At 44.5% G+C, this 71,883-nt stretch overlaps 4 protein-coding genes across 13 annotated transcripts in view; 1 reads left to right on the plus strand and 3 right to left on the minus strand.

The window, feature by feature from the left end:
* Window positions 1–7,561: 7,561 nt before the first annotated feature.
* On the plus strand, window positions 7,562–12,519 carry gjd6 (gap junction protein delta 6; the record flags this gene model as incomplete). The annotated part of the gene is made up of 6 exons (XM_079496984.1): window positions 7,562–7,708; window positions 8,130–8,361; window positions 8,958–9,100; window positions 10,934–11,146; window positions 11,431–11,495; window positions 11,985–12,519. The coding sequence occupies 6 exons, from the start codon at window positions 7,562–7,564 to the stop codon at window positions 12,517–12,519; spliced, it is 1,335 nt and encodes a 444-aa protein (XP_079353110.1).
* Window positions 12,520–15,157: 2,638 nt separating this feature from the next.
* LOC306919927 (beta-taxilin-like) lies at window positions 15,158–36,133 on the minus strand. Of its 2 annotated transcripts, XR_013789588.1 has the most exons (13): window positions 36,007–36,133; window positions 34,399–34,513; window positions 31,925–32,081; window positions 31,217–31,308; window positions 30,900–31,070; window positions 29,230–29,424; window positions 27,927–28,046; window positions 26,627–26,701; window positions 26,071–26,163; window positions 25,208–25,303; window positions 23,782–23,911; window positions 19,506–23,064; window positions 15,158–19,434 (listed from the first exon to the last, which is right to left on the minus strand). XR_013789588.1 is itself a non-coding variant. In XM_079496495.1 (12 exons), exons 2-12 carry the CDS (start codon window positions 34,489–34,491, stop codon window positions 22,346–22,348), a joined length of 1,941 nt encoding a protein of 646 aa, XP_079352621.1. In that variant the 5' UTR covers window positions 34,492–34,513; window positions 36,007–36,133; the 3' UTR covers window positions 15,158–22,345. The 2 variants fall into 2 exon arrangements, 1 of the variants encoding a protein (XP_079352621.1); XM_079496495.1 differs by having other exon boundaries at window positions 15,158–23,064.
* A 3,241-nt stretch (window positions 36,134–39,374) lies between these two features.
* LOC306920798 (histone-binding protein RBBP7) lies at window positions 39,375–57,307 on the minus strand. 8 transcript variants are annotated; one of them, XM_079497699.1, is made up of 13 exons: window positions 57,093–57,307; window positions 55,329–55,473; window positions 54,055–54,200; window positions 52,235–52,408; window positions 50,120–50,235; window positions 46,905–47,065; window positions 45,395–45,521; window positions 44,262–44,339; window positions 43,269–43,345; window positions 42,553–42,610; window positions 41,870–41,935; window positions 41,183–41,293; window positions 39,375–40,773 (listed from the first exon to the last, which is right to left on the minus strand). In XM_079497699.1, the coding sequence occupies exons 1-13, from the start codon at window positions 57,106–57,108 to the stop codon at window positions 40,705–40,707; spliced, it is 1,344 nt and encodes a 447-aa protein (XP_079353825.1). In that variant the 5' UTR covers window positions 57,109–57,307; the 3' UTR covers window positions 39,375–40,704. The 8 variants fall into 8 exon arrangements, with proteins under 8 accessions (XP_079353825.1, XP_079353827.1, XP_079353828.1 ...); XM_079497701.1 differs by lacking the exon at window positions 41,870–41,935 and adding an exon at window positions 41,606–41,638 and having other exon boundaries at window positions 52,235–52,411; XM_079497702.1 differs by having other exon boundaries at window positions 41,870–41,902; window positions 52,235–52,411.
* A 4,695-nt stretch (window positions 57,308–62,002) lies between these two features.
* Window positions 62,003–71,883, minus strand: part of hdgfl3 (HDGF like 3) — a 19,803-nt gene continuing 9,922 nt past the window's right edge. Inside the window, exons 5-6 of one of the 2 annotated variants that reach the window (XM_079496506.1) lie at window positions 63,266–63,391; window positions 62,003–62,665 (exon numbers count right to left, since the gene is read on the minus strand). In XM_079496506.1, the coding sequence (XP_079352632.1) occupies window positions 62,639–62,665; window positions 63,266–63,391 (153 nt within the window). In that variant the 3' untranslated portion in view covers window positions 62,003–62,638. Of the gene's footprint in view, window positions 62,666–63,265; window positions 63,395–71,883 lie in introns of both variants that reach the window. The other variant, XM_079496505.1, reaches the window with a different exon arrangement.

A 71,883-nucleotide genomic window follows, 5' to 3' on the forward strand; every position in this document is an offset into this window, starting at 1 on the left:
GGACGCAGAACAATATCCCCCAGAAATACAGCAGCACCCCAGAGATACAATACCACCCCAGACATGGGACAATAACCCCCAGACATGGGACAGTAACCCCCAGACATGGGACAGTAACCCCCAGACATGGGACAGTAACCCCCAGACATGGGACAGTAACCCTCAGACATGGGACAGTAACCCCCAGACATGGGACAGTAACCCCCAGACATGGGACAGTAACCCCCAGACATGGGACAGTAACCCCCAGACATGGGACAGTAACCCTCAGACATGGGACAATAACCCCCAGACATGGGACAGTAACCCTCAGACATACAGCAGCCCAGACATGGGACAGTAACCCCCAGACATGGGACAGTAACCCCCAGACATGGGACAGTAACCCCCAGACATGGGACAGTAACCCCCAGACATGGGACAGTAACCCCCAGACATGGGACAGTAACCCCCAGACATGGGACAGTAACCCTCAGACATGGGACAGTAACCCCCAGACATGGGACAGTAACCCCCAGACATACAGCAGCCCAGACATGGGACAGTAACCCCCAGACATGGGACAGTAACCCCCAGACATGGGACAGTAACCCCCAGACATGGGACAGTAACCCTCAGACATACAGCAGCCCAGACATGGGACAGTAACCCCCAGACATGGGACAGTAACCCCCAGACATGGGACAGTAACCCCCAGCCATGGGACAGTAACCCCCAGACATGGGACAGTAACCCTCAGACATGGGACAGTAACCCCCTGACATGGGACAGTAACCCCCAGACATGGGACAGTAACCCTCAGACATGGGACAGTAACCCCCTGACATGGGACAGTAACCCCCAGACATGGGACAGTAACCCCCAGACATGGGACAGTAACCCCCAGACATGGGACAGTAACCCTCAGACATGGGACAGTAACCCCCAGACATGGGACAGTAACCCCCAGACATGGGACAGTAACCCCCAGACATGGGACAATAACCCCCAGACATGGGACAGTAACCCCCAGACATGGGACAGTAACCCCTAGACATGGGACAGTAACCCCCAGACATGGGACAGTAACCCCCAGACATGGGACAGTAACCCTCAGACATACAGCAGCCCAGACATGGGACAGTAACCCCCGGACATGGGACAGTAACCCCCAGACATGGGACAATAACCCCCAGACATGGGACAGTATCCCCCTAGATATGGGACAGTAACCCCCAGACATGGGACAGTAACCCCCAGACATGGGACAGTAACCCCTAGACATGGGACAGTAACCCCCAGACATGGGACAATAACCCCCAGACATGGGACAGTAACCCTCAGACATGGGACAGTAACGCTCCGGTTCGGTCTCTATACTTTTATTACTCTATGACAGCAGCCCAGACATGGCTGGACTAACGGATCCCACATAAAGACACGTTCACATACACCCCGTCACGCTGCACTTCCTCTTTCTTATCCCTCTCTGTGGAAAGGCAGGCAGGCAGGCAGGCAGGCAGGCAGGCAGGCAGGCAGGCAGCGCAGGCAGGCAGGCAGGCAGGCAGCGCAGGCAGGCAGGCAGGCAGGCAGGCAGGCAGCGCAGGCAGGCAGGCAGGCAGGCAGCGCAGGCAGGCAGGCAGGCAGCGCAGGCAGGCAGGCAGGCAGGCAGGCAGGCAGGCAGGCAGGCAGGCAGCGCAGGCAGGCAGGCAGGCAGCGCAGGCAGGCAGGCAGCGCAGGCAGGCAGGCAGGCAGGCAGCGCAGGCAGGCAGGCATGGGCAGGCATGCAGGCAGGCAGGCAGGCAGGCAGGCAGGCAGGCAGGCATGCAGGCAGGCAGACAGACAGACAGACAGACAGACAGACAGACAGACAGACAGACAGACAGACAGACAGACAGACAGACAGAAGCTGTGGGCAATGGCTCTTTGCCGGTCTAGAGGTTGGCTATAATATGTTGTGTCTGGCTCTCAGTCAAAAGGTTCTATCTGCCACTGGGCCCCCCGAGTACATGTGCATTGTGTTAGCATGGACCCTTACGGCCCCTCTAATCCTCCTCAGCGCAGGAGGGCCCAGGGGCCACTATAGTCCATCTCCATCCCCCTGGGCTCCACTCTATTAATCCCTCCTGTCATCAAGGTCCCACAACAGCCATTAAAAGATGTTAATCCAGCGTGCACCTCTCTGTCCTTAAAGTCTCTCGTTCTCTCTCTCTCTCTCTCTCCCTCTCTCTCTGGATCGATAGCAGACAGAAGCACCGGAGGAGGCTGTCTGGACATTAGGTCACACACACATGTTCCACGCAGGGGTCATGAAGGCGTCACGGACATACAAAATGAGCAGACAATAATATGACCAGAATCACATAAAGAGCTATTCCCTGAATGACCATAACAGGTCTGTAACTCTGAGAGTGTACAAGTGGAACCAAATGGGTCCATTTGGTTCCATTTGTACACTCTCAGAGTTAAGGGGGTCCTTGTAAATAAAACTTTGAGAACCACTAGTACTAGTTGGACTCCTAATGTGCCATAGAAAACATAAGCCCTGACTGTGTCATATGATGAACTTTAAAGCATGATACATGCTTGTATTGCTTTATTTTGTTCATTAGATTGCATAAAGCATGTATCTACAATTTACAATTTACAATGTAGGCATTTAGCAGACGCTCTTAATCCAGAGCGATTTACATTAAGCAAGAACAAAAAGCATGGGAATACATCACATAGCATTTATCAAGAAACATGTGTAAGCTAAGAACGTAACTAGAACATATCTATATATAATGACACTATACATATAAGCTATACATATATATATTATACTATGCTGTACTGTTATTGTGCTGTCTACAACTCATACATAGGCCTAGACATTGGTGACTAAATTTGACTGAGGGACTGCCATTGGATTTTTTTTAATTTTCTGGAGTTTTGGAGATATGGCTGACATTACATTTAGCTACATGTTTGGGCATTTATTTCATATTTACATGTTGATTTCAGCTCTGACACTTATTTCAGACATGCTCTAGTATGTGAAGAGTCTGCCTGTGCTATTAACTCATTTTGGAGAAAAAAAAAAAAATTCTCCTCTGGTGAAAAGCTGTAATTTGTGCGATGGCAGTCTCTCAGTCAAATTTGGTCATAATTGGTTAAAAGACAATCAGGAATGAAACACAACACAATCCAGGACCTATTTCCATTGATGTCCTCAAAAAATATCCCTTTTGGAAATGTCAAACCCCCATATTGATTAGGCCAACCTTCATCTAGCTTCTTGCAGAAATACCAATCTATATTAGAAAATATATGAACAATATTGTCACACATAAGACTGAGTGATAAGAAACAATCTTATAAGCGATACTTGTGAGAAGAATTCACGTGAGAAACTAAGCCAAACCAAGAAGCTGTGAGCCAATTATTGTCCTGAGGTTTGATCCTAAATGTCAATCTGGGGGGCACGGTGGAACAGTCGGTAGTGCTGTCGCCTCACAGCTAGAAGGTCCTGGGTTCGATTCACGCTGGGGATGCTGTATTCTCCCCGTGTCCCCCTAGGGTAGGTACCCTCACATGTTCTCCCCGTGTCCCCTAGGGTAGGTACAATCACATGTTCTCCCATGTCGCCTAGGGTAGGTACAATCACATGTTCTCCCTGTGTCCCCTAGGGTAGGTACCCTCACAAAAAACATGCATTAATCCTGGTCTCTAAACTACCTCTCCCTGGCCAGCCACCCCATTCGACTGGTATCATCCATCTTATGGGCCCAGTATGTCCTGTTTATCATCCATCTTATGGGCCCAGTATGGCCATACTGGCATACTCACTGTCTCAGTATATCATTATCAGCTATTGTCATTATCACTGATGTCCTGATGGAGGCGCGCCTCCGTCAACGCTCGGCACGGCGACTCGCTCGGCGGTGCCTCACGTAGCTCAAGGCCACCAGACCCGACTCAGCGCCGTCCGAGTTATGTCCCGATAGGCAGAGAATAGTATATATTAGTAGCCCCTAGTTTCCATGCACCCAATAGTTGGAAATGACACGTCCACCAGGGGGAAACCTTGACCAGGCTATGGTGAGTAGGCCTATGCCAGTATGGCCATACTGGGCCCATAAGATGGATGATAAACTGGACATACTGGGCCCATAAGCATAAGATGGTATGATAACGGTCGGGGCGCCTGATGGAGGAAGGAGAAAGGAACTGGTCGGAATAACGTGTTCCTTCCACGCGTCCGGCCGGGGAAACTCTCCCCTGTCAGGTGAAAAGAAGCAGCTTGAGGCCAGTCCGCTGCCCCCCCAGGCTGGCAGAGGAAGCGCAGCGCCCAGGATTACATTAGATAATTGAGTACTACAGACGAAAAACTGTTTAAGTTAAAAAACTGTCAATCTGTGTGTGAGAACTGCAGCTGAGGGAGTCAGTCAGGAGCCACGAAGGCCAATAAATACAAGGTGGTGAGAGCTGCTCTTTATAAAACAGAGTTGTCTCATGTTTCTCTTGTACGGAACCCTGGAGTGGCCATTGAAAAATGCCATTTTGAAATGATAATACGAGATCTCAAAATGGGATCTGTGCTCAAACTCACTGTTGTCTTCTTTCTTTGTGACACCTGCATCACTCTGCTGCAATACTAGCCCTCCATGCATGCATGCATGCAGGCAGGCAGGCAGGCAGGCAGGCAGGCAGGCAGGCAGGCAGGCAGACAGGCAGACAGACAGACAGACAGACAGACAGAGGAGCTATAGGAGCAGACAGACAGAGAGAGATGTCTGAAGTAATAGGGGTCACTGCAGAGGGTTTTATCTGGGGGGGGGGGGGGGGGGGGGTCAGTCTCAGTGGTTTGATGTGAGCAGACCTTTCAAGGATCTTTTTTTAAAAGCACAGATAACGGCCTTGGCAGGTGGCTAGAGCAGCCGTCACAACAGACAGACAGACAGACAGACAGACAGACAGACAGACAGACAGACAGACGGACAGACGGACAGACAGACAGACGGACAGACAGACGGACGGAGGAGCTAGCCGAGGCGTCACCATTAACAAGCATGAGGAGAGAAGACTTCATTGGACACAGTCACACCCAGCTAGGGGTCCTGACACAATTTCTACAGATGTGTTGTGGACACCTTCATTTTGTTCACTTTAAGCTACGGATGTTACTTTAAGTCCCACCCAGATGTGTTAACCGCTAACATTTGAACGGCTTTGAGGAGCGTGTGCGTGACAGCGAACATGCTCGTGTGCACATCTTGTAACGAAGCGTGCACACGACCACATTCATAAGCGTCTCTCCATTAAAGGACGGGCCCATTAGCTTCCCCCGGACTAATCTACAAAGAATGTTCTATCTCAGTCAGAGAGGGTGCTATCAGTCCGCCCTGCAGTGGAGGAATTAAGGGTGCCGTCCAACGGTCCCCCCAGAGGGGTTTTAAAATGGAAGCCCGAAGACAAGAGAGAGAGCCAGGGCACGCCACGTGACTCATATGTCAAGTGGTCGCCCAGCCGGCGTGTGTGTGTGTGTGCGTGTGTGCGTGCGTGCGTGCGTGCGTGCGTGCGTGCGTGCGTGCGTGCGTGCGTGCGTGCGTGTGTACGCACACGCCAACCCCACCGTTATCTGAAAAGGATGAGACGATGGCTCTCTCTCTCATTTCCAATGGGCCGGGGCTCTCAGACCTCTGAGTGCCTGATGTCCACTCAAAGCACAACCAGCCAGGCAGCCATGCAGGCAGGGCTCAGGGCCGGGGGGGGGGATGTCAAGGTAACAAGCACAGGAGAGCGTTGTCGTTGTAGAGAGGGTAGTCAAGGCTTGACACTCATGGGGGACATGGATGTGATTTTAGTTGTAAATGTTTCAATCTGGTGGTGAAGAGGTATATTAGTCTAGCTTATTTTCTAGGCTACAGAGCACCTCCTGAGGATTGTGTTCATCCCAGTGTGAGTGTCCCAAAACTAAAAGGAGAGAGTTTCATCCAGTGCATCAAAGGTTGTGAGCGGAGAGGAGAGGAGAGGTGGATCTGCAGTGGTGGAAGGTAACTAAGTACAGTTTTGTAAAGATTTAACTTGCAGTACGGTATATTTCCGATACTTTCACTTCTACTCCACTACATCCCGGATCCAAATATTATACTTTTACTCCAGTACAATCATTTGAAAACTTTAGTTTACTACTAGTTACTTTCTCATAGATTGAATATTTGACAAAACATACAGTAACCACTTCAGCCCTATAATATACATTTCGACCATTTGAAAACAGCCGATCCACAAACAAGCTCACAATTGCGACGCATTGAATTGTGAGCTTGTGGATCTGAAAGTCTCGAAATATATTTATACAGTTGAAAACCTCAAATGGGACATTCTGTACAGTGAGTATAGGCTTACTTTTACTTTTAACTACATTTAGAATTTCGGACTTTTACTTGTATTTCTACATTGTAGTATTGACACTTTTACTTAAACTGCCGTGATTTCTTTTTAACCTTTTCTGTTTTGTATGTGTCTACTATATGGTATTTTGTCTATGGTATGGTGTCTATGGTATGGTGTCTATGGTACGGTGTGGTGACTATGGTATGGTGTCTATGGTATGGTGTCTATGGTACGGTGTGGTGTCTATGGTATGGTGTCTATGGTATGGTGTCTATGGTACGGTGTGGTGACTATGGTATGGTGTCTATGGTATGGTGTCTATGTATTTTTGGTTTCCTCTTTCAGTCAAAAGGCCGGCAAAATGACAGTGATTTAGTATCACAAATTATCATCCCCTCCCCTAACCCCTCCCCCTTTATCGTACAACAACAGCTGTGGGTGTGGCTTCAGTTAAGGTGGATCACCACCCACCAGGCAAACTTAGGGCGCGTTCGGAAATACCGCACCGGAGCGCACTCGCCTATTAGTTTGCATTGCACAGTGCGCTCAGTGCGCTATTTCTGAACGCGCCCATAATTGAACTGGTGGGCATGCCACATAAAAACGATATTTTAACACTTTCTGTACACTTTTTTTGAAAATAAAATCTTCCTCCTAATATAATCATAGTACCTGATGGCCATGTTTTAGGGGCATCACGGCACTCCATCTTTAAAGGTTTCATGACATTCAGTTTCATTCATTTGTATTTTTCGATTACACCCAAGAAACCTAAACATTCAGTGGAGTTTCTGTGGTCTGGAGTTTTCTCTGGGGTTTGGAAGCCTTTTGAGCTGCAATGAAAACAGGCAAAACAGTGACATCTGCTGGTAAATCCCATTGACATATATGGGATTTGCAGGCTGTGACATCACAAACAGCAGGACAAACCAGAGCACTTGATTGAGCCAGAAAACCCCAGACCACAGAAAATCTACTGGAGTTTTTTGGGTGCAATTGAGCTCAGAAAACATTACAAAAACATTATTTTAATGTCACAATCCATTTAAGTAAAACATTTGAGTGGTTTTCCCACCACTGTGGATGCGTCCCCCCCAGCAGACCGCAGCGCTCCAAGCAGCAGCAGCAGCAGCTCGTCGACCCTCCCCTGCGGGTCAGTGCTGGTCACCACCACCACCATCAGGTCACCTCCGCCACCATCATGACAGAGTGGACGCTGCTCAAGCGTCTCCTGGACGCCGTCCACCAGCACTCCACCATGATGGGACGTCTCTGGCTGACCGTCATGGTCATCTTCAGGCTGCTCATCGTCGCCGTGGCCACCGAGGACGTGTACGCAGACGAGCAGGCAAGGTTATTATGGTTGACCAAAAATAAAACTAAAATAATTCTGGACTAAATCAAAACTAGAATAAAAATGACTAAACGACAACTAACTGAAACTGTATCGTGTGACGTGTGTTTACGAAACTATAACTAAAACCAAAGTGAAATTATAGACAAAATAATACATTTTTAAAATGCTATATTTTGTTACGTTTGTATTACACAATTCAATCATGCACGTGACAAATAACCCAAAGTATATATAAAAAAATCACACGCGTGTGAAGTGAGGGGCGCATCCATTAATTTGCTCGTCCACATATGATGTAAATCATTGTCAATGGCATTTAATGTGTTTCTTAGGACAAGACTCTTAGGATATTAGCATTAAAAAAATAGAAACTAAAAATCCCAATGTTTTTTCTAACCCTTGCTGCGAGCAGGAGATGTTCGTGTGCAACACCATGCAGCCGGGCTGCCCCACCGTGTGCTACGACGCCTTCGCTCCCATCTCGCAGCCTCGCTTCTGGGTCTTCCACATCATCAGCGTGTCCACGCCGTCGTTGTGCTTCATCATCTACACCTGGCACAACCTGTCCAAGCTGCCCCACAACGCCAGCCATCAGAGGCAGGGCCAGGGGGGCACAACCCCCGGAGAAGGGCCAGGCTTCAGCGGTATACGCCTGTTGTCACCATTATTACATCAGTGGTTCCCAAAGTGGGGTCCTTGAGGGAGTTCCAGGGGGGTCCCCAGCTAAATGATAGCTAGGAACCAAATGGACCCTTATGGGTCTGTAACTCAGAGAGTGTACAAATAGAACCGGGTCCGTCCATTTGGTTCCATTTGTACACTCTCAGAGTTAAATTAACATTGATTTTTACAATATATTGGGGTCCCAGAGATAGAAATGCCATTAGGTAGGGTATCGGTGATTCAAACTGGGGGTCCTTGAATTTAAAATTGTTGAGAATCACTGCTAGAGCAGTAAAAGTCTTCTCTTATGGGGGTCCCTGGCATATCTTTTCAAATGGGGGGCACGTGACATCATGGTATCATCGTATGCGGGAACGCCTACCTAGCGGCAAAAAAACCAAAACAAAAAACACTTTCTGGCCTTGACAGCCCATTACATCCAAACAGGAAAGAATGTGATTGCATTAATGCGTTAAACTCACTTTGCCACGTGATTTGCTTACAACACATCACTAAGTGATGTGTTGTAAGATTGTAGATCACTTATATAGGCTACGCTATGTGTTAACGGTGCCAGCCCTGCTCGGCGGGACGGGGGCGGCGCGGGACGGCGGTCAGGAAGCCTACAACCGGAGCTGCGACTCGGACAGCTGCTCCATCCTCTCCCACAAGCACCTGGGCCACAGCCTGGCCGATGTGCTGGAGGGCCTCAACAACCAGGTGGATATACAGACAGTACGCATGTTATGTATATATATATATATATATATATATATATATCAATAACGGTTCCAAAACTTTAAACTCGTTCAGGACAGGGGAACCCCTTTTGGTGCAGTTTTAAGCAGTATGTTAGACTTTAGCTGTTGAAAAGTATAGCAGATCTACAAGCCCGTAGCGCGGCACCGCTACGGGCTTGTATAGCGGTGCTTGTAGATCTGCAAGCACCGTAGATCTGCTACTTTTGAAAGATCTTGAAAATGTGGTGCAAATCTTTGAATATATATTGTTTCAGAGCGAACGTTTTTAACTCAAATCTTTGCTTCTGGGGTGGTGGTGGGGCGGATTCCTGGAACAACATATTTTCAGCTGGGGGTCGGCGGCCAATTACATATAGTTTTCAGGGTCCTTGACATGAAAAACTATGAGAACCACTGACATAGAAACAGGTTTTTCTGAAAACTGATTTAGACATTTTGTAGAAAAGGGTTCTTGACATCCAAAAGAGCAATTAGACGTTTGCCCGGGATCCAAACTATAGCGAACATAGCCTATCTACACGCTCACAACACGTCGCTTAGTGCCGAATTATGAGCTTGTATAGATCAGCTAATTTCACTACTTAATTTATTCGATTTTTCCACTGTAAAAGAACTTGAATTGAAGTTGAATTTGTTTTGAATTCATGAAAATCTTTGATTTTTCTTTTTTAAATAATCAAAAACAAAATGTGGCGAAAACAAATAATAAAGGGACCCATGTGCCACAAATGGTTCCCGTTCCAGTGTTTGGGTACCAGTGATGTAGACAGATGCCATGCAGGTCATTATTGATCTGGCATCCTATACAGTGTTTATAGTTTCCATGTAGTTGTACAGATTATTGTTTTTCTTTGGATATTATTTCCACTGTTAGACTGATGATAGGTTCGAGGTGCATACGTTGGTTAGATAGATAGACATACTAATTACTAACAGTCTGACAGGCATTAGTCCGACAACACAGTCTCTCCCAACATGCGTGGCAGTATACGGTACAACTAACCCGTGGCAGGTTACAACTAACCCGTGGCAGTTTACAACTAACCCGTCTGGAGTCAAAAACACTCAGTATACAAGGCTTCACAAGGTACAAAGGCCCCAGTGAGATGGAGTCACACGCACATCTACGGGGTCCAAAATTGCAGATATTCGAGTGAGCACCGCGGACAGATTGACAAACATTGCATTATAACATGGGCTTATAGTCCCTCCTACCGGATACACTTGTTCAATCCTAAAGAATGGCAATTTCTATGCATTTGTATTACCTTGTGTTGACCTTGCTTACTGTAAGTCTCTCTGGATTAAAGGAGAATTTCGGACTAGAAGGATTTCTTATACCTTTCTTTGTAGTTGTTACGTCCCCACCAAAGAGGTCCAGGTGTTATTTTGTGCAAAAGCACACTATTGGCTATTTCCCCTACCATAAGCCCTCAATGGGGGTTGGGTTTTAGTGCTAAATCGCTTATTTCCATCGAAATAAGTAGTAAATGTCCCGCTTGGGATAGCCTACTATTTACATTATGAAGAGAGGATATATTAAAAAAAAATTGAGCGATGGAAATAAGCGAATTATCACTAAAACCCAATTCAATTCAATTCAATTCAATTCAATTCAAAATTGCAATGAGGGCTTATGGTAGGGGAAATAGCCAATAATGCACTTTTGCACAAAATAACACCTGGACCTCTTTGATGGGGACGTAACAACTACACATAATGTTCAGAAAGCCTTCTAGTCTGAAATTAGCCTTTAATGCTAAATGCCTAAAATGTGTAAATTGTAAACCAGAGTCTGCAGAGAGGAGACCCCAACACCGTGGTGTCGTTGGACCAGGTGCCGCTGCGCATGTGCAGGGAGGGCGTCGGGGGCGAGCCGGCCCGCCGTCCCGCCGCCACCGTCTCCGGAGGGGTGCTGTCCAAGTGCTACGTGTTCCACGTGTGTCTGCGCGCCGTGCTGGAGGTGGGCTTCGTGCTGGCGCAGTGGATGCTGTTCGGCTTCCAGGTATAGTGTTGTTGATTTCTTCGACTTAACTCATTCTCTGCCTAAAGTCGTACGATTTGTCACACACGTTAACCGCAGTGAAATTTGTTCTCAGCATTTGACCCATCTCTTGGAGCGGTGAGCCGCAGCCAAGGAGCGGTGAGCCGCAGCGTCTTAGTTTTCGTCATCATGGCTTAGTTTTTATGTAGTTTTAATTCAGTTTTCCTCGGTGTAAAACGGTAGTCGACAAACCTTTTTTGTCACAGTTCTAGCCGATGAAATCAGCACTAGTTCCTTTGTTCCAGGTGCCGGTCCATTTCCTGTGCTCGTCGGCGCCCTGCGCCCAGCCAGTGGACTGCTACGTGTCCAGGCAAGCTTATCATAGTTCAAAATTAACTTCATTAACTAAACTAAATAAAAAAACTACAATAACAAATAAATAAACACTAACTAAGTGAAACTGTATTCTTTATAAAAACTAATTAAAACAAACATTGGAATTAAATTATAGACAAAGAAATTAGACAAAATGCAAATAGTTTTCTTTTGTGGATGCATGGTTGGTGTTTCTTCTGTAACTGAATGCTATCTTTTGTTATATTTTATTACAATACTTAGCTATTCAATATTGCACCTGACCATAAAACAACTAAAACTAACACTGAAAACTAATAAAAACAGACCAAATAGCATTTTCAAAAATAAAAACTAATAAAAAACTAGCAAATCTGTGCGCTAAAAACGAATTCAAAGTTAATTAAACTAGAATTAGAAAAAAGCATATTCAAAACGAACTACAGCTAAAACTAAAAACTAAACATTCCAAAACCATTCTAACCTCGTTGTCTCCACATCACAGGCCCACGGAGAAGACCATCTTCCTGCTGTTCATGTACTGCGTGGGCGTGTTCTGCATCGTGCTCAACGTCCTGGAGCTCAACCACCTGGGCTGGAAGAAGATACGACGTGCTGTCAAGGCCAGGGAGGAGCAAGGAGGAGGAGGAGGAGGCTCTCCGTGGGCTTCCTCTTACCCGCCGGGGGCGATGAAGAAGAAGAAAGGGATGATGGGCTACGAGACCTTCCCTGCTCCCGACAGCGACCCCTCGTCTCTGCACTCCTCCCTGCAGGGGGGCTTCAGGGACGTGACCAGCACCGCCTCGCTGCCCACCCTGGACCTGGTGGTCGGACACAAGCCCGACTGGACGTGCGCCGGGAACTGTGGTGGTGGTGGTGGTGATGCTCCTCCGTTGTTCAATAAAGAGCCCAAGTTGAGAGCTCAGACGACGACTAAGAAGCAGGACTCCCACAGAGGAGAGAGGCAGCCGCTGAAGGGCAAACGGATCGAGGGCAGGGACCGGTCCGATAAGCACAGGAGCACCGAGGTCTGGATATGAATGACCACCACCACTGTTTAGTTACTGGGCCCCTTTTCAGCCGAAATAACTTTGGTTTTAGAACTGGTTCCGTTCTAGATTCTTGAAACCTCTATGCTTTCACAGAACCGGCTGCCTTTTATTTATTTTTTTCCAGTTTCGAAACAACTTTTAAGGATTCTGAACCAATTAATTTTCAGTGGAAAGAAACACGCTGAACTGGTTCAATATTAGGCAGGAAAAAAGAACCAAACAACTGGTTCAACTCCGGTAGAAAAGGGGCCTTGGGAAGAACAGAGCGATATACGTCTTGAGCAGTGGTACCAAAACTTTGAACCCAAAAGAGAAATTTGATGTCTCCCCGGGACCCAAACTAGTGAACATATCTGTGACAATGTGGCTTGGGTTAGATCAGCTATTTTCACTACTTCTTAAACATTTATTTTCTAATTTATGGAATTTTTGATTTTTCATTGATTTCTTCATGAAATTGCTAAAAGAAAAATCATTGAATTTTGTTTTTAATTCATGAAAATCTTGTGTTATGTTATGTTTTTCTTTTTTAACGTTTTGGAACAATAATTTTAAACAAAATGTAAGAAACCAAAAATAAAGGGAACCATACAAATGTGTCTGTAACCCGTATATGTGTTGTGAGTGTGTAGATCTGAAATTTTGGAACAAAGCTTGACAATCTTTGGAAAATGTGAGGCGGCCTACTTTTACTCCAATTGTGTGTATTGGTCTTCATAAACCCACACAACTCGGCCGCGGTCGAGATCATGGATTTCACAATGCCCCGCCAGACTTCCCGGTCCTTCATTGACACCCCTAGTTCCCGCTTACTGATGCATGTGTCCCTAGCGATGACATCAGGGAACGACAGTTTTCTACCTCTGGTCTGCTTTGAGTGCAGGATTACAGAGGAGGAAAGATATAACCTCCTGATCAGCTCTGTAGAAGTGGCCGGCAAACTGTGTTCTTCTGGATCGGATTAGTGAAGATTCAGAAACACGGGGAAGGTTGAAGTTGATGGGTGGCTCTTCCACGAGAGATTTCAAGCTTCAAGCCAAAAAAAATAGTAGCAGCCTATAAATAGTATTTATACTATTATTTTTTGGCTTGAAGTGAGCCCACATTGTTTCTTCAGGATCAATATTTTCTAGTTATGTATTGTTTTTGCCCTTGGTATTTTAGATGTTGTCTTTCTTTTTTGGTAGGCCTACTCATGGTTGCACAGCACCTTGTTTCAACTCTGTTGTTTTAATTGTGCTTTATAAATAAAGTGTACAGAAATTGTACATTTACTCATTTGAAAACTTTTAGTTTACTAGCTACTTGGTAGATTTTGATTACAAAACATGCATTAACCACTTCAGCCCATACTGTGTATACTTCAGATATTATTTGAAAATAGCCGATCTACAAGCTCACAATGCGTTGTGATCGAGCTTGTGGATCTGCTATTTTCAAATGTAGTATTTTTAAAACTTGAAATGGGACATTTCTGCATAATGGGTAACCCCTTGTCACCAGGCTTTTCACCTGGGAGGGAGTATACAGTATAATCATGGGTAGTTAAGTATATTTTTATGCCAATGCGACTGTACATTTTGAATACCAGACTTTTTATTGTAACAAGAGTGTTTCTAAATGGCAAGTACTGAAGGGAAAACCACCCATTTTCAACATTTTACTATGTCATTAATATACCTTAGAGCTGTTGTGTGGAAATAATAAAAAAGTCCCCCCATTCTGTGTTTCCTAGAACTCTAATTATGAAAAAAATCATTAACATAATGATTTTGATTTAATGATTTTTTTCAGACCTCTAGTTCTAGGAAACACAGAATGGGGGGGACTTTTTTATTTATTTCCACACAACAGCTCTAAGGTATATTAATGACATAGTAAAATGTTGAAAATGAGTGGAATGCCCGTAGATTTAAACATTAGAGTACTTTTTCCACCACTTAGTGGCAGTGGTTATTCTCATATACTAAAGCCTGGGTATCAAGGCTAATATACTGTAGCCTACATCAGTGGTTCAATCTCAACCAGTGGTCCGGTACCGAGGCTACCGAGGCCCAGACGTTTTATTTCCTGGAAGAAAGACTAAGCCAGTGGTCCTTGAGGGGGTTCCAGGTAAACCTGACTCCGCCACATGGTGGTAGTATTGAGTTCTTGCCATGTGGTGGAGTCAGTGGGTTAGTTCCAGGTGGTCCCCAGCTAAAAGAGTTCAGTTGGTAACCGAATGGACTTAACTCAGAGCATAAAATACGCCTTCCAGAGTTAAATTGTTAAACTGCATTACTTAATTTACAAGAAGTCTAAACAATTTAGAATTGTTTTGATCATTCGCCCGTTCTCTCCTAAAGTCCTAATGGCTTTGATACCACATCAATACAGCATGCATATGTATAATGGAACCGGGGAACACATCTTATCCAAAATATTTAAGTCTTGTGTCTGAGGCGCTAAATCTCATCAAATGGTGGTCCATGGCTCAAATGGAAAATAATGGCCCATAACATGAAAGGCTGAAAACCACTGGACTAAAGTAAACTACAGCGTCTGTTTGCCTTGCACAGGCAGGTACAGTATACAGACAGAGGCCTGTCACTTTCATTGTTCAATTAAGGAGGAAACTTCACAACAGTTAAGGAAAAATTCTACAAAATGTTTATTGAAAAGCAAGACAGGACTATATAAGAACATTGTACAATCTCTCAAGGGGGAATGTGGGCTCATTTGTTTTAAAATAAAAATACAGCTTTCTGGAAGCTAGCCGCCGTGACTCGTCCCTCTTTCACAGTTGGTCTCACCTGCAGAGGTAGATTGTGACATTACCTGAGAGTTGATCTATCTGGGGCAACGCCAAAGAAAGAGGAAACGCATGCTGAAAACCTTCCCTTAGTCGACTAAAGGCCTCATTTATACGTGGTTGCAGAGTGTGGCTCGCCTAGAACCGATTCTCAAGTGGAAAAAACACGAAACGGAGACACTGGCGCAACAGAGTATGAATAAGACTTTTAGGTTTGAAATCTGGTTCGTATAGCCCATGCAGGTAGAACAACAAAGGTGGTACAAGGATGTGCTTACAAATCAATGCAGTGGGTCTAAAAAACAAAAAAAAATCATCATGAGGGATAGAAGACGACACACATCAAGAAAAGCATTAACAGCAACAAATCCTGGCAAAACTACAAGCATTGTGAGATGGCCAAAAGGTGAACAGAAATTCAAGCAGATTTGAACATGAACCAAATTTACGACTTTCCCGTTAAGCTAGTCTTTCATCCAACTGGTAATCGAACACACTATACAGGAGCACAAAATGTTAATGAAGCACACATTTAGGCTACTGGTCTTTTTAATTTAATTCTACTAGCCAAATTATACAATAGCTATTGTATAAAGGAATAATCAGACCTCAAGAACTTAAACGTGTTTCTTCCCCATTTCTGTACCGTTCAGCCGTCAACTTGAACATAACTTCTCTGACTGTGACATAATTGGGCTGTGAATACAGTTTAAGCAACAATCAAAATGTCAATTTGGCAACAATCATGCCCAATTACTTTACAAAATGGAAAATACTCATGATTTGGAATAGCTTAAATGAATGAATGAATACACAACAGAACACGATGACCACAACTGCATGTGTCTTCCGTAATCCAAGATAAACATTCTTCAACAAATCACAACTGCCTTTTTCTTCTCGCTCCTTTTGCATAATGCACAGCAATTAGAAGTTCCAAGTTAGAATCAAGTAGGTAACTGGTCAGTTAAAACTCCTCCACTAGGAGACTGAGGCGAGTAAATTGACCCGAGTTCAGTGCTTAGGGGCAATAATTCCAACTTAAAGGTTTAAATTCAAAGTGAGTCAACGTGTGCACACTCACAGTTCAGTGAATAAACAGGAATGTCATCTAAGGCAGGGTATAATAGGGTTCTTGTGTGGCCATATATGGGCATAATAAGTGCATATTTCTACCTGTCTCACCAATAGTTTGAAACCCTGTTATCAACCGACGTGGGAATGGTTTGTGGAATGGAGCCTAAGGCCCAATGAAACCACACCAGCTGCAACTCCTTGCAACTTGCCATTGGGAATAATGGTTGTAAGGAGGTGCATGGCGACCCTCTGGTGTGGTTAGGGCTCAACAGCGGGCGGTAAGAGAATATACATCTATGCCAATAATAAACACCGCAAGCAGCAATCACTTGATGTAGCTGCCATAGAGCAAAACCAGGCTGGTTTTATATAGAGTTGTACAAAGGCTAAGATAGTGATTTTATGTCCATGTAGGCAATCAATGTAGGCATGCACACGTTGGCAAGGCTTCCTTGGAGACAATACGTCTGCCATTTGACGAAATGCATTACATGACTAAGCCTTTGTTTGGTCCATCTGGAGTCAGTGCAAGATTGATGGGAGGGTTGGACTTCCAACGCTCACATGATCAAAAGGACTGATACTATAATTATATGAACTGCAGTGTGTATTGCTGCTGGAATGACATGAACACATCAAAGAGGGCAACATCCAGGAGAAACAAAAGGTGTAAAAAAGAAAGAGCAAACCAGTTTTCAATATGAAGTTAGAAGGCTCTCCTTTTTTTAACAAAATTAAATGTTTATTTTAAACTATCTTTGCCATGGGGTACTCTCCTTTTCCTCATCCGGACACATTTTTTAACTGACACAAGTCGTCATAGGAATGGTCAATTTGGCTGTGGCTAATTAAAAATGTCCCCCCGAATATTTGTCCATTTTGGGATCCTAGGGTTCACGTGATTAAACCAGACAACCAGCGCAAATCGTAGAAGACTCGTCGTTTTTTCAGTTTTCCTGCATCGCACTTAACTTTCCAGTACGTTTCCCCACTTTGTGAATACTTATTTTCCCTCTCAGCCATCCTCATTAGATGGGACTAAAATACACTGTTCATTTTAGGTTTTTGTTGTTGCTGATAATTTTGCTTGGACAAAAATAATAAAGATGCTTACTTGGAGGGTCACTCGCAACATGGCTGCAGATGGGAGCCGAGAGACCAAATCAAATCAATATAAGATAACCGACCTGTGTATGACCGCAGTCTGTAACCTCACATAGCCCAACATTCATCTGAATAAGCACACAGACAGCAGTTAAGTTAACCCAACCCATTTTGGGCGGGAACCCCTTTTGGTGTTAGTATTATGTTATGCTTTAGCTATTGAAAAATAGCAGATCTACAAGCTCATAGCGCGCCACTCGGTGGCGCGCTACGAGCTTGTAGATCTGCTATTTTTGAAAAATCGAACGACTGACATAGAAACATAGCTTTTTCAGAAAACTTTCAGGATGTAGAAGACATTTTTAGAATCTGATCTCAGGTCAAAATGGGTTAAGTGCCCACCGCAGAGACTCACTAACCATTCAGGGACTCAACCCGGAATCGTCAGCAAAAGTGAGTCACTTTTTTCCCGAAAGCCCAAAACAATCACTGAAGTGCAAAGGCCAATTTGGTTCCATTTGTGCACTCTGAGTTAAATTAACATTTTACAATATAAATTGGGGGGTCCCAGAGATAGAAATGTCATTAAATGGGGGTCCGTAGCCTGATGAATGTCAAACTGGGGGTCCTCGAATAAAACGGGTTGAGAATCACTGCTAGAGCCGTACAAATCTTCTTATGGGGGGTCCCTGGCATTATTTCTTCAAATGGGGGTCCGCGGGCCAATTAGTGTCAATTTGGGGGTCCTTGCCATGAAAATGTTAAGGACAGTTTTGAATCAACCCGATTAACAACTGAAAGGAGAACACATCAAAACAGATACCCTGTAGCCGCTCCAACTCCAAACACCACCGCTCTGCTTTCAGGAATGGAAACATTGCTTGCATTCGCTCTTCTAATATGCATCCTAACATCCCGTTTATGGATCCTAACATCCCGTTTATGGAATTCCAATTCAGATTCTAACAACAAACAAGACTACGTTAATAAGTAAGCATCTCCTGACGATATGCATCCGATATACTCCCATTTTTTTCACCATTATTATGAATCCTGCTGTAAATTAGCTTTATTTATTTCCAATACGAGAGATATGCTGCAGAGCAACAACGACAAGAGAGGCGCACGAAAACAAAAACAAAGGCTAGTATTGAGTCAGACTGTTAATTTCCTATGAAAATACAATTATGGTAGAAAAACAGGGAGTACAAAGTGCTCGCCACAAAGCCAATTATTACAACCAATGTACAACGTGTCGGTGAAGTACTAGAATAGAATTATCCAGACAATCATTGAACTTTTGATAAACCATCTCTCTCTCTCACTCACACACACACACACACACACACACACACACACACACACACACACACACACACACACACACACACACACACACACACACACACACACACACACACACACACACACACACACACACACACACACACACACACACACACACACACACACACACACACACACACACACACACACACACACACACACACACACACACACACACACACACACACACACACACACACGCACACGCACACGGCTTGCCCCTTTGTGAGATCCAGATAGTCCTAGACATAAAAAAAAAAAAACCATGCTCATCTCCACTGAAGATGCTTTTTGCTTTCATCTAGTTTTTAGACTAGGCTGTAAAGTCTAGGGGACCAGAATCCTACAGGCTCCATCCACACAGAATAACTCTTCCTACTTCCTTCACAGGTGTCACCGATGACAATAATGAAGGCTCTGTTCCATTCTGGTCAAACAGAGTCAGGGTGCTGCTATTGTGCTCACTGGAAACACTCTGCTACACCAGGGGTTCTCAACCCGTGGGTCGCGACCCCTCGGGGGGGGGGGGGGTCGCCAAATTATTTTAGGGAGTCACGATTTTTCTAAAATAGCAGACCTACAAGCTCGTAGCGCGCCACTCGGTGGCGCGCTATGAGCTTGTAAATCTGCTATTTTTCAATAGCTAAATTATAACAATGCTTAAAACACCAAAAGGGGTTCCCGCCCAAAATGTGTTATTGTTATTGTAGCAGTCAATTTATATTGGGGGTCGGGAGGGGGCGGGGAGGGGGTCCCGAGACATTGCCAAAGCATTTCCGGGGGTCCCCGGCCAAAAACGTTGAGAACCCCTGTGCTACACCAGTGGGTCTCAAAGTGTCCTTGAGTGGGTTTCCAAATGGGTGTGCAACTCTGAGTGTGTACAAAATGCATTTGGTTCCATTTGTAGCCCATGGGAGAGAAATCTGTCATGGCGCTAGCAGGCATTGGGAAGAGACTAGAAGGGCTTTGAAAAGGCTTCCGTTGTTCTTGGGCAGCTTCTGGTGAAGTGGCGATACAGAAAGATGAGGCACTCTGAAGCAGTGGTTCCCAAGGTGGGGTCCGGGGACCCCAAGGGGTCCTTGAGTTCCAGGGGGTCCCCAGCTAAATGATAGTTTGGAACCAAATGGGTCTGTAACTAACAAATGAACCAAATGGACCCAATGGGTCCATTTGTACACAGAGTTAAATTAACAGTGATTTTACAATATAAATTGGGGGTCCCAGAGATAGAAATGTCATTAAATGGGGGTCCGTAGACTAATTAAAGCATGTCAAACAGGGGGTCCTTGAAATGAAACAGGTTGAGAATCTCTGCTAGAGCCGTAAAAAACGTCTTATGGGGGTCCCTGGCATATCTATTCAAATGGGGGTCCGCAGGCTAATTTGTGTCAATTTGGGGGTCCTTGAAGGTCAAGCTGTTATATTATATTATATATATTATTATTATTATATATTATATATTATCTCGAGTGAACAGGAGAATAACAGCAGGGAGATGCAGACACGAGTGTTATGTTCTTTGAATGCATAAGCTAATTAGGGGCTTTGGTTCCGATTTGCAGGCAGTTTGAGATGAGAACCTCCAGAGCCCAACCAGGAGTGTCAGGTGAGACATCCTCCATTATAATAATTCATTTGTTGGCTTGTTTGCATTCCGTACTGTGCATCATCATGTCAGCCGTCTATAGTGTTCTATAGGCCGTGCACGGAATCCCCTTCAGTATTCCCAGGTCCTTAACAAAAATACACTCGTGTTACAGGCCTGTAAGGGTCCATTTGGAATCAGTAGCTCGGATCTGCCTCTCACTGTGCCTCAGTCCCCACATTTTTCTGAACGTTTCCGTTCAGACTGTACTGTATGTACTGTACTGCATGCAAATCACAAAATTCAACCCAATTAGGACAGGTTTTGTTGATAATAATTGTGTTTACTCTTCTGGCCAGAATGGCTGTTATTATGCGCATATCCGTATTCAATAATGATCACAATCACTGAACATTATGCTGTTGAAACTGTCCAACTGCTTTATAATGCGTTTTTGAATAGTCTGCTACAAGGGCACATCTTTTTCCGTTGTCAATTTATAATAAAATGTCAAATCCTGTTGATATAATGATATCACGCTCAGAGAATGTCGGCATGAAGTCGTCTGTGTCGAGGTCAGTTGATATAATGATATCACGCTCAGAAAATGTCGGCATGAAGTCGTCTGTGTCGAGGTCAGTTGATATAATGATATCACGCTCAGAAAATGTCGGCATGAAGTCGTCTGTGTCGAGGTCAGTTGATATAATGATATCACGCTCAGAGAATGTCGGCATGAAGTCGTCTGTGTCGAGGTCAGATGAGCTGTCGAGGTACTACAAAGACAGCCTGGGTGGCGAGGGCTCAGAGTACTGCTTCGAGGAGGTCAGGGCTGCCAGGTACTTCCAGAAGCTCAAGCAGGAAAAGGAGGAGAGAGAGTTTGTTTGCGTCAGGCAGAAACTTATTTTTCTTTCTCCTGTAAATGAATGACCTACTTGGTCATTATGTGATTTATTGAATACTACCTGTACAAAAAGCAAGCTATGCTAAAAGGATAACGACATGAACCCCTGGGTTTGTTTGTCATGCTAAATCTCTTGCCGTGTTCTGGTTGGGCAGAGGCAAGCCATGTGTCTCAGGGCGGTACTACAGGCAACCTGTCTCACGTCACTCCCAACACGTCTATGGGCCTTGCGCACGCCACACCATCCAGGGTGCTCCCCTCGCCTACCGTCAACACCCGCGAAGCTCTGGAAGCCATCATGGATAAGTTTCCTGCTGGAAGACTCAAATACATCACTGCCCAAAGCTGCAATTGAGGCAAGCCAGAGGCGATTGAGGGAGGAAGAGGATGCTGGACATGTGTGATCAGAACCAGAGGCCCACTGCAGCCAGCTGCCCCGCCGACCAGCAGGGAGCGGTAGGAAGTGCTGTCCCTAGATTTGTCCAGCCGTCTTCCACGGCTCTCCAGGTCCTGGACTAATCATGAGCTGGAACAAGATGCCATTGTTGCACCGTGGGAGCATTGACCACTACCAATAATCAAGATGAATTATGGGTAGCACCTCACTACATGAGGACCATATATGAAAACGTTTGGGGAACCACTGCTGAGTGAAGGGCACCATTCCCCGAAGACAGCCGTAGCAGTCTCCTTGCCGTTTGGAATTTGCCCCACAGGTGTGTTACGAATATATTCCTTTGTGTATATACACTGGTGGAAACAAGAAATGATCACATAGTGATATTTGTCAGGTGAAAGTTTGAAATGAATGCGTTTGAGAACCACTGTACACACTAAATGGAACAGAGCCTTCATCAGTTAACACCTGTGAAGGAAGTAGGGAAGTAGAAATGGTTATTCTGTGTGCATAGAGCCTATTGGACACACACACACACACACACACACACACCCCCCCCCCCCCCCCCTTCCCCCATTACTCAAGCGAGGCTCTGCACAGGCCCCACCATCAGTAGTCCTGGGGCTGTGCTGTCGTGGTGGCAGGGGTTGGAACTGGAGCTGTGGCAGCAGGGGCTGGAGCTGGGGACAGGCTGCTGGTGGTAGTGGAGGTGGTGCTAGCAGTAGCAGCCTCCTCCAGGTCTTCAGGGGGCCTGGTGGTGAAGGTGGTGCTAACTGCAGCAGCCTCCTCCAGGTCTTCAGGGGGCCCGGTGGTGGAGGTGGTGCTAACAGCAGCAGCCTCCTCCAGGTCTTCAGGGGGCCCGGTGGTGGTGGTGGTGCTAGCAGCAGCAGCCTCCCCTAGGTCTTCAAGGGGCCTGGTGGAGGTGGTGCTGGCAGCAGCAGCCTCCTCCAGGTCTTCAGGGGGCCTGGTGGTGAAGGTGGTGCTAACTGCAGCAGCCTCCTCCAGGTCTTCAGGGGGCCCGGTGGTGGAGGTGGTGCTAACAGCAGCAGCCTCCTCCAGGTCTTCAGGGGGCCTGGTGGTGGTGGTGGTGCTAGCAGCAGCAGCCTCCCCTAGGTCTTCAAGGGGCCTGGTGGAGGTGGTGCTGGCAGCAGCAGCCTCCTCCAGGTCTTCGGGGGGCCTGGATGCCTGGTGGATCCCCTCCGCCTCCTCAGTCTTGGGCCTGTCGCCCGGCGAGTCATTGCCCCCTTCCTCCTGGGCCTCGGAGCGCTCGGTCGGCGGCTGGAGGGGTCCCAGACTAGTAGGGTCTGCTGCTGCTTCGACATCTAGGGCTGTCACCATTTACAACATGTTTAGTTGCCCGATTAGTTTGTTACACCAATGATTGCGATTATATAACAATTTAATTGCATTTGTTATTTTTAGCCATTGAACATTTGGAAACATTATGAATAGAAATTGCACTTCGTAATAAAAAAGTTGCACAGGGGCAAAAATGACAAATAACTGAAACTTAATTTCAAATTATTGGCATTTTTATTTATTTTATACAAAAAAAGAAAAAAAAAAAAAGTACGAATTTCTGCTTTTTTATGTATCAACATTTTTCAGCGGGGAAACCATTATGACATTATCTCAAATAACTGCGACTAAACCAGGGGGGGTTAGGTTGGGGTCGCAGGTCAGGGGGGGTTAGGTTGAGGTCACAGGTCAGGGGGTTAGGTTGGGGTCACAGGTCATGGGGGGGTTAGGTTGGGGTTGCAGGTCAGGGGGGTTAGTTTGGTACTTAATTCACAAGAAGTCTACACAATTACAGAATGTAGAAGATTGTTATTTTGATCGACGTTTGCCTGTCTTATTGTGGACAAAATCTTATCCAACGACAACAAAACATTCTTTAGTTTTGGGTCTGAGAGGCTAAATGTCATCAAATGGTGGTGCGTGTGGCTCAATTGCTGAATAAATAATGGGCCTCGATGTGAAAAGGGTTGAAAACCACTGGTCTAGACTCGAGACGACGAATGCCGTAACGATGGTGCCAACCCTACCTTGGTCCTCGTGGAGGAGACTGAGGCGCGTGTTGAGGTCGTTCCTCTCCTTCTGCAGAGCTCTGCACAGCCTCTCCAGAAGCTCCAGTTTCCCCTGCAAGGCCTTGAAGTGGCCGTCACGCAACGTTTTCTGGAAAGTTAAACGTGGTTTTATTATTTTATTTCCTCTGCAGGGGGGCTTGAACTTGAAGTGGCCTTCACGCAACTTTTTCTGGAAAATTAAAGGACAACTTTATAGTTTTTTTCAACCACGGTTCATGTTTTAGGTTGTTATTAGAGAAAGTAAAGGATGAGTGTTGATTTTCTTTCATTTGCTGCTTTCTTTCGTTTTAGGGATTTTAGCTGTTTTTGACAGGGGGGCGGGGGCATTCGAACATGGGGCTAAATATGTATTACATTTTTTTAATAGCAATTTTTTATTTTTTATAGTCCTACTAGAACCCAAGAAATGACATCTGGCCACAAAAGATCACAGGATCTACTGAATGTGAAGGTAGCCTACTGGGGGGATGCCATACTGTGTGTCATAGGCTCAATATGTCAGTTTGACACATTCAGTAGATCCCGTGATCTTTTGTGGCCAGATGAAATTTATTGGGGTCTAGTAGGACAAATTAAACTCATCTTTTACTTTCTCTAATAACCTAAAACCTGAACCTTGGTTGAAAAAAAACAACCCTTAAAGTTAAACACGGTAACTAAAGTCATTTCTCAAGATGTCTTCCAAATATAATCAAAGTACAGTACAGAGCACAGTACACTACAAGACAGTACAGTACAGTAACTATAACAATAAATGTATAGTTGAACCGCTCAGTTCTTTTTAGAGACCATAGACATACATTTTTGTCTGTCGTTGGTAGTTACGACCAAGCAATCGGATTATTTAAGTTAGCGTTAGAGTGAGTGTTGGTCACCTCCTCAGTCATCTAGTTGTTGAGTTAATGTTAGTTTAGTTAGTGTTAGAGTGAGTGTTGGTCACCTCCTCAGCCATCTAGTTGTTGAGTTAATGTTAGTTCAGTTAGCGTTAGAGTGAGTGTTGGTCACCTCCTCAGTCATCTAGTTGTTGAGTTAATGTTAGTTTAGTTAGCGTTAGAGTGAGTGTTGGTCACCTCCTCAGTCATCTAGTTGTTGAGTTAATGTTAGTTTAGTTAGTGTTAGAGTGAGTGTTGGTCACCTCCTCAGCCATCTAGTTGTTGAGTTAATGTTAGTTCAGTTAGTGTTAGAGTGAGTGTTGGTCACCTCCTCAGCCATCTAGTTGTTGAGTTAATGTTAGTTAAGTTAGTGTTAGAGTGAGTGTTGGTCACCTCCTCAGCCATCTAGTTGTTGAGTTAATGTTAGTTAAGTTAGTGTTGGTCACCTCCTCAGCCATCTAGGTTGTTGAGTTAATGTTAGTTTAGTTAGTGTTAGAGTGAGTGTTTGTCACCTCCTCAGCCATCTGCAGCAGAGCCTGGTTGTTGCTCTCCCATTTGGTCCTCCACTGAGTCGTCTCCTTCTCCAGCTTCTTGATCTTCTTGGTCATCTGATGACGAGAGAAAGGTTTAAAGCTGCTATAAGCAATAATGTCAAAAATGTTAATGACTTTTATTTTTCGGTATTCAGACAGCCAGTAATGAGTAAAACGCTCCCAAAAAAATTTAGGGGCCACAATCCACATTCAAAGGTGTTCCTAGAAGCTTTGTCATTGGTCGAAAAAAAAAACCCGGTCGAAATGACTAACCAATCAGGAAGTAGAAAGGCAAATTGCCCAATGACAAAGCTTCTAGGAACATCTTTGAATGTGTCACAGGCATAGAGTATATAAAAGGATAGAGACTGAACTGGCGCAAAGCTCCGCCCCCCCCAGCTATTCATGTCAGTGGAAGTTGCTCAGTGGCGTTTTGAAGCACCCGGAAGACTGCCGGAAGTACCGTCTCAGAACGTCTACTTCCGCATTTGACCACCAAATTTTGGTGGTCAAATGCGGAAGTGCAACCGAGCGCTCAATGTTAAAGCCCAGCTGCACGGGGTTTCCCGGTCATGAATCCACGGGTCCGCCTGTCGTCCCTCCTCCTACCACTAGGGCCCAGAGCTTCAACGTTGAATAGCCTCACTGGCCCCTTGGTCACAGGCACTAAATATTTTGGGGGAGCGTTTTACCCATTGCTGGCTGTCTGAATACCAAAAAAAAAAGTAATTAAAACGTTGACATATTGCTTATAGCAGCTTTAAGTCATCAAAAACACAGACGAATCATGCCAGGTTTTTCTGGCTCCCAACGGGCTGTTGTTAATCAGATGGATTAAATACCTTCTCCATCTCCTGTCTGAAGGTGGTGAAGACCTCGTTGCTTTTGGCCAGGGTGCTCTGGAACTCCTCAAACTTGTCCATGTACAGGGACAGCTAGAATCCAACCCAAACACTTTATATGTAAGTAACAAGGTCTTTCCATGCACATTGGAAAACTATTCAATGTGTTAATGCGACCAGTATTCAAATAACATTTCTATTTAACCTTGCATAATGGAGAAGAGCACGCTAATAAATAGACAGAAATCCCCCCCCACCCCAGGAGAAAAGATTGGAGTTAAAAACGTTCGCTCTGAAACAATATATATTCAAAGATTTGCCCCACATTTTCACGATTTTTCAAAAATAGCAGCTACTTTTCAATAGCTAAAGTATAACATAATGCTTACAAAACCAAAAGGGGTTCCCGTCCTGAATGGGTTATAAGGACTTAATTTAACATCTAGTCATGACACTCAATGATAAAATAAACAAACCCCTCTGAACGACGAATAGGAAGTGAGCGTTGCTCTTCACTAATTCCTCTGAACAACCAATACAAAGGGTAACAGCGTACCTGTTGCTTGAGTTGAGTCTCCTGCTCCTTCATCAGCTCACACTTGTGTCTGGACTCTGTGGCGTCCTTCAGCAGCTGTACCAACACAACACAACACAGTCAATCCACCTTGTACTTGTGCATTTTATTTTAGATTTAGAACCGAGACAAAAAAAACATATCCATGAATTCAAGTCTCCCTTTAACACGAGTGCCACCTGGTGGACGAAAGTGGTGGTGCTTGGGTGCCACGTGATGAGAAGCAATTCCACTATGACTCGTGTCCGGTTTTGGGGGCCATCTTGGATGCTAAAGCAATAACATCAATGCTAGCGAGCTAGCTAAGTGAGGTCCATCCTTGCTCTAGAACAGGGGTTCTCAACGTTTTTGGCTGGGGACCCCCGGAAATGCTTTGGCCATGTCTCGCGACCCCCGCCCCACCACCAATACAAACTGACTGCAAAGATAACCTTAATAATAGAGAAAATATATCATAAATTAATACTGAAACCAGATATAATCATTAAGGAAAGTTCATGCATGCACAATGTGTACTCTGTAAACTCTTAATTTCCATTTTCCAGCCATTCAGTTGCACACAAAAATAAATAATTGGGGACCCCCCCAAAATAATTTGTTCCAATCACCCGGATAATCAGAAAAGAACTCAGAACATCGGCAATTTGTTCAAAGGGGCGGCAGTGTCTCAGGGGTAGAGTGGCTTGATGGTAACCGCAAGGTTACCAGTTCGAACCCGGGCTCCCCCAGAGTTAGTGTCGAAGCGTCCTTGAGCAAGACACTGAACCTATAATTGCTCCCGATGTGCAGGTTGGTGCCTTGCATGGTTTCCGCCACCATCGGTGTATGAATGTGTCGGTGGGAGATAGTAATGCACAATCTATGTAAAGCGCCTTGGATAAAGGCGCTATATAAATGCACCATTTACCATTTAAAGCCACGGACAGCGGCGTAGTTTGAGAAAAAAGCGTGCAAAGGCCGCGGCTAAAACAGAAGCTATGTGGTTGTTCGCGCACGCGCAGTATACCCGTCCTTCACAACAAATGTGTTAACTCATCCATCGCCACTAGGGGGCGCCAAAAGGCCCTGACCGCCACCATATATCTTTTATTTTATTTTATATATTTTTATTTTTTTCCAAAAAAAAGTCTAAAAAAAAAAACTAAATTTTTTTTTTTTTACCATGTTATAAAACACGAAAAACACGTCCTTGGCGCTCCAGGACATCATGAAAAAGAAGTTAAATAAGTCCTTGGCGATGGATGAGTTAATGAGAGACAGAAGAACAAAAAGGTGAACTCACAAAGTCTCTCTCTCTCTGCTGCTTGTCCTCCACCTCCCTCATCATCTCGGCGATTCTCTGCAGCTTGGCGTCCATCAGCTGTTGCTGCAGCTCCTTGTGCTTAAACACCTGGTCTATGTGCTGGTGGAGGAGGGAGAGAACACATGGAATAAAGCTAAACAAAATCTCACAACACGGGGTGCCCGCTGGCCTAGCGGTCCAGGCGCGTGCCACAGATAGGCTCTGGCCTGACAGTGCGTCGCGTGTTCGAGTCCCGTTCATGACGACCTTTACTTTGCTGCGTGTCTCTTCCCTTCTCTCGCTCTCTCTCCCTCTTTTTGTTACTTTAATCCATGAGAACAGGTGAACAACACCTGGTCTATGTGCTAGTATTTCTATATTGCAGTATTGATACTTTTACTTAACCCATTTAGACCTGAGGACGATTCTACAAATGCCTTCTAATTCCTGACAGTTTTCTTAAAAACTCATGTCGTTCTCAAACCTTTTCATATCAAGGACCGGCCGTCGACCCCCATCTGAAAATATGTTGTTCCAGGGACCCCTCCAGAAACAAAGATTTGAGCTAAAAACTTTCTAGCTGAAAGAATATATATATATTCAAAGATTTGCGCCACATTCTCGCGGTTTTTGAAAAATAGCAGACCTATAAGCTTGTAGCGCGGCACTCAGTGCCGTGCTATGAGTATGAGCTTGTAGATCTGCTATTTTTCAACAGCTAAAGTATAACATAAAGCTTAAATCACCAAAAGTGGTTCCCGCCCATAATGGGGTTTCCACCACTGTTAACACCTTGGAGTCCCGGAACTATTTAATCCATTTCATCCATGTGCCCATCATTTATAGCGCACAGACCACTTTTACCGGCGCACCGGAAGCTGGTGTGCATGTCTGTGTAGCAGCTAACAATAGCCAGACCACTCTAGAGTCGATCGACAACAACGGGAGGTAATAATAAATCTATCGCGACTAGCGACTGGACCGCGGAAGGCCGTCAAACACAGGATCTTTTTTTCAGAATTAGACGGGATGATTTAGATCGGGAGTTATGATCGTTTTAAGATTTTCGTTTTCGTCAGCTAAACAGGCAGGGGACATTTTCGATGACGTGTCACTTTTTGACACGTCATCGGATCGGGCAACAAGCGCTCCTAGGCTCTAGAGCGATGCGAACGGTTTTGTTATCATTAATCTCCGTCCTATTTATCAATCTCCGGCTTGGGCACTTGACCATGACGGAGAACTCCGCCCCGGGCCTCCAAGGTGTTAACAATGATGAATGTGAGCAGAGCGCGGGGGGTACCTCCTCTCGTAGTTCGTACTGCTCGATGAGCTTCTTGAGCTTCTCGGCCAGCTCCATGTTCTCCTGACGCAGCTTGGTGTTGTGGGAGCTGTGCTGCTCCATCTGCACCTCGATGTCGCCCAGCGTCATCTGGAAGTGGAGCATGGCCTCCTTACGCTGCTCCTCGTACTCCCGGGACCGCTGGCCGTTCTCGTCCTGTGGAGAGCAGTATTGATTCGATTTTAGTTTTAGTCATAGTCTCTTGAATGGTTTCACATTTCAGTCACCTGGAATGGAATGGTTTCACATTTCAGTCACCTGGAATGTTTTAGTCTAGTTTTAGTCGACTAAAATGTATTTTGGCGGGCCTTGGATGCCGATTTTACACTTGCTGAAAATAGCAGAATTTAAATATTCGCCTTGGTTCGTCCCGTTTGTGCTACGCCAGGTCGTGCCGTGCCCGTCCAGGCGTCCACGGTGCTCGCGCAACTACTTGTCTTTGCATTGACTTGTATGTAATCGCGCCGCTCCAACCATCCAAGTCTGAACGCACCTTTAGTCATCATAGCTTAGTTTTCATTTAGTTTGTCAGTGAAAAAAAGGTAGTCGAACATTTTTCGTCATAGTTTTAGTCGATGATGTGAGGTGGCCAGCCGAGGATCAAGAACATTAGGACAGCTAAAAACCTTGATTATGCAGACTAAAATCCTCGATGCAAAATATGTGTGAAATATGTGAAATGTTGTGAAATATGTGGGATTTTATGTGATTGTATGAGGTGAAATATGCGGGACGTTCGCGCACTAATTATGCACCCTTTTTGAATAAAATGGACTGCATAATCCTGCATAATAACCCTGCATAATCTGTGCCATTTGGCTGATTTGAGCCATCTAGGCGGCCACGGCCAGGCAACCGGTTCCTCAGCCTCGCCAGCCGCACACAGAGACTATGGAACACGTTCTTCTTCTCCGCCATCAGACTCATGAACAGACACTGAACACTACAAGGCCCGGACTATATGGCCATATGTCTAAGGCCTTCTGCATTTTTGCACCTGAGATCTTGCACTTTCAGTAGTTGTGTTTAGAGATGTTAGTTTTAACCTGCACTTAGTTCTTTATACAGATTATTTGACACTAGACTGTAGCTGTTGTATGGTCTTTTAACGCACAATGAATTTCACGTGCCTTTTACCCTGTAACTGGTATTGTTGACAATAAAGTTGAACCTTGAATATGCGATCACATAATCACATTCTTCTGGAAGGGTCTATAAAGGAGGATATTGTGTCTCTGTAGCTCTCTGCAGCCCTGGAGAACATTGTGTCTCTGTAGCTCTCTGCAGCCCTGGAGAACATTGTGTCTCTGTAGCTCTCTGCAGAGGCTCTGCAGCCCTGGAGGACATTGTGTCTCTGTAGCTCTCTGCAGAGGCTCTGCAGCCCTGGAGGACATTGTGTCTCTGTAGCTCTCTGCAGAGGCTCTGCAGCCCTGGAGGACATTGTGTCTCTGCAGCTCTCTGCAGAGGCTCTGCAGCCCTAGAGGACATTGTGTCTCTGTAGCTCTCTGCAGAGGCTCTGCAGCCCTAGAGGACATTGTGTCTATGTAGCTCTCTGCAGAGGCTCTGCAGCCCTAGAGGACATTGTGTCTATGTAGCTCTCTGCAGAGGCTCTGCAGCCCTGGAGGACATACCTTCAGCGTCTTGTTGTGTCTCTGCAGCTCTCTGCACAGGCTCTCCAGCTTGCTGCGGGCCAGGATGGCCTTGCTGTGTTCCCCCTGCAGGTGGATCTTCTCCTTCACGATCTGGGACTGCTTCTTCTGCAGCACCTTCACCTGCTTCTGCATGTAACGGCTCTCTTCCAGCTAGACACAGACCGTGGACAGGAACAAATGCAGACGCAGTCCAAAGACGCCATTATTAGCAACAAGCAATAGAATTAACCCCCATTTCATTCGGCACCAATGGTTCTGTATGTATGTACATGTGTCTCCAGAGAGACAGTCCTTACCAGGTCGGCATACTTCTTGCAGAGGGCAGCTAGTTTCTCCTCTGGCGTGGCGAGGGTGTTCAGGGCCTGCATCAGTAGAACCACCTCTTTCCCTGTGGGGCACAAACATGACAGTAGGACGCTTAAATGGTGTAATTCATTAATCTGCAAAACGACTTGGCCATTAGGTCTGCCTTTACTGTCCCAATGGATTATGTAAACCACAAGTCGGCTGTTCTGCATTTTATTCTTTTGAAATATGAATCTTCTTGTGAAGCAAAACATGTTGACGTATTATCCACATATTGCTCACAAATAATTTAACCCATTTAGACCCGAGGCCGATTTTGAAAAGGCCTTAAACCCACTCAGTGCTGAAACGAGAACATCTTGTGAATAGCTACTGTACCCTACTGTGCCAAAACAAGATTTTATTAAAAAGGTGTATTTTTAGACATCATACCTAACAATGGATGCCAAAAAAATTGGTACATTTTCACGTGTATTTTTTATATCAAAAGTCCATAAAAATGGCGGCCAAATACATATAATTGTGGGGGTCCATCACATGACAAAGATTGAGCACCACTCATCTCTTAATAGCGACAATACATAGGTTTTTTAGAAAACTGTCGGAATTTAGAATACGTTTAGTAGAATCTGGTCTCGTGGGTCTTAAATGGGTTAAGAGAAGCGAGCGTGGGCGCCATGCAGAAGCGACCGCCTTACCGAAGGCTTTGTGGCCGCCCGTCTTGCTGCCTCCCCCAGGGTCCAGCTCCGCCTCTCCCAGCAGGTCACTGGGACTGTCCTCCCTGCCCGGGGTCTCTCCCCTCACCTCGGAGGAGGAGGAGGAGCACAGCCCCCGGCCAAAGTCACCCACATCCTCCTGCATGGAATAAAAGCACAAATAAAATATCATGACTGAAAGTTTTATTACCACCATTCAGGACACGGGAGGAACCCCCTTTTGGTGTTTTTAAGCATTACTTTAGCTATTGAGAAATTAGCAGATCTACAAGCTCATAGCACGGCACCAAGTGCTATGAGCTCAAATCTTTGAATATATATTCTTTCACCGCAAACTATTTAACTCAAATCTTTGCTTCTGGGGGGTCCCTGGAACATCATATTTTCAGATGGGGGTCCGTGGCCAACTACAGATAATTCAATATCTAAAATATTTAGATATTTTAGTCATGCCAAAAACCAAGAAAATCTGCTCTCACTTCCTTCCTGGACTACAAAGTCACACCTCCACGCAGCCTCCCCACTCTCCACAAGGAGGGGAAGTACACTAAAGCCTTATGGGCATTGTAGGAATTAAGCAATCCAGTCAAACCCTAGTCAAACACACAGACTCCAGAGGTGAAATGTCCTTTCACATTTCTGAGACCATTCATGTCTATGGAAGATGCTTCTTAAAACATGTATTCTATTGCTAGTTTGATCAGTTCAAATACTCTTAACAAAAAAATTGATCGATTGACCAATCAGAATGAAGCATTCAACCAAGCCATGTAATAATACATTTATATTTGGTAGCTTGTAAAGAGCCAAAATGTCTCCACTAGTTTTTGGTGCAGCCTAGTTGTTATGATTCAGTTTGTCCCTGAAGCAGCTACAGTGTAATGTGATAAATAATATGATTTATGCGCCATGCGCTTGGCAGAACCAAGTAAAATGAGTGTTAAGGTCCCCACACACCAAGCGCGAATTCAGATCTTTAAGCAGCGTTTCTCCATTGGTTTTATTGTACTTCTCCCCATGATACCATGATGTTACATAAAGCATAACCATTCACCACCCAGAGTATTGTATCGACTCCTGTTTGCCTCATCGATTGCCGATTGAACCACAATTCCACGACAGTGTCAAACACTTCATGGGAGCACTCGGTGTACATGATGGGTACGTTCGGAATTTTGATTTTATTTTTTGTCATAGTCTTTTGAATAGTATTCATTTAGTTTTAGTCACATTTTAGTCACCTGGAATGTTGGTGTTAGTCTGGTTTTAGTCGACTAAATATACGATTTTTAGGGGTCGGTGTACGGTCGTTCCTATTCTGCCACAACGTTATGCTGCGTTCACGCGGGCAGAGGCAAAAGATACAAAAATGCAAAGCTACACATTGTATTTGTAGCTTTAAGCAGCAGGAGCATCCCTTTGGCAGCAGGTGTCTGTTTATCATTAGCACAACCACTACAAAGTCTACAAAACGTCCAACACATATACAATTAATTACTCACCTAATGCTGCAGGTTCCATGTTTAAGTAATTCCAAGAAGTGACAGATGTATGGTTTTCATATTGGAAATATGGTCACTAATGTGGCGACTAGCACATTGACAGCTTACCATAACTTTCCCTTTCAGTTTCAAAAACTGTCATCGTAGCTTGTTTAAAACTGGAAACGGACTTCCTGTGCTATGACTTCCTCATCAAAATAAGAGCCACTTGTAATGATTAGTCAACACTAGTTTTATTTTCGAAGTCTACTTACAGGACGTTAATTATCACTTTTGAGTGCCTGGCTGTACACACCATAATGTTGTTACTAAATTCTTGTCTCAGCTGTTGATGCGCAAACACACACTAGATTTTCAAACAATGCACCCGAGTGCACTGAACGAACGACAAGAGGGCACACCAGTGCGCTCAGTGCAAATTTCCGAACGCACCCTATATTTAAAGAGCTCTGTGGACAACAATAGCCTCGGAAGCCCAGACGTTTTTATTGCCAGGGAGAAAGAAAAAAAAGTCTGGGACCGAGTCCACTTCAATTCGGCATAGAGTAGCGCAAACGTCAATCACTCTGCTGATTTCTGATTGTCTGCACCTTTGTTAAATTGACGCACACCGGTACACACCATAGAGTATATAAAAGGATAGAGACTGATCTGGCGCGAAGCTCCTCCCCCCCACTATTCATGTCAGTGGAAGGGCCCACGTTGGAAAGCCTCACTGGCCCCTTGGTACACACACTCCTCTCTCTCTGTCACTCTAATTAATTAGTCTCATGTCACGCAGCTGCGTCTAGATTCTCCCGGCGGATCCTGCCGGGAGCTGCCTATGCCATAGAAAGCATAGGTGGACCCCAGGCTACCACAACAATAACACAAGACACTATGCCATAGAAAGTATAGGTGGACCCCAGGCTACCACAACAATAACACAAGACAGAAGGTTTTAATGCCTCTTACCTGACAAGGGCTGTCCAGCTCAGGAGGCGACTCGCTACCTCCAACGATTCTTCTTGTTGCCACGTCTATCTTGCACACAGCAGTGTCCTCCATTGGTCGTGATACTGGTCCCAAGCTAGATTATGACAGGATTCATGAAAAGGAGGTTTTTACATTAAAACATAGATGATTAATTTTGTCACATAGGACAGATAGTAATTGTGGACATACAGAGGCAATGTAAGGATTCCCCCCCCCCCCTCTAGTCTGTAAACAAGAAGAAAATACAAAATCCTACTCCAATACACTTTAAATTGGGATAACATCCTCAGATGAATATTTTGTATTGATTGTTACATTTTAGTAGAAACAATAATGGTAATAAGATGTATATGAATAGCTGGTGGTAAAAGTAGGGTAAAGAACGTGTGGTGCAGTGGTGGGAACATTTTTCATTCCAGGAGATGAAATAATCAGCGATGATGGAAACAGAACACAATAATGCAGCTCAAGCATTCAAATGTTACATCTGTTATGCTTGTTGCACATGCTGTTGTTGAGAGCTTGTAGATTTGCTCATTTATTTTCGGTGTGTGCAGAAGGACAGGTGTGTCAAACTGCCTGTGTTTAAGTAGCTGGATAATGTTAAACAGAATTACTTTCTGTTGGCAACTTTAGTGTTTTGGGCTGGTGAATTAAACTCTACCTCAAGGACCCCCAGGGGTCCTTGAGGTAGAGTTCCAGAGTTAAATTAACATTAATTTTACAATAATAAACTGGGGTCTCAGAGATAGAAATGCCATTAAATGGGGGTCCGCATGTCAAACTGGGGGTCTTTGAAATTAAGCAGGTTGAGAATCACTGCTAGAGCCGTAAAACTCTTCTCTTATGAGGGTCCTTGGCATATATTTTTCACCTGGGCGTCCGCGGGGCTAATTAGTGTAAATGTGGGGGTCCTTGACATGAAAATGTTTGGGAACCACTACGACACAAACTCTATGAAACCACACAAAGTGTATCCACAATAATAACAACATAATGCCTGAACTGGGTTCCGTGTGTCTGTCTTGTCTACTAGCAGCAGCACTTCCATCATCCCAGAACAAACACACCAAGGAGGCGACCACGACGTCGGCTTCACACGAGGAAGTGCACGGTGAAAACCGCGAGACCAGGCTACACGACTTCCGGATATTTTGTGACGACATAGGCGCTAACCTTGACATCTTCATCCCTACATTTCTCCCACCTCCTCCACGATCCGCCTTGAAGCTAAACCAACCCAACGTTTGAAGCAAAATACAGCTTTTATATAAAGAAAGACAACTTATCGTAGACAGTCAAAATGACATGGATAATGTATTCTGTGCACTTTGACCCCTGCGTGTCTGTCAATAGCATCTTAACTATAGTTTGCCTTGTTGTGTTTTCACTATTATAGCAACCATGGGAGCAGCTAAAGTTAGCCACAGTTGCTAATCCTTGCTACTATACCAGCAAACCAACTTCGTCAGATAAATAAGTCCACATACAGTGTATGTATAATAGAGCAGAGGTACTTAATGCTACTCCTGACTGGATCAGTCGACAGAACAGATACATGTCATTTAAAATAAGAGTTTTATATACCTGAAGAAGTGTTGCCACACTGTTCCACACAACCTGGCCGTGGATAGTGCTGTCTAAATACTCTTCCTCAGTGTTGCCACATTGCGTGAGAGAAACAAGCAACCAGGTCCATGAAAACAAGACCAAAAGAAGCCTGACGTACTACTGGCTATTTGAAAATAGCTGATCTGCAAGCTCACAACGCGCCGCAATGCGACCAGCTCTATGAATGCGATGCGTAGCTTGTAGATCTGCTATTTTCAAAACAACAATCATGGAGAAATATTCTTTTCAAACGTTTTCAACAACACAATCTTGTTCCTGGCACGAAACATTTTTAAATGTAGGGTCCTCCTAGCCTCAAGAGACGGAGTCCACTCAGAGAGTGGGCGGGGTCTTTGGGCTGGATCCAGGCTAGGGTCCTCCTTAGTTGGACAAATACATTAATCTGGGAGGTCCTTGACATGGAGATGTGTGAGAATCACTGGTTTAAATAACATTAGGAAAAAAGCCCAAATAATCGACTACACTTTAGAAACAAGCCCCAAAAAACGCAACCCGCAGTACCAATAAGCAACTTTACAGGAAAAACAAGCCCAAAGTCGCTTATAACATAGATATATAATTATAAAGGTTTCTTATATATATAAATCTATGGCTTATAATAAGCAGACATGGCAACACTGCTCTTCCTTCTTCTGGCAATGTTTGTTGACTATTGGCAAACCACTTCTGTTTGTTTGATTGATTGATTGATTGATTGATTGAAATATGTATTAACAGTTTGCAGAATTACAGTACATTTCAAACACAAACTCAATACAAAGACTGTTAACTGTGAGTGGACGACCCAATTAAGTATTACACTTGTTTACAAGAGGGTCCACCATGTTCAATTCATCAAATAATTGGTGTCGCCTCCAACTGGCCTGGAGTGTGTCTGCCACCAATAATAATGTACACTGGCAGTGGTTTTCAACCCTTTTCATATTATGGTCGGATGGTCCATTGTTGTTTCGGCAATTTGAGATTTAGCGCCTCAGACCCAAGACTTAAATATTTTGGATAAGATTTGTTACCCGTTTCCATTATATGTAACATATGCATGCTGCATTGATGTGGTATCAAAGCCATAAGGAGAGCTAACGGGCAAATGATCAAAACAATTCAAAATTGTTTAGACTAAATTAAGTAATGCAGTTGTTTAACAATTTAACTCTTGAAAGCGTATTTTACGCTCCGAGATAAGATAAGTCAAAAGTCAAAGTCGTACGATTAGTCACACACGTGACGTTACCATTTGACCCATCTCTTGTAGCGGTGAGCCACAGCGTGCGCCGCGCTCGGGAATCATTAGTTGATTTGACCCCCAATCCAACCCATTGATGCTGAGTGCCAAGCAGGGAGGCATTGGGTCCCATTTTTACAGTCTTTGGTATGACCCGGCCGGGGATCGAACCCACAACCTCCCAGTTTCAGGGCGGACACTCTAACCACAAGGCCACTGTCTGATCGATAATGGACAAGGTTACAAGTAACTGAACTCTTTTAGCTGGGGACCACCTGGAACAAGAACTCAGATGACAAGAACTCAATACTACCACCATGTGGCGGAGTCAGGTTTACCTGGAAACCCCTCAAGGACCACTGGCTTAGTAGCCTCTGAGACCACAGGCGTTTTTCTAATTGTCTCCACCAGGCCGAAGGCATGGGGAGAGAGTATGTTTTGCATAGCCTGGTTAATAAACCAGACCGAATCAGCCGTTGGCAAAAAAAAATTTGCCTGCCAGCGGATTAGGGTCTGGCGAGGCTCAGTAGCACGCCTCTTTCCTACAACCGAGAACAGGTCGGGCCAATCGGGACACGGTATGCAATATGGGCGGGCTTTGGTACAGTGACGTTCAATGCATGAGACCTTTGACTGACAGTAGCTCTGACCAATTGCGTCGAAGAGAAAATGTTTGAACCCGCCCCCCGGGAAATGAAATCCAAGTGGAGCCAGCCCAGACTAATATACCGCGACAGTGTTGTGTGATATTAGTCTGGCTTATTAGCCAGGCTATGTTTTGCACTCCGTCCGTGTGTGTGTGTGCGTCCTTCCTTCCGTCCGTCTGTTACCAGCTAATCTCCGGCACCGTTGGCCCGATCCATGCCAAACTTTGCACACACACTCCCTGGATGCCAACGATGAACCTCTGCCCCGCATTTTCCAGAACGGCCTGTTATAGCGCCACCATGAGGCAGCTTTTCACATTCTTATCTAAAACTGCACCGATCTGCGTGAAACGTTGCATGCACACTCCCTAGAGGCCAAGGACAAACCTTTGACCTGCATTTTCCGCATCTGCCTTTTATAGCGCCACCAGGAGGCCGACTTTTGTAAAACACATTTGTTGATATTACTCCTCCAGATTCTGTCCAAAAATCTCACAAATCGTTACACAGTATCTCTATGGTCATGTGCTCAAGTCGGATCTGTCCCATATTTCATATTCCATCCTAATTGGCTATAATTGGCTTTCACAGTTTGCAAGATTGCCCCATTTTGAACAAAAGCCTCAAATCATGAACGCAGCATGCAATTTACGTGAAATCTTGCACACATTTTTTTACTAGGCTGAGGAATATATCCCACCCTTTTCACATTGGCCTGTTATAGCGCCACCAACAGGTTGATTTTTGCAAAACACATTTTTGGAACAAAATGCCTCAAATCATCCAATTGCCATCAAAGGCAAACATGTTTATATTACTCCTAAACATTTTGCCAAACATCTCACACAGTCCTATCCTCCTGGTGGAGACCTGTGCCCAGAAGGGCACTTTTTCTAGTTGAGTCTGTAACTAATAGCATTAGTTACAATTACGACATTTAGTTGGTCTTTTTAAAAAAAAATGGTGTGTCCTTAGTTACTAATTAAAGCGTCCCTAGACTCCCTTCACTGTTATCTCTAGACAGCTCCAGACGTACTGTATTACAGCATGGCATTAGGTGAGCAATCTAGAAATGGGTCTGTCTGTGAGTCTGTCTCTCAAACCAGTGGAACGACAGTGCCACATTTCTTGTGCTTGCTTCCCGTGGGCCAAGGAAGTACCTCCAGTCCACACATTTCTTAATATTTTGACTTTTATGGCAATTGGATTGAAAGAAACCATAGCCAAATCGTGGCCTCATAATGTCCAAGATCCAACATGACGCCATACCAATCAGTGTGTGTGTGTGTGTGGGGGGGGGGGAGTACCGGCACTCACTTTTTACTTGAGTAAAAGTATCAATACTGCAATGTAGAAAAACTCCTGAGGTTTGGCAAAAATAAATTAGGCCCGTTTTCAAAACCATGCATAAGCAATCGTAAAAAGAAAAAGAAAAAAATACAAATGAGTCAACCTTTAAAATTTAGAAAAGTGTTTTATTGCCAGGTCATGGGGTTTGAGCAGAAACAACTCCATGGCACTTGCATGTTGCATTTAGTCATTACACAAAAGAAAACCAACAGGAATGAGGAGAAAAATAAACACACATGCATTTACCTGAAGTGCACTAGTTTAGTCTGGCGCTCTCCACTCTCTTTTTTTTTTGTAGGTTTGTTTTTACTTAGCTGTATTAGACATTGTTCCATGTCTGTGTACCTGAAAACAGCTGGAGGAAACAAAACAAGAATACTGGGAATGTTTTTCCCCCCCTAAGGGACGCCTATTAAATGAGGGTAATGTGTGAATAGCATAACACTACTGAAGAGGGAAAATGTACAATGATATCAAAGTCCTTCGTCATGTCGCATCACCAGAAACTCTTCTCACCGATCCCCAATGCTTACAATTCTCTAAAACATCTGGGTAAACTTTCCCAAAAACCCAGCTCGGTGCTCAGATAATCTTGGTTCCAATTGGAATGAGAAATATTTTATCGTTTTGTTTTAATAAAGTACTTGAATAAAGAGTCAAATTAATTCCAACATAGAAATGAGCAGTATGCTGGCTCTCTGAAGCACAGCTGAAGTTGAGCTGAACAGTCGACACACTGGATACACTTTATATTGTGTTTTGTTTTAGTTTGTTTTGCCTCTACCCACGGTGGCCGTGATGACATTGTCCTTGTTTGCCATTTATGGCCAAACAGTAAATCTTGACAATCAGAAATGTTGAGACAAAAAGGGGAAACGTCTGGTATATACCGGTATTGTTCTTTCTGTAGACCATAACAATCAACAATGAACTGAAATGCACATGAACTGGGTGACGGTGTCCCTTTATAAGGCATTTAGAATCAGTCACATCGGTCGGATTTATCCACATTAAAGACATGTGCCGTTTACAAAGTCTCCACCCACCCGAGACCCTCAAGAGAAAAGCATGTAAACCAACTTATCGTAGTTCCTAAAGATACATTTGGGAAAACTTGGGCAATGGAAAGATTCCAAGCAGGACGACACTCCACATCTTCCTTTAAAATGGCCGGGTTGAAGTATTGACTATGTTGCTTTATAACTCTCCAGTTCATTCAGACTGGATCTATTAGAGACAGTGAGAGATGGACCAGAATGGGTTGAAGGTCTGGGAGGTCCCTGGGGATGTGTGGACCAGCGGGTATAGACTCATGGAGAATGCCTGGGTGAAGGGCTGGGGGTCCCTGGGGTTCCGGGGAGGACCAGTCAGTGGTAACATCTAGACTAGAGGTTATGATCCCTAGACTAGAGGTTATGATCCCTAGACCAGAGGTTATGATCCCTGGCCCTCGAGCTCTGAAGCAGGCGTGTCTGGTTCCTCGTCGTTGTAGATGTTTTCCGCCTGCCAGAGGAACAGATATTTTATTCACAACTGACTGATGTACAGATTTAGCAGACTTTTGAGTGGTGCAAGCACTCCTATAGACAGCTGTGTGTGTGGCTGGGTCTGTCCCTGGCTGTGTCCGAGCACAAAAATAGCGTTAGTCACCAAGTGTCACTGTTTCACAGCCCAACACACAGACACACACAGGCCAGTGAGGAGGGCTTGTACAGTACAGTACAGTACAGTACAGTACAGTACAGTACAGTACAGTACAGTACAGTACAGTACAGTACAGTACAGCTCACTTCAGACGGGTCTGATTTTTTTTTCTTTTAAAAAGATGTCTCTCGCAACTATAGAGGTGTACCAACAATAATGTTTGGCTTTTAGACGTACTGCACAACACACTCGAACACGGAACACTCACCATCTGCCAAACTTGCATGATGTTATCCTCTGACACAGAGCAGATTACCCAGGGTTCATTGGGGTTCCAGGAGAAGTCCGAGATCTTGGCTGTGTGACCGCCGTGGATGAACTAGAGGAGAGTAGAGCAGACAGACATATGGGTAACATCACAACACACCTGTTCAGAATGGTAGAACCCAACCCAACACACCTGTTCAGAATGGTAGAACCCAACCCAACACACCTGTTCAGAATGGTAGAACCCAACCCAACACTCCTGTTCAGAATGGTAGAACCCAACCCAAAACACCTGTTCAGAATGGTAGAACCCAACCCAACACACCTGTTCAGAATGGTAGAACCCAACCCAACACACCTGTTCAGAATGGTAGAACCCAACCCAACACTCCTGTTCAGAATGGTAGAACCCAACCCAACACACCTGTTCAGAATGGTAGAACCCAACCCAACACTCCTGTTCAGAATGATAGAACCCAACCCAACACTCCTGTTCAGAATGGTAGAACCCAACCCAACACACCTGTTCAGAATGATAGAACCCAACCCAACACTCCTGTTCAGAATGGTAGAACCCAACCCAACACACCTGTTCAGAATGGTAGAACCCAACCCAACACTCCTGTTCAGAATGATAGAACCCAACCCAACACTCCTGTTCAGAATGGTAGAACCCAACCCAACACACCTGTTCAGAATGGTAGAACCCAACCCAACACACCTGTTCAGAATGGTAGAACCCAACCCAACACACCTGTTCAGAATGATAGAACCCAACCCAACACTCCTGTTCAGAATTGTGGGAAAAATATTGTAACACACTATAGTGCAATATCTAGGATAGGGCTGAGGCCAGCTGACATGGTGTTGGGTCTAGGGGGTTTGATGAGGCATCATGGATTTGGTTTGGGACGGGGCGTGGTTGTTGTGAACACTGAACAGAAGGGATGGTTGGATTTGGTTTGGGACAGGTGGTGTAGTGAAGGGATGGTGGTCAGTAGAGATGTCCAGATACTGTATCGGTAAGGTATCGGTATCGTCCCTTATTTGTCATATGGGACAAATATTATTCGTTATCGGTGAATGCCAGTCTAACCACCGATCCGACACAGGGGTTGACACTATGGCAAGTAAATACAATGTTGGGGCATGTGGAGTTTGCTTTGGAGTTGCCCAAACGGCAAGTGCACATTTGAGTGAGGAGTCTGCTATAAACACAACACGAGATATATAGCTATAACACAACACAAGATCACAACACTGGTATCGGTATTCGGTATCGGCTAACACAGAAATTGTGATATCGGGATCAGATCGGAAACGAAAAAAAGTCTATCGGGACATCCCTAGTGGTCAGTAACAGTAACTCACCAACAGCTCAGGAGGGCCATCTTCAGCATCCTCGGCTGACTGCTCTTCTCCGATTTTACTGAAAAGGGGGGAGGGGGAATGTTTCAATCATGGCTGGGCAGTATGATCTGAACAAGTATATGTACTGTATATTAAATATGATCTGAACAAGTATATATGTATATTAAAAATGTCTCAACTTCTTTTGCCACTCAATTCAACAAATAATGTTTTACTGTATCTTTGTCAACTGAAATGAGACTTCTGAATAATAGCACTGGTGACACGGGACACAAAATACACTTTTATATTCAGTATGAAGGGCCTTGCGAACGTGAAGCGAGGAACGCAGGCGTTGTTGCCTGGATCAACACGGTTCTCCTCCAGGTCTGTTGAAGAGGGGTGCAACAACGCAAGTGTAAAAAAAAGCTAAACAGAATCCAGGTCTGGTGAGTCGCGGGCGTCTGCACGTAACGAGCACGCGCGCAACAAATTCACAGGACCGCGCTCAGGTAAATATGCTTGCATTGTCGCACCGCGACTTCTCCGAGCAAAAACCATTGAAAATGAACTATAGGCGCGTTTTATCGCTCCCCGTTTGCAAGGCCCTTTATGCTTCTTATTACCAACTGATGATTCCCGACTGGATTCATTGGGTACATTTCAAGGAGATTCAAGGCTAGCCGCGTGTGTGTGTGTGTGCAGAAGGAATGCATGCTGGGTATTGCAGTTTTCACCTGAGGTCCCAGACGTTGAGGCGTCTGTCGGTGCCGCTGGAGGCCAGGATGGTCTCGTTATGAGGGGACCATTGCACCTGATCACGGTCATGGAGAAAGTCAGTTCAATAAAACCACATTTTGACATGACTACCTAATCGGTGTCTTTGAATGGCTGTCCAAATAGTCATGTTTTCCTATGTCCAGTTTTTGGTGTATGTAACTCAAAATTTGTCCTAACACAAACTAACATTAAATTCCATTGACAATGAATGGACAATTTTGAGTGTTTGTGCAAACACAAACATTGTGTAACACAAGCATAATTGAAGACGAAGGTGAGCACGCAAATTCTGATTTGCCGGAATGAGATGATGTATGATGATAAGATTGCCCCTCACTTCACACGGGTGGGATTTCTTTTGTTTTTCACAACATGCCAATGGAGTCCGACTCTGGTTACGGGACTCACCAAACTCACCAAAAAATAAAACACTCTTGTGAGAAGTGAGGGGCGCTCTTATCATCATACATTATCACATTCTGTACTCAGCCAATCAAATCTTCACAAAGATTTGCATAGGAGGGGCTAGCGCCCCTCAAAAAACCCAAAATGTGTATAAATTATAATCGACTAAATTGATTAGTTTGATTAACCATTTAAGGCCCTGTAACATACCACGTTGTACAATTGTAGCATGCAAAAACAGTGAAAATAACCCAACTGCAAGCTCACAATAAGTCACATCTCAGCACGTTGTGAGCTTGTAGATCTGCTATTTTCTTGTTGTTTTTAACCGAGGCAAAAGTTTTAAATAATGGAGATATCAACCCAGCCCTAATGGCATTGTGTCAAAGCAAGCCAAGCTGTAGTCCTAGGAGCAGCTTCCTACAATATTCTTTTCAGGCTTTATGACAATCCAAAGTATTTCACAATGCAGCTCATAAAGGTATACAGTGGACCAAAATGTATGAGTAAACATTGCATACAGCACGATATGATGTCATTATTACCTGGAATATTTCATCCTTGTGAGACTCAAAAGAATGAAGCTTCAGCTTCAGGTTCCTGAGGTCCCACAATGCAACAGTCTGTGTGAATGGAGAAAAAGGAGGGGGGGATTTCAGACATGTTGACACAAGTTAATATTACACGAGAGGGTGTGCGTTATCGTGATTATTGGCACGCCAGTAGAGATGCTCCGATAATCGGCCAGCGATCGGTGATCGGCCATATCGGCCGATATTCACTCTTAGATATTTACCCTATCTGTGATCGGCAATTTACCCTATCTGGAGAAACTGATCTTTTACACCATTTAAGTGGTATAAATGTCAATCAGATATATAACATCACTTTGCATTTTTGTGACAGGCCTAAACATTCTCCCATTCCTCCCCACACACAGAAACAGTTTTGACTTGGGTTTTGACATATAATCATTTTGGAAATTTGAAACATTTGGGCATATATTGTGTTAACATTGATTTTACAATATAGATCGGGGGTCCCAGAGATAGAAATGCCATTAAATGGGGGTCCGTAGACTAATGCATGTCAAACTGGGGGTCCTTTTTTGTACACTCTCAGAGTTACAGAACCATAACGGTCCATTTGGTTCCAAACTATCATTTAGCTGGGGACCCCCTGGAACTCCCTCAAGGACCCCACTTTGGGAACCAATGCTCTAGTCTATAGATAAAACTGACCTGTAAACAGTGCATTTGGTACGCTCTCATTTCACTCTACACAAATCGATCTGCAAAAATAGCAGATCTATAAGCTCACAACCCGTAAGCTTATAGATCGACAATTTTTTGGCAAAGGGCCCCCCAGAAAAGGGAGGCTGCTGGGTTCAAGTGATTAACAAAAGTGTCATTTTAAGTTTTCTGAAAACCTTCAGATTTTAATTCAAAAAGTTCACAAAAAATAATAAATGCATTTATTTCCTCCCTCATTCACTGAAACATCCCAGAGTCTCACTCATTAATTAATTAATTCCTTCCTTATCAGCAGAGCCGCTGGCCAAGATGAACTCATTCATTCATTAATTCATTCATACCTTATCACGCTGGCTAAGATGAACTCATTCATTAATTCATACCTTATCACGCTGGCTAAGATGAACTCATTCATTCAGTCATACCTTATCAGCAGAGCCGCTGGCTAAGATGAACTCGCTGTAAGGGTTGAAGGACAGACAGTTGACCTCTGCAGTGTGAGCGTCCACTGCGTGACTGGGCTTGGACGTGTTGTTGGAGCGAGTGTCCCATCTGAGGAGACAATGTTAAATGAGTCAGTATGACCACAGAGTGACTGGACTGTTGGAGCCAGAGTCCCAGCTGAGGAGACAATGTTAAATGAGTCAGTATGACCACAGAGTGACTGGACCGTTGGAGCCAGAGTCCCAGCTGAGGAGACAATGTTAAATGAGTCAGTATGACCACAGAGTGACTGGACCGTTGGAGCGAGTGTCCCATCTGAGGAGACAATGTTAAATGAGTCACTATGACCACAGAGTGACTGGACCGTTGGAGCCAGAGTCCCATCTGAGGAGACAATGTTTAATGAGTCAGTATGACCACGGAGTGACTGGGCCGTTGGAGCCAGTGTCCCATCTGAAGAGACAATGTTAAATGAGTCAGTATGACCACTGAGTGACTGGGCTTGGACTTGTTGTTGGAGTGAGTGTCCCATCTGCCCCAGACAGAGGAGACAATGGTAAATAACTCACAATTAAGAGCATTATTATGAGTGCATTTTTAGCATGCAAACAAGTGTAAAATGTATATACCATTTGTACACTCTCAGAGACTAGTTACAGATTAATTTGGAACCCCCCCTATAGGAATCGTTAAATCGTTAACAGTTTAGTTGGCTGGCCTGAGATAACGAGATTAACTTACCTTTGACCAGGACGCCATGCCCGGGATAACCAGATTTGATTAATTGTGTTTATTACATGGCTTGGTTGAATGCTTGATTCTGATTGGTCAATCGCTTAATTCAGCGGTGAATTATGTGTCGATAATGACCGCTCCGCTGTATAACAGACCGCTGCCTAATCAAACCCTCTGAGCACCAGCTGCGCGGCTGCGCCCCGCTTGATTTACTGCTGTTTCCAACATGACATCCATGTAAACACACACACACTAGTGACACACAATGTCATTTACAGCTAAACATTGCTCTTAAAAATGTTTTTGAAAACATTTGAGCGAGAAATAGACGAAGCAGGACCCGAAAATGGATTCTAGTTGATCAACTCACTTCCTTGTTTTCCGACAGTGCTGCAGCCCTGCAGCTGCACACGCAGCCAGCGCGAACTTATGGAATACTTTTTTTGTTGTGTTTTGGGTCAATGTATTAATTAGTTAGTTAGCCATGTAATAAGCGGGATAATATCTGGCTAGGTGGTCATTGTCGGGATATAATTCACCTTCAGGGAGTGTAACCACCTTGGCTTCGCCTCGGTGGTTAAACTCCCTGTCGGTGAATTATCTCCAGACAATGACCACCTAGCCAGATATTATCCCTTACTTAATAACTAACACTCACATCATGAGCTTCTGGTCGTCTAGATTCTAGACGACCAGAAGCTCATGATGTGAGTGTTAATAACCTTATTGACTCAATAAGGTTAATATAACACTCACATCATGAGCTTCTGGTCGTCTGCGACTGAGCCGAACAGAGACTCGTGCAGCAGGTGCCAGGAGACGTCCTCCACCACGGCCGTGTGTCCCGTGAAGATGGTCTTGGCGTCCACGATCTTCCCTTCCTTGGGCCCGGCGCCGATGTCCCACAGGCAGATGGTCTGGAGATGAGGAGGGGTGGAGGTGTTCAGCACAGGACAAAAACAACACGAGTTGGAAGTAAATATATACATAAAAGATGTACTAAAAAAAAATTTCTCTGCCGTCGCTCGCTGGGCAGAAACAAGATGCCATGTTAAAAATATTAACTTTTCAGGAAACGAAAGAGAAAACAAAACATGTTTTTCGATCAAAGTTAGTACGGTGACTTTATATAGATTGTCAGATACTTGAATGTGTCCTTATATTATCATCACTTCACTCAAATACAGCTCAAGTGGAGTTAGGAGGTTTTTGATCATTTTATGTGGAGATCTTTCCCATTCTAATCAATGGTGGAAAAAAAACACAGGTATCTCCAAAGTTGGAGTTAGGTGGTTTGACCGACGGTTTGAGGATCCAAAGGAGTTAGGCGCTTTAGTCTAGAAGCACTTGTTTTTGAGTGGTGTAAACCACTCCAACAACTTGGCTTTGTTAGTCAGAATCAGAATCAGAATCAATCTTTATTGTCACATCACATTACAAGTAAGGTGGGTGAAAAACTTGGTTGTGCAGGCTCATATTGCAGTTTAAGGTAGAGAGAGAAGAACATAAAGTGCATGACATAACAAAGTGAGTGCAAAATAAATAAAAGTTCGTCAGGTACTGTATAGGCTATAACAAAAAGAGTCCCTATTTGAGCATGAATCAGTTCAGTTCAGTGCGTCAAAACTTAGCTCTTGTTCAGCAGTCTGATTGCTGATAAGTAAAAGCTGTTCAAGAGTCTGGTAGTACAGCTCCCGATGCTCCTGAATCGCTTGCCTGGCCGTGGGTGCGGCAGCGGCTTGAACAGGCTGTGGCTGGGGTGGTGAATGTCCCTGATGATACTTTCCGCTTTAGCCACGCAGCGTCTCTCATGTATTCCCTGGAGGGGGGGAAGCTCCACCCCCACGATGCGCTGTGCTGTTCGCACCACTCTCTGCAGTGATCTGCGTTCCGCAGCGGTGCAGTTTCCAAACCACGCGGTGCTGCCACTTGTCAGGACACTCTCTATGGTGCTGCTGTAGAACGCTCTGAGGATGCGTGGGCTAACTCTGAACTTCTTCAGGCGGCGGAGGCAATAAAGTCTCTGTTGGGCTTTTTTCACCACTGTTTTGGTGTGTGTGGCCCACTTCAGGTCCTTGGAGATGTGTATCCCCAAGAATTTAAAGTCAGTGACCTGTTCCACTGCAACGCCGTCGATGAAGATGGGTGCATGCTCTCTCTCCTGTCTCCTAAAATCCACGACCAGCTCTTTGGTCTTACTGACGTTGAGAGCGAGGTTGTTTTCCTGACACCACTGTGTCAGTGTGTCAACCTCAGCTCTGTAGGCCGTCTCGTCATCGTTTTCAATGAGGCCCATCACTGTAGTATCATCTGCGTACTTAATGATGACGTTAGAGCTGTGTGTGGTCGTACAGTCATGTGTGTACAGGGAATAGAGGAGAGGGCTCAGCACACAGCCCTGGGGTGCTCCTGTGTTGAGGGTCAGGGGGTCCGATGTAATGTTTCCCATTCTCACCACCTGACGGCGATCTGATAGAAAGTTCAGTATCCAGCTGCACATGGCCGGGTGCAGTCCTAGATCCCTGAGCTTTGCGTCTAGTCTGGTGGGAATTATGGTGTTAAAAGCAGAGCTATAATCTACGAAGAGCATTCGGACACATCTGTTCTTGCCCCCCCTGTCCAGGTGGGTGAGTGCAGAGTGTAGCGCCAGGGCAACTGCATCGTCGGTGGATCGGTTCTGACGATATGCAAATTGCCATGGGTCCAATGTGGCCGGCAGCACAGAGCAAATATAGTCTCTCACCAGTCTTTCAAAACATTTGCTCACAATCGGAGTGAGGGCCACCGGTCTCCAGTCGTTCAGACACGCCACCTTGGAGTGTTTGGGAACCGGTACCACAATGGATGACTTGAAGCCAGACGGGACCACAGCTTGGGAGAGGGAGAGGTTGAAGATGGTCGTGAACACTCCTGCTAGCTGGGCTGCACATACCTTCAGCACCCGGCCTGGGATGCCATCGGGACCAACGGCTTTGCGGGTGTTCACCCGCTGGAAGGCTCTGCGCACGTCAGCTTCCGAGATGGTTAAAGGGCTGGCCTCCGCAGTTAGTGCAGGCGGTGGGAGGTTGTGGCTCCCTGGGTTATGTTCAAAACGAGCATAAAAGGTGTTCAGCTCACCAGGGAGGGAGGCAGAGGGACTCTCTGCACATCTGGCTCTTCCTCTGAAGTCTGTGATGGTCCGAAGCCCCTGCCATGTGGTCCTCACGTCCCCGCTCTCAAATTGGTCCTCCAACTTGGCTGAGTATTCCTCTGAGTAGTTTACGTGTCCACGTGTTTGTTCGTACCAAAGAAATGAGCATGGTTGCTATGGTCACTCAGTTCACACGGTGTGATTTCATTACGTCAGACATTACGTCAGACCACAGCTGATCAGGCTATATAATACCTTACACCACTCAGTTCACACGGGTGTGATTTTATTAATACTTTAACATCCATCGCCACTAGGGGGCGCCAAAAGGCCCTGACCGCCACCATATATCTTTTATTTTATTTTATATATATATATATATATATTTTTTTACCATGTTATAAAACACGAAAAACACGTCCTTGGCGCTCCAGGACATCATGAAAAAGAAGTTAAATAAGTCCTTGGCGATGGATGAGTTACTAAAATCCACTGATGTATTAAAAAAAAAGAAACAAAAAGTTGAAAAATGGAGATTGCTGGTTCCTGCCAACAGTGACGATTGGTTATATTGTATGTTATGCATTTTATTAATAATAAGTATACGATCATATAATGCTATAATTGTTAGTGAATGCAGAATAATATAAACCTGCTCAGTGCCTCTGACGACCATGTGAGGACCACCGACATGTCAGCATTCACTAACAATTATATATAGTCTATATATATATAATGCAGACATGTCGGTGGTCCTCACATGGTCGTCAGAGGCACTGAGCAGGTTTAATAATAACTATATATAATTGTTAGTGAATGCAGACATGTCGGTGGTCCTCACATGGTCGTCAGAGGCACTGAGCAGGTTCCCGCTGAGGTTGGGGTTCCAGGACAGACCATAGCCCTCCTTCTGGTGACCTCTGAGACGCAGGTCTGGACTGCACTCTCCACTGGGGTCTGGAAACGCACACACACACACAAAGAATCAAACAAACACATGCCATTATTGACCATAGGTTTTCCAACTCCCAAAATATATGATGCAAGACCTTTGTCGACATTTTTAAATTTTCATTGACGGAAACTAAATAACTAAGCGATGATGACTAAAACTAAGAATAAATTGACAATTTCGTCAACAAATAAAAACTAGACTAAAATGATATAGGGGACTAGTGGAGAAGAGAAAATAGGAAGTGTGAGCTTGTAGATTGTCTATTTTCAGCACGCAGCCAATTGTAAAATCAGCCACCAAGGCCGAAGGCACCGCCAACATACATTTGTCGACAAAATCAACTGTAGATTTAGTCGACTAAAATCGTATGACATTTAGTAGACTAAAACTAGAACGTTCCAGATGACTAAAGTATAGCCTCGTTCCCAGCCTTACTCATCTGCGAAGAGAAAAGCCTGGTAACGACCTAAGGCAGAGAGAAAAGCCTGGCCACAGCCTAAGGCAGAGAGAAAAGCCTGGTCACAGCCTAAGGCAGAGAGAAAAGCCTGGTCACAACCTAAGGCAGAGAGAAAAGCCTGGTCACAACCTAAGACAGAGAGAAAAGCCTGGTCACAACCTAAGGCAGAGAGAAAAGCCTGGTCACAGCCTAAGGCAGAGAGAAAAGCCTGGTCACAACCTAAGGCAGAGAGAAAAGCCTGGTCACAACCTAAGGTAGAGATAAAAGCCTGGTCACAGCCTAAGGCAGAGAGAAAAGCCTGGTCACAACCTAAGGCAGAGAGAAAAGCCTGGCCACAGCCTAAGGCAGAGAGAAAAGCCTGGCCACAGCCTAAGGCAGAGAGAAGAGCCTGGTGGGCACAACCTAAGGCAGAGAGAAAAGCCTGGTCACAACCTAAGACAGAGAGAAAAGTCTGGTGGTCACAACCTAAGGCAGAGAGAAAAGCCTGGTGGTCACAACCTAAGAGAGAGAAAAGCCTGGTCACAGCCTAAGACAGAGATAAAAGCCTGGTCACAACCTAAGGCAGAGAGAAAAGCCTGGTCACAACCTAAGACAGAGAGAAAAGCCTGGTCACAGCCTAAGGCAGAGAGAAAAGCCTGGTCACAGCCTAAGGCAGAGAGAAAAGCCTGGTCACAACCTAAGGCAGAGAGAAAAGCCTGGTCACAACCTAAGGCAGAGAGAAAAGCCTGGTCACAGCCTAAGGCAGAGAGAAAAGCCTGGTCACAACCTAAGGCAGAGAGAAAAGCCTGGTCACAACCTAAGGCAGAGAGAAAAGCCTGGTGGTCACAACCTAAGGCAGAGAGAAAAGCCTGGTGGTCACAACCTAAGGCAGAGAGAAAAGCCTGGTCACAGCCTAAGGCAGAGAGAAAAGCCTGGTCACAACCTAAGACAGAGAGAAAAGCCTGGTGGTCACAACCTAAGAGAGAGAAAAGCCTGGTCACAGCCTAAGACAGAGATAAAAGCCTGGTCACAACCTAAGGCAGAGAGAAAAGCCTGGTCACAACCTAAGACAGAGAGAAAAGCCTGGTCACAGCCTAAGGCAGAGAGAAAAGCCTGGTCACAACCTAAGGCAGAGAGAAAAGCCTGGTCACAGCCTAAGGCAGAGAGAAAAGCCTGGTCACAGCCTAAGGCAGAGAGAAAAGCCTGGTCACAACCTAAGGCAGAGAGAAAAGCCTGGTCACAGCCTAAGGCAGAGAGAAAAGCCTGGTCACAACCTAAGGCAGAGAGAAAAGCCTGGTCACAGCCTAAGGCAGAGAGAAAAGCCTGGTCACAACCTAAGGCAGAGAGAAAAGCCTGGTGGTCACAACCTAAGGCAGAGAGAAAAGCCTGGTCACAACCTAAGGAGAGAAAAGCCTGGGGTTCCATTTGTACACTCTCAGAGTTACAGACCCATAAGAGGGTACATTTGATTCCCAACTATCATTTAGCTGGGGACCCCTGGGGGTCCCCGGACCCCACTTTATTGGGAACCACTGAAGCAAGAGCATCCAGAGAGCCGTCCGTACCTGGCTTGGACGGGTGCTTGGTGTAGTCGAACACAAGCACGTCGGAGGTGGGGGTCTTGGTGGCGATGATGCAGGGGTTCTGGGGCATGTAGCGCGCTCGGTTCACCTCTCCCTCGTGGTTGATCTTGATCTCGATCTCGATCTTGCCACTGACCGAACCGAAGCCGCCAAACTCTGAGGAGAGAATACAGGTCACTCACGCATTGCTGTTATTGCACCCAAGAGTCTGAAAGATAAGACGATAGATTACTGTACATCTGTGGCTGCTGTGGTGTTAATAGTTTAAAACTCTACCAACCATGTTATTCATATTATAATAATTTTTCCTCACCTAACAAGTATATATATATATATGTGTGTTACTGCGCAACATCAACATAACAATAATAATAATAATATTAATAATACAACTATTGCTAGTTTTAAGCGTATGCAGCATAAACACAAAGAATACAAAAAAGGATTAACTGACAAAATCATGAATGCATCCAACATATGTTGAAATATTTGAAACCACACTCCAAAAACACAGATTATTCTCCAAAAGCTGACACACATCCTCAAACCTCTCGTCAGGATGTGTCAAAAAGTCTTCGAAATCTGCCAATAAAAACTGACCTTTACTCGTAAACCAACTAAGTGGGAAAAAATAAAAGATGCAAGACTGGCTCAGATGCAATTTCCTTCTTCAGAGCAGATTAAAAAAAGTCTGTTTAATCTGCTCTGGAGAGCTGTGGTGCCCCAACGACCCTTCCGGGGTTACAGTTGAGGTGAGGTGGAGAAGGCTGTTTGCCGAAACGCATCAGCGTTCTCAAATAAACTTCCCACTTAGTTGGTTTATGAGTTAAGTTTATTTTCAAAGCTGAGCACCCACTGCCTCAACCAATCAGAGCTGAGCAGCCACTGCCTCAACCAATCAGAGCTGAGCAGCCACTGCCTCAACCAAGGGCAGTTTTCCTTTCAAATACTGACCTTGTATTCATATGTATGAACTGAATCAGGCTTCAACTGTACCTTCAGAGTCTTCCGTTGACTTACAAACCAACACACATTTTACTAGCACCACCACTATCACCCCAACAAAGGACCAGTGTGGCTCCTGGACCCTTGCCCACCACAGCGGGACACCCCTCAACACAGCCGGACACCCCTCAACACAGGCGGACACCCCTCAACATACCTGCTGGAAAGCAGAACAACAACATGTCAGTAGCCAGTAATGATAATGATAATGATAATTCACAAACATGTTCAAAAATGGTTTAGTGCCCCCTAATGCAGGGGTTCTCAACGTTTTTGGCCGGGGACCCCCGGAAATGCTTTGGCAATGTCTCGGGACCCCCGCCCCGCCCCCTCCCGACCCCCAATATAAATTGACTGCTACAATAACCTTAAACCATTTTGGGCGGGAACCCCTTTTGGTGTTTTAAGCATGGTTATAATTTAGCTATTGAAAAATAGCAGATCTACAAGCTCATAGCGCGCCACCGAGTGGCGCGCTACGAGCTTGTAGGTCTGCTATTTTTGAAAAATCGTGAAAATAAAATTTAAAAAATAATCTTTTTAAAATAATTTGGCGACCCCCCGAGGGGTCGCGACCCACGGGTTGAGAACCCCTGTCCTAATGTACGGTTCAGGGCTAGGCAACCTTTGCGCACTGGTGCCAACATGGGCACAAAGGAGGGTGGTCAAGGGAACACTGTGGCATAAGTGTGAGAGATAAACTATTAAAAAAAGAAAAAAACAATAATAATCACACCTGTGTGAACTGAGTGGTGCAACTCTGTGTGGGGGTCCCCGGGGGGTCCCCGGAACTTTACCTCCTTTCTCGCTGTCGTAGTGCGAGGCGTCGAACTGGGCGTCGTCGTTGGGTACCTGGACGCTGGCGATGACCAGGTGGTTCTGCTCGTCTGACGTGTGGGTCCCCAGAACCAGTCTGTGGACCGCGTAGTCCTTCCCTTCAGGTCTGCACCACAAAACACATAATATTAACAGGTTCCGTCCATCCGACGTGTCCACACGTCCTCTAGGGAATCCAACCGACGGGTTGCAATGACGTGTGTAGTGTACACGTCCTAGCACATCTTCAATGATATCAGGCGAGAGAATAATATTCTGATTTTTTTTTATTTTTGACTGGGACTCTAAGGCCACCATACGTAAGTTAACAAGTTAACAAGTAAGTTAAATATACCAAGAAATTACTGGCATCTATATACATTTTTACTTTAAAAAAAAAAGAAGGTAAAAATAACGGAAATAGCTGATTTTTAATGTATGAGCCTCTTTCAACATGGAAACGATTATGACAAAATAATTGCGATTAGACGATTATGTAATAATTGTGACAACCCTAATGCGGTGAGGCCCACTGCGTGGTGAGGCCCCACTACTGCGCGCAGTGCGCGGTGAGGCCCACTGCGTGGTGAGGCCCCACTGTGCGCAGTGCACGGTGAGGCCCAATGTGCGGTGAGGCGGCTGAGGCCCACTGCACGGTGGGCCTCAGGTATGTTGACATACCCCCAGGTATGTCAACATACCCGTTGACATCAGGCAGCCACTGCACAGTGAAGCTGGCATTGCGCGGTGAGGCCCACTACAAGGTGAGGCCCACTGCACGGTGAGGCCCACTGCACGGTGAGGCCCCACTGCGCAGTGAGGCCCACTGCACGGTAGGGGTGTTCGATATAGTGATAAATATCATCGGGACGATACAATGTCTCCACAATACTGCTTTTCAGAGTTATCGTTTCCATCGCGATAAATTCGCTGCATCAGATGCAGTGAATGCACGTTCTATGGTGATAGTGTAAAACAAACGGTGTCAAAATAAATTCTCTTTATTGTTAATGGGATTTAATGTTTGTGTTAGGGACAAAACAAACATACATTTCTCTTCATTGTCAATGGCGTTTTTAAAACAAACATTGAATTAAAAACAAAGATTAAACCCGTATATAGGAGGGGCAAAATGCGCAAAAAAATATTGTGATAATATCGTTTATCGTGATACGGCTTAAAAAAATATCGTGATAATACTTTTGTCCATATCGCCCATCCCTACTGCACGGTGAGGCCTTATGTGCAAACATACCTGTTGACATCGGGCAGCCACTGCACGGTGAGACTGGGCCACTCCAGCGCGTGCGTCATCACCAGGTCGTAGAGGAAAGGCGTGTTCTTCTTCCAGATCTTATACTCCTCGTTGATGACCCTCTCCTCCACGGCGTCATCGTACACTGTGTCAGGAACACAACACATATTGTGCGGTTAGTCAAGTGAACTTGGTAATGGGCGCGGTGGCGCAGTCGGATTAGAATGTGAGAAAGCCCCACCCACATGGCCCCACCCACCCCAGGCTCAAGACAACAACAAAAAAAAGAGTCCCATCACCGCACAGCTAGAAGGTCCTGGGTTTGATTACCGCAAGGGACGCTGGGAGCGTGTTCTCTCCTCCACGTCATCACCGCCCACCTGGGTGGGTGGTGAAAGGGCCTTTCTGTGTGGAGTTTGCATGTTCTCCCCATGTCCCCTAGGCCTAGGGTAGGTACCCTCACATGTTCTCCCCGTGTCCCCTAGGGTAGGTCCCTCACATGTTCTCCCCGTGTCCCCTAGGGTAGGTACCCTCACATGTTCTCCCCGTGTCCCCTAGGCCTAGGGTAGGTACCCTCACATGTTCTCCCCGTGTCCCCTTGGCCTAGGGTAGGTAGGTACCCTCACATGTTCTCCCCGTGTCCCCTAGGCCTAGGGTAGGTACCCTCACATGTTCTCCCCGTGTCCCCTAGGGTAGGTACCCTCACATGTTCTCCCCGTGTCCCCTAGGGTAGGTACCCTCACGTTCTCCCCGTGTCCCCTAGGGTAGGTACCCTCACATGTTCTCCCCATGTCCCCTAGGGTAGGTACCCTCACATGTTCTCCCCGTGTCCCCTAGGGTATAACCTCACATGTTCTCCCCATGTCCCCGGGTATACCCTCACATGTTCTCCCCGTGTTGCCTATAGGGTAGGTACCCTCACATGTTCTCCCCGTATCCCCTAGGGTATACCCTCACATGTTCTCCCCGTGTCCCCTAGGCCTAGGGTAGGTACCCTCACAAAAAGCATGTAGAAATGATGCCATTTGTCCCAAAGTGACAAGATTGGTGCCATTTGTTTTTTTTTAAAAGGACTATTATAACAATGCTGTACCCGCTCCAACTGTATATACACTTTCCCATATTTTCAACAGTTATTTGTATTAATATATTTTTACACTTGTTTTGGCAATGTCAATAACGCTCCTTTGAATTGAATTGCTAGTTATTGTATTACCATACATACATACACACATCTATCTATCTATCTATCTATATACACACAAAAAAGCTGCTATTTCGATACTGGCCCCCGTAAAATCTGAATCCCCCACACACCCCTTTTCCCCCTCACTGTATGTTTTCTTTTCCCTTTTTACCTCCTCATGATGATTTCCTGTTTTTTGGCTATATGGAAGTATATATTTATATGTCTCTAAATGTTATGATGAATTGAACAAGGTCTAGAGGTAGTAGGTCTAGAGGTCTGAATTCTATGCCATTCCTGAAGAAGATCCTGATCGAAACGTTGAATCAATAAACCAGTGCAGCTGAGTTTTTCATACCAGTGTTGCGGACTCTATTTCTTCCTCCTGAATTCTATGCTAGCCTCCTATTCTCAACAGTTCACACTTATAGGGTTGAGGTTAGCATGCGATGCTAACTAACTAGTACGTCTTCAAGCATCATTCATCACACACACACACACACACACACACACAGGCAGCAGCACAAAGCAGCATGCATGATGTAAACTGGGCCACTCTCTGGCTCTATTCCTCCTACCTTCTTTATCAGCCATGTTGTTCCTTCCAGGCTCAGCACAGCAACAACTAGACGGTGATGCTACACCTGATATTTATTGATTTGCTCTGTTGTTGTTATTATTATTATTCTGTTGGTTTGTATGTATGAACACACACAACACAAGTCGTATCCGTCCCTTTTCAGCGCGGATTTCATCTGTCCGTGCTGCGCACGCGCGCACTGTCAAACTAGTAAGCTTCACGGCTGCGTGCAAACTGCGCAGGAAAGAAAACATATGCGTTCAATACATTTTGTTACATGTTTATTTGTAGCTGTTTAAACTCAAATAAAGTGTTGATCATGAAAAAAGATAAATTCTTACATACTATAGGCATACTACTATGATGATTTCCTGTTTTTGGCTATATAGAAGTGTATATTCGATTATTCGTACGTCTCTAAATGTTTTAATTAATTGAACAAGGTGGACACTCTTGTAAACAAGTGTAGTGCTTTATTAAATCAATCAATCAATACTACTACTACTACTGCTACTACTACTACTACTACTACTACTACTACTACTACTAGGCTACTACTATTACTAATAATAATAATAATAATAATAATAATAATAATAATAATAATAATATATTTGCATGTCTTTAAATGTTTTGATGAATTGAAAAGGGAGGACCCTTATGTCTGGTTTTATCCTCTTAGCAAATTGTGTACTGTACTGTCCTTGAACTGTACCCATTCAACAAATTGTTTGTATACACTGATTCAGGAACACCAGATTAAATGCATTCCAATGAGTTTATTCTGTAAAAGTCTTGTCCATAAACAGCAAAAAACAGTTTACAGTAAAACTACAAACCTTGAAAATGTAAAATGTGTTCCAAATACAATACAAGCATAACAAAGATTGAAAGTTAGGGAAATAAAAAAATGCACAAGCTTATACAGACAGACAGTATGATCAACTATCATCCAAATAAATAAATCGGCTATGTTTCATGAAGACAATATTTTATGGAAGCCAAAAACTGGCACATAGATAGACTGAGCGGGTGTGGATTAATTCTCAACTATCTAAATCAGCATGTCTGCATGATCGTTTAATTGAATTTGGCAAATTTCGATAGGCGTTGTCATAGCATAGTGCTGCTGCACCATTAGGCGTGTAGCGAATATATTAGGGTTGTCCCGATCCGATCACGTGATCGTAAATCGGGGGCCGATCACGTCATTTTCAAGTGATCGGAATCTGATCGGGACCAAAGAAAACGTGATCGGGACATCCCTAGTATCAATAGTATATCCATATCATGATATTAGACTGGATATTGTCTGTGAGTTTGTATATTGTGATATGGCATAAATGTGTTCTATAAAAATATAAATATCGGATCGGGAAAAATCGGTATCGGCAGATGCTCAAAATCAAATGTTCGGAATCTGATCGGGAGCAGCAAAACGTGATTGGGACATCCCTAGAATTTATCGTAAATAGATTCAAATCGATTCAAACTGGTGACAATTTAAGTCGCAATTAGATCGCAATTTGAATCGTGATGCAAACATCAGAGTGCGTTATAAAAGAGAAGAAACTACAGGATCTTTGTAAGACTTATTGATAAAACAAAAATTATTTTCAGTCATTTTCTGTATTGAATAGAAGATGAGAGACGTAAATTTAAAGAGAAAGAAAATACTGGATTTGTGTAAGAGAAAATAAATTGGTCATTTGAATGGAAATGTATGTTGTGTTAAAAATGATTGTATCGTATCGTGAACCTAATACCGTGATTCGAACCGCAGTGTGAGTTGAGTGAATGAACGTTACATGCCTATATGCACCATCGTTGCAGTTTATGATTATATTCAGTACAGTTTCTATGTACACCACCGTAAAACCCTCAGTGTTATTGATTTATAAAAAATATATGTTAATGACGTTTAGGAGCTTTAGAACACTTTCCTGGGGGTCTTTATGTGTGTAATATATGGTTTTAGATATTTTAGATTGTAGCAGTGAGCCCAGTGTCTCTGATGTCATGGACACTGGGCTCACTTACTTCCTGGACTACATGTTGTCACAGTAAGACAGACCTCCCCTATCCACAAGGAGGAGCAGTGCACCAAAGTGTTATGGGAATTGTAGTCCAGGAATGAAGTGAGCCCAGTGTCCATGACATCAGAGACACTGGGCTCACTGCTACAATCTAAAAGATCTAAAACCACATATTACACACATAAAGACCCCCAGGAAAGTGTTCTAAAGCTTCTAAACGTCATTAACACATATTTTTGCAAAAAGGGTGAAGTGTCCCTTTAACGAGAATATACACGTAAACCATAGGAATGTGGTTGCATTTGTTTACATTCTCGGAGCTACTTTAACTTCGACATCGTTGCTTTGTATATGAGGATGCTGAACCAATAGACAACAGAAGGTGCATGCAAACATGGCTGTGCGTCAGCTCCCCACGCCCCCAATGCAGTGGTTTTCAACCCTTTTCATATCAAGGCTCATTGTTTATTCAGCATTTGAGCCACACGGACCTAACCTGACTCCGCCAGATGGGGCAGCAGAGAGTAGGTACACTGGGTTCCCAGGGGGGGAACCCAGTGTACTCTCTGCTGCCCCATCTGGCGGAGTCAGGTTAACACGGACCACCATTTGATGAGATTTAGCCTCTCAGACCCAAAACTAAAGGATATTTTGTTATCGTTGGATAAGATAATTTTGTCCACAATTCCAAACGTCGATCAAAATTACAATTCGTCTACATTCTCAGTACTATCTACGAATAACAGTTTAAGTCCACACTAATTCCGTTCATTTTCCTCATAGACTTTTCAGAAAGTATTTATTTAAAGACGTTTACGCCGCGGACAAAGCCAACTCTTGTTGTGACAAATCATGACAATAAACACAATGTTTTGGCCCCAAACAAAGAATTAGAAAGTAGAAAAAAACGGCAGGTTACAACACTTTTTTTGTTGTTTTTCTTCTTTGTAATTATTTGTTTGGTCCAAAATATTGTGTTTGTTGTCATGATTTGTCACGACTCGAGTTGGCTTTGTACGACGCTTAAAAGGTCTTTAAATAAATTTGTGAAATGTCTATGGGGAAAATGCATTGGGATTCATTTCCTGGGCCTGGCGTCGTCTGAAAGGGGGCGGGACTGCGACGCTCTATTGTGTAGACTTCCTGTAAATGAAGTAATGCAGATGTTGAACAATAATGTAACTCATGGCACTAACCATAACCCTCATCATATCATATCATATCATATCATATCATACTATAATTAAGCCAATGTCTGTCTGTCTGAATGAATGAATGTGTGTCAGAAACACTGCCGTATCTCCTCACTGCCTGCACCACATTATGATTAATAATGAATGTATTAGTACTGCACTGTGGCCACAAGGTATTAGTACTAGTACTGCCACAAGGGGGGGCAATATCTCACAACGGGTAAGGGCTAGTGAGTTAAACATCTACTTTAGCAACTTTCCATCACTTAGCTGCATGGGACCACCTGGAACCCCCTTAAGGACCACTGGTGGTCCCCGGACCACTGGTTGAGAACCACTGCTCCCCAATGCACCGCATAAAGACAAACTATGAAAATCAAAAATCAAATCAAAGTAAAAAAAAAAAAATCTAATTACACCATAATATAAAACAACTGTTTTAAGTACAACAAGTTGAGCATGCCACTAATATAAAAAGCTTTGAAATATACAGTAACCCATTCCACAGATACACAGAAGAACAGATAATAATATTAGTATCCCCATAAAAAGATGAGCGGTTATTCTAGAGCAGTCCAAGTAGAACAGTAGTGCTTCTAAATATTCTACACAACAAAGGTAAAATATACAGATATTATAGTTTATATTGAGCTACAATGTGTAACCCACTTGTGCACAACACTTCATACATTTATCTATATGTACGTCGTCCATTCCTCGTTTATTTTCTTTTTTTGTGGTTACATAAAAGAGTAACGTATGTATGTATGGCGTGATGATGGATAATGGCCGACGGTTACCGTATTCCACAAGTCCCGTTACCCCTCCTTGTGGGAAAACGGGTTCAACTACAGTTAAGCGTGATCAGTACACTGCATTAATACCAACATGTCATGGAATGACTGTAACAGAGTGTGTGTCTGCACATGGAAGTTACACACCCCGTGCAACGTTGAATTCATTGAGATTTGTTTTTGTTTTCAACGCATTCCTAGTCACGTGAGAGAGACTCGGAGTAGACCCGCTGCTTCTTCGCTTGGAAAGGAGCCAGCTTAGGGTGGTTCGGGCATCTAGTGAGGATGCCTCTCAAGCGTCTCCCTAGGGAGGTCCTCGATGCCCGGGCAGACCAAAGGACCAGATGGAGGGATTTATATCTCCACACTGGCCATGGAACGCCTCGGGATCCCTCAGGATGAAGTTACTATAATGTTGGAGAGGGAAGTCTGGAGCTCTCTGCTGGAGCTGTTGCCCCCACAACCTAACTACGATTAAGCGGTCAAAGATGGACGGATGGATGGCTGGCTGGATGGATGGATGGATGGATGGATGGATGGACGGACGGACGGATGGATGGCAGAGTCTCTGGTAGTCTACATTGAGTCTCTGCCGGTCATCAAATTATTGGCTTAGGAATGTGACAAAAACAAACATATCTCTGTGAATTCAAAGCTTCACGGGGTGTGTAAGTGATATAGAAACTAGACATGTTTGTACATGGTGACAGGTAATCATGGTTGAGTCCATTCATAATAGGTATATAGACAATGGGTCAGTATAAATATTGTATTGATTGATGGCTATCTTACACTGTGGTTTCGGTTATGAAGTGAAGATGACAAGACCCGGCCCCTCCCCACCCCCACCCCGCCTTACATCCCACCACCCTCCGGTCTGTTTCGGCTGGCCTATACGAGCCCAAAGAGAGGTTTATGGAGGATAATGGTAAATATACAGTGTGTTTTACGAACGATGTGCAAATGGAACAGGGATACACCGGCAGCATTTCTTCATGGCCGTGCCAAAACTGATTTGTGCACGCGGAGATTGAAGTATTACAGGTATGTTGAAAACCTATATCACTCAGATTCATTTGGTTTTGCTTTTGCTTTTTTTGCTGAAAAAAAACATTTTTTTCTCCATTTGCCGTTTTTCTTTTAGTCTGTGAAATTATTAGATATAATAACTCTCTATTAGAGAGATCCAACATCTTTGAATAATGTGGGGGGGATTGGAAAACTGAAATTTGAGTCCCTTTGCTATATGACACACGATACATATTAATATAAGCTTTTGGTATCAGATTTTTTGTACTGTAGGACTTGTCACTTAAGGCCCAATTTTGCCCTGCTATCAAGCACGAAATCCAACGCCAGGCAGCATGTCAGTGCATCCCTCGTACAGACTAGAGACACAAGTCCAACAGATGTGATAGTAGTGACGATGGTGGCCAGGAGATGGTGCTGATGATGAGCAATCATGTTGTAATTCCAATTTCACAGCTACAAAGAATGACTTCCCTCCATCGTCCTCAGGACTTAATGTTCTTCTCTGAGCAGCTGGTTCTGGGGACAAGGAGACACTCAAATCAATATCTTTTTTAATAAACAATTATGCAAATGTGATTAAGATCAACCTTGGCGACTGTAGGGAAGGTTATAGTGTCCTGTTTTTGAGTGGTGCAACCACTCCAAGGAACAGCAATGTCCCTATGTGACTATGTGACTATGTCCCGATGTTTAGAGTACCAGTAGGGGCAAAAGTGGCGCTGTTGTGCCAGAAACAGAGAGAGAGAGATAGTGTTCCACTGTTGCCTGCTAATTACAGAGAGAGAGAGAGAGAGAGAGGCATGGGGAGAGGGGAGTTGCACCACTCAGTTCACACGGGTGTGATTTTTTATTATAGAAGTGTATATTTGTACGTCTCTAAATGTTCTGATGAATTGAAAATGGTGGACCCTGTTGTAAACAAGTGTGATGCTTAATCATGGTGTCGTCCACATGAGTGTATACAGTTTTTGTATTGGGTTGTACTTGAAATGTACTGTAATTCTGCAAACTGTCAATCAATCAAAGGTTAAAGTGAAAAATGCTATTCACACGTTTACTTAAGTGAAAAACTTTGAGTACTTTTCACACCAACGGGTTCATCGTCAACTCCCTCACCTTATTGTCGGTGGTGTTTTCCATGATGTCATCGTCTCCTCCCTCAGAGCCACTCTTCTGATCGTCATCCTTTCCGTCTTTCTCCAGGTCCTTTTCCCCCGAGGAGATCCTTGACAGTTTGGAGGACTTCTGACGCACGCGCACACGCGCACACGCGCACACACGCACACACGCACACACACACACACACACACACACACACACACACACACACACACACACACACACACACACACGCACACACGCACACACAGTAAGTAAGTAAGCCTTGCCAAGCCATGTGGCCCATAGGGCAGGAGCCTATCTCCAGGTTCAGGACGGACACTCAAACCACTAAAGGCCACTGAGTTGGTCAATGCCAAAAATTGTAAATTGTAACCCCATCTCTCACTCGGGGCTGGGAACACGAAAACACAAATATAGCGCTAAAGATGTAACTATGAGCAGAATAGCAGGTGGCCATGCACTGTTTTCAGTGTGTAGGTCCTATACAGCAGCAGAATAGCAGTTGGCCATTCACTGTTTTCAGTGTGTAGGTCCTATACAGCAGCAGAATAGCAGGTGGCCATGCACTGTTTTCAGTGTGTAGGTCCTATACAGCAGCAGAATAGCAGGTGGCCATGCACTGTTTTCAGTGTGTAGGTCCTATACAGCAGCAGAATAGCAGGTGGCCATGCACTGTTTTCAGTGTGTAGGTCCCGGTCCTATACAGCAGCAGAATAGCAGGTGGCCATGCACTGTTTTCAGTGTGTAGGTCCCGGTCCTATACAGCAGCAGAATAGCAGGTGGCCATGCACTGTTTTAGTGTGTAGGTCCTATACAGCAGCAGAATAGCAGGTGGCCATGCACTGTTTTCAGTGTGTAGGTCCTATACAGCAGCAGAATAGCAGGTGGCCATGCACTGTTTTCAGTGTGTAGGTCCCGGTCCTATACAGCAGCAGAATAGCAGGTGGCCATGCACTGTTTTCAGTGTGTAGGTCCCGGTCCTATACAGCAGCAGAATAGCAGGTGGCCATGCACTGTTTTCAGTGTGTAGGTCCCGGTCCTATACAGCAGCAGAATAGCAGGTGGCCATGCACTGTTTTCAGTGTGTAGGTCCCGGTCCTATACAGCAGCAGAATAGCAGGTGGCCATGCACTGTTTTCAGTGTGTAGGTCCCGGTCCTATACAGCAGCAGAATAGCAGGTGGCCATGCACTGTTTTCAGTGTGTAGGACCCGGTCCTATACAGCAGCAGAATAGCAGGTGGCCATGCACTGTTTTCAGTGTGTAGGTCCTATACAGCAGCAGAATAGCAGGTGGCCATGCACTGTTTTCAGTGTGTCCTATAATATACAGCAGTGGTTTTCAACCCTTTTCTTATCAAGGACCATTATTTATTCGGCATTTGAGCCAATTTGATGAGATGTAAGCCTCTCAGACCCAAAACTATACAGAAGATTTTGTTGTTGCTGTTGGATAAAATTGTGTCGACAATTCTACGCTGAATTTACAGTATGTGGTATGATTAGGAGATATTACAGACAATTGTTGATCAAAATTAACTAATGCAGGTGTTTAACAATAATGTAACTCTTGAGAGCGTGAAATGAAACCAAATGGACCCGTACGGTTCATGTTTAAAGATCTATAAGGGTCCATTTAGTTTCCAACTCATCATTTAGCTGGGGACCACCTGGAACTCCCTCAAGGACCAATGGTGGTCCCCGGACCACTGGTTGAGAACCACTGCTATACAACCACAAATACCTCGAGAGCACCATTTTAATATAGCCTGACATTGCCAGACTATATCACTGCGCATATCACTGCGTAGATATTAGTCTGGAACTTCGGTGTGGAAGATTTAGGGTATTTCAAAAGGGGACGGTTACAAACAGATTCCAACGTCACCGCAACCCCCAAAAAAGGGTCACTTTGAATAGGGGGCTCTGATTGGTCATACAACTCTGGGATGGGCGAAATGTAATTTAAACTGAGGAGTGCCAGACCCAATCTGCCCAAGGATTCTTTTTTTTTTTTCCTGTGGCAGATTCGTCTGGTGTCCAAGCCACGATTTGAAAAGGCTGCCATTCCCTTTTTTCTTATTATTGTTTCCACTATCATTTCCATTAACCCATGTAGACGTGAGGACGGTTCAACAAGTGCCTTCTAAATCCTGACTGTTTTCTGAATAACCCATGTTTCTATGTCAGTCATTATCAAACATTTTCATGTCAAGGACCCCCAAAATATATGAAATTGGCCGCCGACCCCCATCTGAAAATATGTTGTTCCAGGGACCACCCAGAAGCAAAGATTTGAGTTAGAAACGTTCACTGTGAAATAATATATATATTGCATTTTCACAATTTCACAAGCTTGTAGCTATGAGTTTGTAGATCTGCTATTTTTCAGTATAACATAATACTTAAAACACCAAAAGGGGTTCCCGCCCTGAATGGGTTGAACAACAGAATATAATTTAACAATTTTAACCTCTAACACCCACCCCTCCACCCCAGAGAGATTCAGAGATGTGACAGGATTGTCTTGGATCAGCACATGGCCGCTCTCCACAAAAACGCTTACATTCCTTCGGATGCACCGCGTGTGCCGTGCGTAAATGGAGGCCAGTTGCTAGGCAACAGTGGTTGCTAAGCGAGGAGGAGTGGGAGATGTGGGTGACTTTTTCAACCTGCTTCCATTTACAGTGGAATTACAGTATAGCTATAACACACTACTACTACAGCAGTAGTCTCTGTATCTCTGCACTGCTCTGTTTATTTAAAAATCATATAAGCCTTTAATCCAGAATTAGGGCATGGTCAAACAAAGGGGGGGCATTGTCATGGAAAATATGAAACATACTGTGTAGAGAGGCAAGGATATGTACACAGTACACACCGCTCTCAAAGTAAACGGCACCTACGGACGGCTGCAATTCGAAACTGGCCCCCGTAAAATCTGAATCCCCCACCCACCCCTTTTTCCCCTCACTGTATATGTTTTTTTTCCCCTTATCACCCCCTCTATGATTTCCTGTTTTTGGCTATAAGTGTATATTTGTACGTCTCTAAATGTTATGATGAATTGAACAAGGTGGATCCAAATGTAAACAAGTGTAATGCTTTATGGTGTCGTCCACTCACAGTTAACAGTCTTTGTATTGAGTTGTGCTTGAAATGTACTGTAATTCTGGCTGCAAACCCCTTTTGGTGTTAGCATTATGTTATGCTTTAGCCATTGAAAAATAGCAGATCTACAAGCTCATAGCGCGCCACCAAGTGGCACGCTACGAGCTTGTAGGTCTGCTATTTTTGAAAAATCGAAGAACCACTGACATAGAAACATAGCTTTTTCAGAAAACTGTCAGGATGTAGAAGACATTTTTAGAATCTGATCTCAGGTCAAAATGGTGATAAATACTTCAATCAATCAAACAGTAATAGCTTTCGTGCACATCCAGGTGGAGGAGGTGCTGGTAAAGGCCAGGTATTGTATTCAAACCAGAGAAAACGTCCCTTAGAGAAGGAAGGGACTCCAGACACTCACACAGCCAACACGCGCTTCGGCATGTTGGCTTTGTCAGGTGCTATATATACAGTAGGTGCTGTATATATAGCACCTGACAAAGCCAACACGGAGAAGCGTGTTGTGCGAATAAAACATGAAATGAAGCATCAAGTCCTGTGACTGTCGAAGACTGTCGAACTAAATGACTAAATCAGAAAATGTGCTGTCAAAATTTACACTAAGACTACGACTTTTCCAGAATTTGCTGTCAAACTTAACACTAGCCGGAGGATTAGAGGCACGCAATGGGTGGATCGGTCACCTCTTGGAGGGGTCATGCTGCAAACAATGTTCCATAATTTAATAATTGACTTGAAGATGGTCCACTTTTATTGGTGTCATCGTTAGGCCTTAATTTCCAGGCCGTTCACCATGGCAGAGATAAGGAGGGAGCCGTGCCCCATCACTTTATCTTAATCAGTGCTCCCGTTAATGCAGGCACCAATCTAGTATGAGTTAGGGCTTTAGGCAACTAGTCGACTATTCAACTAGTCGACCAGTAAATCCACTAGTTGACCTTGTTGGTACTAGTTGACTAGTTGATAAGAAAAAATAAGAAAAAGAAAATGGCGTTTTTGTAGGGCTCAAGATCAGCTATGCTAGATTATAGTCACCAATGTACACAGTTTTTAAATGTACAAATATATTTTTTTAAATGTTTTTTATTTTGATTGTTTTTACATAATAGGTACAACTAGTCGACTAGTAAACTAGGCAACTAGTAAAAATCACTAGAAGTGAAAGCCCTAGTATGAGTGTGCCCTGATTGTTGCTGCGTGTCCCTGTGTTATGAGTATCTTGTCGTGTATCTTCAACACGTTACATCTATCCATAAACGTTTCCAGCAAAGACATGTAATCCGTAAGCTAAGTATCAGTATCTAACCCGCGGCCCTCATCTTCTGTTATTACTGTACAAAAGCATTATTCAACCTGTTCTGTTGTTGTATTGTTCCTCATGTTTTTACGGGGACGGCCCATAAGTCTGACATCCCGTTAGTCCGACCTACGTGGCCAGTTAAGACTGAGGCGTGGCCGGTTAAGACTGAGGTTAGGCTTAGCGACCTACGTGACCGGTTAAGACTGAGGCGTGGCCGGTTAAGACTGAGGCGTGGCCGGTTAAGACTGAAGTTAGGCTTAGCGACCTACGTGGCCGGTTAAGACTGAGGCGTGGCCGGTTAAGACTGAGGCGTGGTCGGTTAAGACTGAGGTTAGGGTTAGCGACCTACGTGGCCGGTTAAGACTGAGGCGTGGCCGGTTAAGACTGAGGTTATACTGTCCATGCCTAACAGAAACAAACCTTTCAGCATTACCCGTATTGCTTCCATGATCATCGGACTTACCACACCCACACTCTCTGATAAATAAGGCCGTCACACGCTTATCACTTTCAATAACAAATGACACAGATCATCTGCTGTATCGCTTCTTCGACTTAAAATGGAGGGACATATGTCCCTCCCAGATGGCGGAAGTGGTAAGAAGCCTTTTTTCCCCCTTTATTATAAATGGTAAATGGTAAATGGTGCATTTATATAGCACCTTTATCCAAGGCGCTTTATATAGTGCATTACATTCACCCATTCACACACACATTCATACACTGATTGCGGCGGAAGCCATGCAAGGTACAGCACATCGGGAGCAATTTGGGGTTCAGTCAGTGTCTTGCCCAAGGACACTTCGACATGTAGACAGGAGGAGCCGGGATTCGAACCGCCGACCCATGGATCATTGGACGACCTGCTCTACCTCCTGAGCCACAGCCGCCCCCATTATGGAAAAATTTGATAATAACCAATGTTACTTCAATGTATTATCAATCTGCATCGGCAAAAATATCGCAATTTCTAGCAAAGGTTAACGTTACCTAACGTTAACTAACGATATGCTACGCCGTTGCATTCATAAAACGTTACCCATTAATTTAGCATTGTTTAGCAGCTTTATCCATATTTACCGGTGCCCGGTGGAACAACTCGGATGCAAGCTAGCTTAACTGGCACGCATCAGTCCGACCCCCATTAGACAACGATATGTCAACATTCTGCTGTTTTGGAGCTCTTAAAAGCCGTGAAATACATAACGCTGCATAACGTTGGCTACTCGGTGCATACATACCTGTGGTATGGTTTTATGACCAATTGCATCAAATTAACGTTTAGTTTGTATGTGAAATTTTGTAAAACAAAAATCACACCCGTGTGAATTGAGGGGAGCTCTTATCATCATACGTCGTCATCATACGTCATCTCATTCTCGCCAATTTCACAATTTAAGTTTTCCGGAGTGGCACGTTTTGTACAAACTGCCGCAAATAATTAATAATTCCGATTGCGGTGAAACTTTGAAGGAAGAAATGCCATTTGACATTTTTTCAAAAACGCTCCTATCCTGGTGGAGACCTGTGCCCCAAGGGGCACTTTTTCTAGTTCTGCTACTGTTGGTAAGGTTGTCAGTTCCCACCTGATGCTGTGTGGTAGTTCAGACCACTTCAGACCATACTGAATAACTGCTAGCTTGCATAACGTCTTCAAACTAGGACTTAAGTCCAAGACATACAGATCATCTGAGTATAATCCTCCATAGAAGAAGATACGATCTGATCTCCCACCACGCAACAGGACTTCCTATGCCTCAGAGACAGGACCTTCCCCTTGGCCTCAACCTTCTTCCAGGAGAAGCTGTCTGGACTGAATTTCCACAGATCGATGAACCTTTGTTCGAGGGTCTGGCTTCTGGGGTCGTAGCCACCAAATATGTACAGCTCTCCATTGTAGGTAAAAGCTGCATGACGGGCTCGTCTTTTTGGTAGAAGCTGTGTAGAAGGCGTGTCCAGCCAGAGGTTGTTCTCTGTGTCAAACACAGACATAGTCTCCACAGCCCCCAAATACAAACATCTTTGTCCCGATGATGGTGGCAGAGTGACCTCCATGTGGTGGAGTGCCTCTCGCGTTAATTAAATATCAAATCATTGTGGTGGTGTCCAACCTGTATGTATCATTCAGGTATCTATCGCATCACCATCCTCCATGTATATACATGACCATCCCCAAAACACAGGCTGAGTGGCGGATCCTCCCGGGGGGAACAGTCCCAGACACCTGAGGTTTGAACCATCTGTGGGTGTCGACATCAAATGCATAAAGCACATTGGAGTAAGGATGCCCTCCCCAGATGTAGGCGATGTATTCTATCAGCACAGCTGTGTAGCCGCAGTGCCTAATGGGAATCTCAAGGTGACATTCTCCTTTTCCAGATATCACTGGAGGTAATTTCTTCCATCTCAAAGACACTGTGTTGAAAACATGGATGTCAATCTCCATCTTCGTAACATCCTGAATTTCGACAGTGTCCTCTCCAAAGAAGTACAGCTCTTGTCCCTTGTGTCCCACTGCTAGATTCCAGTGCTGTTCCTCTGGTGGACCCTTCAGTTGCACCGTGCAATGAAACATTGAACACAACAATGTTGAATTGAAGTAAACCTGTTGGGTGTCTCGTTGCTTTGTAGAAGAATCAAGAGCCAATTGAGCTTGAGATTCTAGAATCTAGTCGAAAGAGTCTTGACGAAAAAAGTCTTGAAGATATCTGCTGTCAAGAGTCTAGTCTTGGAGAAGGGGGCCTGCTGTAGATTATGGATTTCATCTGGACTCTCTGAAGCTGCAGTACTTTTTATCCTGCTGGATAGATTACTCGTGTCTTAGATGTGAAGTCACATCTAAGTATGACATCAGTGGCATATCCGAACAGATCCATCTTGATCACATGACTGTGCACTTAGGCCCTTTCTCAATTCCCCCCTTCTCCCTCGTCCTTAGCCCTTCCCCTTGCTGATGCGCGTTTACGTGAGGAGGAAGGGTTTTCTCAATTCTCTTTGGAGCGAGGGTTAGGGCCGAGGGCGAGGGCTAGAATCCCCTTCAAACGAAGGGATTTCGCGACCCGACTTAAAACGGAGGGACATCGCAGAGGGCGGAAGGCGGACGAGGTAAGAAGCCTTTTTTGCCCTTTATTATGGAAAAATATGATAATAACCAATGTTATTTGAATGTATTATCAATCTGCATCGCCAAAAATATCGCAATCTCTAGCAAAGGTTAACGTTACCTCACGTGAACTAACGATATGCTACGGCGTTGCATTCATACAACGTTACCCATTCATCATTTTGGCATCGGCGCTTTATTCTTTTTTATTTACCGCCGGTGCCCCGGTGGAACAACTCGGATGCAAGCTAGCTTAACTAGCAGGCATCAGTCCGACCCCCCAGACCACGATATGTCAACATTCTGCAGTTTTGGAGCTCTTAAAAGCCGTGAAGTAGCATACTGTAATGCTGCATAACGTTGGCTACTGCAGTGATAGCCGGTTGCAAAAGTTGCAAAAGTTACATAACTAGCAATGGTGTTGTTTTATACCCCCAGGCAAACCAGCCATGGAACAGACTCCAAGCTGCTGTACAGCCTGTACATGGGATGGAGATGAATCACGATGGCATTTTCATTGTCCTAAATGTTGTTGAATTTGAAACATTGTCATTCATATGTAGCATACCACGACTTGTCATAGGACAGGATAGAAAATGACTCCAGTTATGAATCTGTTCTTTTTTTTTTCAATTTACTTTTTATTGAATTTTAATCAAACATACATGTAAACGAAACGACTATGACAATTGACAATACATACAACAGGTACAAAACAAAACAAGACAATATACGTACAATACACACAAGGGGAGATATCTGCCTCTCTTCTCTATTGATGATCATAATACATAAGTACCTCAAACAGGTGCATCTGCTTCTACAGGTTAAACAGATTTACGTAACTGAATTTAAACAAAATCAGGTCTTATGGTAGAGACATGAGTAATCCATCTAAACCAGTTATCTGGCCTGACCTCTAAAGCTGAATGTAATTATCTCCATAATAAATATACTATCAATTAAATCAATCCATTAATTTATAGTTAACATTTGTAAGCCACTTTTTTGTTAAGGCTTTTTTGGATGCCACCAGTAATACCCTCAGTTGATACTGATCCTGCTTTGCAAAATGAATCTGT

The sequence above is a fragment of the Electrona antarctica genome (assembly GCF_951216825.1).
Source record: "Electrona antarctica genome assembly, chromosome: 3".
Lineage (NCBI taxonomy): Eukaryota > Metazoa > Chordata > Actinopteri > Myctophiformes > Myctophidae > Electrona > Electrona antarctica.

Coding starts and splice junctions, on each gene's coding strand:
- LOC306920798 (XM_079497697.1), bottom strand. Junction 45,522..46,904: donor GACGACCAGAAGCTCATGAT/GTGAGTGTTATA, acceptor TTGTCTCCTCAG/ATGGGACACTCGCTCCAACA. Junction 42,611..43,268: donor CTCAACGTCTGGGACCTCAG/GTGAAAACTGCA, acceptor CCCCCTTTTCAG/TAAAATCGGAGAAGAGCAGT.
- LOC306919927 (XM_079496495.1), bottom strand. CDS start 34,491: ATGGAGGACACTGCTGTGTGCAAGATAGACGTGGCAACAAGAAGAATC. Junction 29,425..30,899: donor GACACAACAAGACGCTGAAG/GTATGTCCTCCA, acceptor TGCTCTCCACAG/GACGAGAACGGCCAGCGGTC. Junction 28,047..29,229: donor AGTACGAACTACGAGAGGAG/GTACCCCCCGCG, acceptor CTCCTCCACCAG/CACATAGACCAGGTGTTTAA.